The following is a 72,089-nucleotide window of genomic DNA, read 5'->3' as shown; positions in this document are numbered from 1 at the left end:
CTATTCTATTCTTTTGAAAATACATTTTATTAGTCGATTAATATTTCTTAGGACATGACTAAACACATTAATGATGGATTTATTTTTGATGGTGTGCATTCTCAATGGATTAGAGGGCAGTAGAGAGAGAGCATTCAAGGAGAGTGGAAGGGAAGACAGAAGGAAAAGGAGAGAGAGAAGATCGAGAGAGAGATGGAGAGGCGTGTTTCAAGGAGAACGAGTAGGAGGGGGAAGAGAGACAGAGAGAGGAACGAAGAAGTAGAGTAAGAGTTGAAATGGATAATGAAAGGATTGAGAGAGCAAAAAAGGAAATAAGAAGAATGAAGGAGGTAGAGGAGAAGTCGATAGTCAAAGATGGACAGCGAAGAAGAGATGATGGAGAAATGGAGAAAGAAAAGAGAGAAAGAGGGAAAGGATATGGTCAGAAATAAGGAGATAAACTTCAAGATCATACATGAGGGTAAATGCCCCCGACATGAGATCCAGGAAGAGAAATGGTGGTTGGAGGATAACGAGGAACAGTTGAAGAAAAAATTGTCTGAGATAGGAAAAAAGAAATCCTATATAGAAAAAGAGAGGGCTGAGATAGTAAAAGAGAATATTAAAAGGGAGGCACAACGAGGGAAATAAGAAAGAACAAAGAAATGACGGAGAGAGATAATGACACAATCAAGATTGAAACAATAATGAAATAACTGGAAGCCATTGAACGAGGGAAGACAAAAATGGAATTAGAAAGGAAGGTTTTAAATGAGACACAGGACCTAGTGAGGAAAAGGAAGGGTGGGGGAAAAAGAAGATAAAGAAGGCAAAAAGTAGAATGGTAAGTCTTACAAGAGGAGAGAGAGAGAGAGAGAGAGAGAGAGAGAGAGAGAGAGAGAGAGAGAGAGAGAGAGAGAGAGAGAGAGAGAGAGAGAGAGAGAGAGAGAGAGAGAGAGAGAGAGAGAGAGAGAGAGAGACATCTTCTGCACAGATTCTGTCAGACCTGGGGCATGACAGTAAATCTCTGTAAGACAAAAATAATGGTGTTCCAAAAAAGGTCCAGTTGCCAGGACCACAAAAACGAATTCCATCTAGACACCATTGCCCTAGAGCAGGTATTCCCAAACTGGGGTATGCGCAATGCCGTCGGGGGTACACCAAATAAAAAATACATTTGGGTGAGTTTTTTTTTCTCGCCTGAGTAGCCTCGTTTCACTGCCACAAATAAAATTAAACCATCTAGAGCTCAGCGAAATAACAACACAATGTCAAATACAGGTAGCCTAGTCAAATAATTAGCATCCAATCACTGTAACCGTTACTCTCTCGCGGGAAACCTTCAATCTTGCGCAGACATTTAGAAACGAAACATGACAATTTGAAAAATAAGCCACGGGTTTTTTTTGAGTGAGAATAAAGATGACTTTCGAGTAGTAAGACATGTATAAAAGCAACAGATACTATTAATAAGAAGGGGCTAGAAGCATCTTATATGGTGAGATACCGAGTGGTTAGGACTGGCAAGCCCCATACTATTTTGGAGGACTTAATTCTTCCTGCTGCCGTGGATTTGGCTGGGACAATGCTGGGGGAAAAGGCCAAAAAACTATACAGACAATGCCTTCATCAAACAACACTGTTTTACAACGCATCAGTGACATGGCAGGAGATGTTTTGAAACAATTACTGCTTCGCATACAAGCCAGTGAATTCTATGCGTTACAGCTGGATGAGTCAACAGACGTGGCAGGCCTGGCACAGCTCCTGGTATGTCCGTTACGTTTATGGGGGGTCAATTAAGGAAGACATCCTCTTCTGCAAACCACTGGAAACCAGGACAACAGGAGAGGATATTTTTAAAGTACTGGACAGCTTTGTGACATCAAATGGACTTTGGTGGTCAAGATGTGTTGGTATCTGTACCGATGGCGCAAAATCCATGACAGGGAGACATAGTGGAGTGGTAACCTGTGTGCAAACAGTTGTTCCCACACCACTTGGGTACACTGCAGCATTCACCGAGAGGCTCTTGCTGCCAAGGAAATGCCTGACAGCTTGAAAGACGTTTTGGACACTACAGTGAAAATGGTTAACTTTGTTAAAGCAAGGCCCCTGAAGTCTCGTGTATTTTCTGCATTATGCATTATGCAATTATGCAGCGACCATTTAACACTTTTACAACATACAGAAGTGCACTGGTTATCAAGGGGCAAAGTATTGACACGTTTTTTTAAACTAACCATCATTTTCACTTGTCTGACCACTTGCATGATGACGAGTTTCTCACACCTATCTGGGTGTTTTTTCTCTCCTGAATGATCGGAATCTAGGATTACAGGGACTCTCTGCAACTATATTCAATGTGCGGGACAAAATTAAAGCTATGATTAAGAAGTTGGAGCTCTTTTCTGTCTGCATTAACAAGGACAACACAGGTCTTTCCATCATTGTATGATTTTTTGTGTGCAAATTAACTCAAGCATACGGACAATGTCAAATGTATATAGTGAAGCACCAGAGTGAACTGGGTGCGAAATTACGCAGGTACTTTCCTGAAACGGACGACACAAACAACTGGATTCGTTATCCCTTTCATGCCCTGCCTCCAGTCCACTTACCGATATCTGAACAAGAGAGCCTCATCAAAATTAAAATAAGCGGTTCTGTGAAAATGTAATTTAATCAGAAGCCACTGCCAGATTTCTGGATAGGGCTACACTCAGAGTTTCTTGCCTTGGCAAATCGCGCTGTTAAGACACTGATGCCCTTTGCAACCACGTACCTATGTAGGGAGTGGATTCTTGGCCCTCACTAGGATGAAAACTAAATACAAGCACAGTGTCACGACTTCCGCCGAAGTCGGTTCCTCTCCTTGTTCAGGCGGCGTTCGGCGGTTGACGTCACCGGTCTTCTAGCCATCACCGATCCACCTTTCATTTTCCATTTGTTTTGTCTTGTTTTCCCTCACACCTGGTTTACATTCCCTCATTTCTTGACGTGTATATAACCCTCTGTTCCCCCCATGTCTGTGTATGGAATTGTTTGTTGTAAGTGTATTTGTGCATTTCAGACTGGTTTGCAACGGGTTATATCAACCTGTATTTTGCTGTTCTGGGTGCAGTTTGTTTTTGCATCATTAAAGTGCTCCGGCTGTTACCCATTTCTGATCTCCTGTGCCTGACTTCCCTGCAGCCAGTTACGCACCACTTACACACAGACTGTGTGTGGAAAATGATTTAAGACTGAGACTCTCTCCAATACAACCCAACATTGCAGAGTTATGTGCATCCTTTCAAGCACACCCTTCTCATTAACCTGTGGTGAGTTATTCACCATTTTTTATGAACAAATAAGGTTTTATATGTAAGATGGCTAAATAAAGAGCAAAATAAGTAATTATTATAATATTATTATTTGTGTATTATTATTTGTGCCCCACAATTAGACCCAACCAAATCATGAGAAAACAAAAAGATTATTACTTGACACATTGGAAAGAATTAACAAAAAAACATAGCGAACTAGAATGCTGTTTGGCCCTAAACAGAGAGAATACCTGACCACCATGACTGACCCAAACTCAAGGAAAGATTTGACTATGTACAGACTCAGTGAGCATAGCCTTGCTATTGAAAAAGGCTGCCATAGGCAGACCTGGGTCTCAAGAGAAGACAGGCAATGTGCACACTGCCCACAAAATGAGGTGGAAACTCAGTTGCACTTCCTTGTCACAGTTTCTGTCATTTGATTGTTGTTACCTTAGGTTACCGCTGGAGGGCACCCTTACCCTGTTTTCTAGTTTCCAGGTTACCCTGATTATTACTTATTGGATTATTGTGTTTAATTACCTTCTCTGTTCACCTGGTTGCGTTGTTAATTAGGTTCCTCAGTTGGCCTGTATCTTTGCTTAGGTCTCATGTTCATTAGTGTGCTCTTGAGCGGTTGCCTTGTTTCTGTTAAGACTCTACTAGCACTATTGTTACATTCCTAATCTACTGCCAAATGTGTGACCATATTAGAGACACATATTTCCCTGAGATTACACATATACACAAAGAATTCGAAAACAAACCCAATTTTGATAAACTCCCATATCTTTTGGGTGAAATAGCTCAGTGCCATCACAGCGATGTATTGTTTATTGTTAATTTTCATTGTTTATTTCACTTTTGTTTATTATCTAGTTCACTTGCAATGTTTACATATGTTTCCCAATCCAATAAAGCCCTTAAATTGAAATCGACTTGAATTGAGAGGGAGAGAGAGAGAGAGGTGTCAGTTGCTGTTAATCAACATTGTATCTAAACATGGTGACTGTGTTTCCAATAGGAAATGAATAAACCAGGAATGGATGACAGCTCAGTCGTAAGAGGAGAAGAGAGAGGAGGAGGAGGCAAAGGAATGGAGAGAAAGGAGAGATAAAGGAGTGGTGGTAATTAGTTGTATTACTGGACCCCCAATAAAACACAACTTATTCTATAACGGTGTTATAATAGCTAATTTGTGAAGAATACTTGCCAGCACGCACATCGATACACACACACACACGCACACACACACACACACACACACACACACACACACACACACACACACACACACACACACACACACACACACACACACACACACACACACACACACACACACACACACACACACACACACACACACACACACAGAGATACTCTCTGAACACAGGTCAACTAAAGCAAGTCTAGTGCACACTGGGACAGAGAACATCAGTCAAATGAATGGCTCATATCTCATTCTTCAATTGAACAATGACAGTAGACTCGAGGATTATTGTCCCATGTTTTGGCTCACAGGGAGACACATGTACTTATCTCATCCAGTCAGTCTGACCTGACCTCCAAATTGTGTGTTCCTCTAACTCCAGTCATTTGTATTTTTTTTGTATGAGGATAACACTTTATAAATCACAGCATTATCAAGTGAGCGAATGAAAATACGACCCATATTCAAACAGAACTGGTGACTTTCCAGGGAGCAAAGCTGTGAGAATATACTTTTGTATTCATTTGATGAATGAGTGCATTTTAGTTGACCATTTACAATACATATAATATTGCTAAAACAATGAGAAAACAACAAAACACACATTTAATAAAACAGATTTGTGTAGATATGGTTAGTTGGGACTCTAACAACAAGAAGCCAGTTTTGTGCTTGCTGACAGTGAAGAAGTTGCTGATTCCTAGTACTCAAGTGTTATCCCAGCAATACTGCAGCAAGTCACAGATGTTACTCCAACGTCTCCTTAAGACATTGGCAGCTGCACTGTCACTCGACTGACTGGTTGTTTACCTCCAATTTGACTGGTTCTTGTATCCTGGGGCCTTGTTGCTATGCCATATGTTTCATGCTGTTTGGTAGCGTGAAAGGGTAAACACTCCATCTTATGTAAGAGACGTGGAAAAACATTCTCTCAAGAAAAGATTGATAATCTTGTCTGAAGACATATTTAACACAAGTTATAAAAAGGCACTTTAATCTGATACTGTCACACCCTGATCTGTTTCACCTGTCTTTGTGCTTGTCTCCACCCCCCCTCCAGGTGTCGCCCATCTTCCCCATTATCCCCTGTGTATTTATACCTGTGTTCTCTCTTTGTCTGTTGCCAGTTTGTTTTGTTTCGTGAAACCTACAAGCGGTTGTTACCCTGCCCCTGTCTGTTCTTGCTCCTGTTTTTTTAGTCCTTCCCGGTTTTGACCGTTCTGCCTGCCCTGACCCTGCCTGCCGTTCTATACCTTGCCCACCTTACTGGATTATTGACCTCTGCCTGCCCTGACCCTGAGACTGCCTGCCTTTCTGGACCTTTTGCACCCTCTCTGGATTACTGACCTCTGCCTGCTTTTGACCTGTCGTTTGCCTGTCCCTGTACTAGAAAAAATATTTTTTTCTTCGACACTGCATCTGGGTCATACCTGAAACCTGATAGATATGACTACAGTATTTTCAGTTATAATCCAAATGTTCATGATTGTTGACAGGGTAATATATTGTTGGCTGGTATATAGGAGCACAAATGTCCCCCTTTAGAAGTTCCCCCGTTTTGGGCATAAGAAAACATTTACTGAAACATGGATGTGAAAACAGTGAGGAAGCAAAAGAGTTAGAATTCCCCTCATCATGCAATAAGTTAATTTTATAACAAAAGTCTATCCTCACACGAATGTGGTGAAAAACTTGATTTGATATAATAAATAATACAAATATTAACATCCACTGCTTTCATGAATGGCTTTCAATGTGTTGGTGAATGAGGCAGTGGAGCCGTCAGTCTTACTGTCTGACCTGCGTAGGACAAGAAGTCATCAGTAGATGTGACACACTGTAATCAAGCGGCTGTTAGAAGGGCTGGCTCATTATCATGGTGAAGCCCAGGTGGATTTGACACTCATAGTTCTTGCCCTTCTCCAAGGGGAGGATCACAGACAGGGTAACAGACAGTGGAATGTTGGGGTGAAGAGGATGAATGGTGTATACTTTAAATCCGTGTTCTAGCAAGGATAAGACAAACCGATAATCCCGGGAAACATTGACATCACACATGATTTGGGTCTCATTCTCATGGAATCTGGATTAGACATACAGAAAGACACACACACACACACACACACACACACATTTGTATCATAACATGGTCTGGTATAGAAATTGAAAAACTGCAATTAGTGGCCAACATGGCAAAAGCATAGAAATTGTATCATTACCATGTATCAACAGCTTAACGCCGCTCCCTTTTATCCTCTTGTCCGGCGGCCCTTTAAGAAAGTTTACACTCATACTTTCCTCTGCTATCGTCCCACTGGACATTCTTCAGAAGTACAGATCTGTTTGGTGAGTTGTGGTCACTGTCCAGAACATCCACACGATCCTTGTACGGTGACTCTGGGTCAGGCCACAGTTTTGTCATTTGGGTCTGACTTGTAATTTTATGCCAGTGGAGAATGGGACTCTTTGCTACCTGCTAGTCCGGGATGTGGATGAACTGACAGTCCAATGTGGTATTCTGAGCCAGTTTTACAATCTCATCAGGTCTCTGGATAATTTTAAGGGCCCAGGGTCCTGAGAAACATAAAGGATAATCCAGCAAAATCCAGTGTTTAGCCTACTACATACCTGTTACTAGCCATGGTATTTAATGGATATTATCCTTTACTCGTGACAGACTGTTAACATAGTTTGCTCTAAATATAGTTTATGGCTATGTGTTCATCATGGTTTAGTAATGATGAAGCAGTCAGACTTATGAATTCATCTTGCTATAACATTTTTAATACAATAATAATTGAATGCGTTGAAAAGTCTCACCTACAGCGGTGAAGACAATAATCAGAATGTTCCACAAATCTTTTTTTATATTTGAGGATATCAAAGTCTTTGTCATCTTCCTTTTTACCACAATAATGATCTGATTATTGTGGTCTTCTGTCAACACAGACTAAAGTGAGAAGACAAGCTGTGCAGAAAAGTCTTTAGGTATCATGTCCTGTATCTATTGTATGGTTAAGTTACGTAATCTAGAGAACTTTATAAATAACACACCACCTCTTCTTTGTTTTTTAATAGAATGAAAACTTGTTTTTTGTCTGTGAATAATTCATCCCTTTCAATTTAACTTTGGCATATGAGTTGTGCAAGTAACTTGACAAAGTTGTCTTTTTCTATTCAAACTTTGGAAGCCTTGAACTTTCCAGCTGAAATAATACATTTAATAAAAATATGATATAAATATCCTAAAGCAGAAAAATACACAAATAATAAATCTGATGAAATGTTTTTAGAAAGGGCCATGAGACTGGGATGTCCTCTTTCCCCTCTCCTATTTGCACTGGCATTTGAACCTCTTGCAGAAAGAATTAGACAGGACCCAAATGTAACAGGTATTAGTATTGGTGAACATGAATATAAACTAAACTTATTTGACACCGATCTCTTGATATACCTGACGACTAATATTGAAAACTGCCCTGTTGTAAAGAATATTTTCAGAATACTCTTAAACTCACGATATAAAATTAACGTGGAGAAAATTGAAGTAATGGCAATAGGAAAAAGAAAAAGAATAACTCATGATCTACAGCAATCCTTTAAGTGGACCACAAAAACATATTAAATACTTATGATGCTTAATGAGCGACAACAAACAACAAATATATAAAGATAACTTTATCCCATTACTCAGCAATATGAAAGCAGATATAATTAAATGGAGCAATCTACCCATAAATCTTACCGGTAGAATAGATCTATTTAGAATGTCATGGCTACCAAAGTTTTTATATTTATTTTTGGTAATACCAATTACTCCACCGAAGAAACTTTAAAAAAGTATACTTGGACACAACAGACTTATTATGGGCAAATAAAACTCATAGAATAAATAGGAATGTTTTACATGTCCTTAAGTCTGAGGGTTGTTTTAGCCTTCCAGACCTGGAATTGTATCAACTCGCCACCCAATGCCTTTACTTGTGACATATAGTTAAATGCACTAAAGAGGAACAATGGGTACATATTGAAGATGCGCATGTTCATCTCCAGAATATTTTCACGTGTCTGTTTTCAAAGGATGAAGCTTAGAACATTAACAACTTCATAGCTAAAACACTATCACAATATGGAAGAAAATGAAGCGTATTCTACAAGAACCAATTTCACACCCTAAAAACACCCCATACGGAACAATCTTTGCATAGCTTTCCAGAATTCACCGGTGAATTGGCACACATGGAAAACTACACGCATAGAAACCGTAAATGACTTTGTATAGAGAATACAATGATTTCCATGACAGAATTAAAAAGCAATTTTGGACTGACTAATGTAGACATTTTCAAATACAGTGAGGGAAAAAAGTATTTGATCCCCTGCTGATTTTGTACGTTTGCCCACTGACAAAGAAATGATCCGTCTATACTTTTAATGGTAGGTTTATTTGAACAGTGAGAGACAGAATAACAACAAAAAAATGCAGAAAAACGCATGTCAAAAATGTTATAAATTGATTTGCATTTTAATGAGGGAAATAAGTATTTGACCCCTGTGCAAAACATGACTTAGTACTTGGTGGCAAAACCCTTGTTGGCAATCAGAGGTCAGACGTTTCTTATAGTTGGCCACCAGGTTTGCACACACCTCAGGAGGGATTTTGTCCCACTCCTCTTTGCAGATCTTCTCCAAGTCATTAAGGTTTCGAGGCTGACGTTTGGCAACTCGAACCTTCAGTTCCCTCCACAGATTTTCTATGGGATTAAGGTCTGGAGACTGGCTAGGCCATTCCAGGACCTTAATGTGCTTCTTCTTGAGCCACTCCTTTGTTGCCTTGGCCGTGTGTTTTGGGTCATTGTCATGCTGGAATACCCACCCATGACCCATTTTCAATGCCTTGGCTGAGGAAAGGAGGTTCTCACCCAAGTTTTGATGGTACATGGCCCCGTCCATCGTCCCTTTGATGCGGTGAAGTTGTCCTGTCCCCTTAGCAGAAAAACACCCCCAAAGCATAATGTTTCCACCTCCACGTTTGACGGTGGGGATGGTGTTCTTGGGGTCATAGGCAGCATTCCTCCTCCTCCAAACACGGCGAGTTGAGTTGATGCCAAAGAGCTCCATTTTGGTCTCATCTGACCACAACACTTTCACCCAGTTGTCCTCTGAATCATTCAGATGTTCATTGGCAAACTTCAGACGGGCATGTATATGTGCTTTCTTGAGCAGGGGGACCTTGTGGGCGCTGCAGGATTTCAGTCCTTCACGGCGTAATGTGTTACCAGTTGTTTTCTTGGTGACTATTGTCCCAGCTGCATTGAGATCATTTGACAAGATCCTCCCGTGTAGTTCTGGGCTGATTCCTCACCGTTCTCATGATCATTGCAACTCCACGAGGTGAGATCTTGCATGGAGCCTCAGGCCGAGGGAGATTGACAGTTCTTTTGTGTTTCTTCCATTTGCGAAAAATCGCACCAACTGTTGTCACCTTCTCACCAAGCTGCTTGGCGATGGTCTTATAGCCCATTCCAGCCTTGTGTAGGTCTACAATCTTGTCCCTGACATCGTTGGAGAGCTCTTTGGTCTTGGCCATGGTGGAGAGTTTGGAATCTGATTGATTGATTGCTTCTGTGGACAGGTGTCTTTTATACAGGTAACAAACTGAGATTAGGAGCACTCCCTTTAAGAGTGTGCTCCTAATCTCAGCTTGTTACCTGTATAAAAGACACCTGGGAGCCAGAAATCTTTCTGATTGAGAGGGGGACAAATACTTATTTCCCTCATTAAAATGCAAATCAATTTATAACATTTTTGACATGCATTTTTCTGGATTTTTTGTTGTTGTTATTTCTCTCTCACTGTTCAAATAAACCTACCATTAAAATTATAGACTGATAATTTCTTTGTCAGTGGGCAAACGTACAAAATCATCAGGTGATCAAATACTTTTTTCCCTCACTGTACTTCCAAAGTTGTGGCAAAATGGCTTAAGGACAACAAAGTCAAGGTATTGAAGTGGCCATCACAAAGCCCTGACCTCAATCCTATAGAAAATTTGTGGGCAGAACTGAAAAAGTGTGTGCGAGCAAGGAGGCCAACAAACCTGACTCAGTTACACCAGCTCTGGAATGGGCCAAAATTCACCCAATTTATTGTGGGAAGCTTGTGGAAGGCTACCCGAAACGTTTGACACCAGTTAAACAATTTCAAAACAATGCTTCCAAATACTAATTGAGTGTATGTAAACTTCTGACCCACTGGGAATGCGATGAAAGAAATAAAAGCTGAAATAAATAATTCTATCTACTGTTATTCTGACATTTCAAATTCTTAAAATAAAGTGGTGATCCTAACTGACCTAAGACAGGGACATTTTATTAGGGTTAAATGTCAGGAATTGTGAAAAACTGATTTTAAATGTATTTGGCTAAGCCTTAGCCAAATACATTTAGCCGCTAAGGTGTATGTAAACTTCCTTATGTGTGATGTGCTTCAAGAACTATCTCAAATCAAATCAAATCAAATTTATTTATATAGCCCTTCGTACATCAGCTGAAATCTCAAAGTGCTGTACAGAAACCCAGCCTAAAACCCCAAACAGCAAGCAATGCATGTGAAAGAAGCACGGTGGCTGGGAAAAACTCCCTAGGAAAAACTCCTGAGAAAGGCCAAAAACCTAGGAAGAAACCTAGAGAGGAACCAGGCTATGAGGGGTGGCCAGTCCTCTTCTGGCTGTGCCGGGTGGATATTATAACAGAACATGGTCAAGATGTTAAAATGTTTGTAAATGACCAGCATGGTCAAATAATAATAATCATAGTAATTGTCGAGGGTGCAACAAGCACGTCCGGTGAACAGGTCAGGGTTCCGTAGCCGCAGGCAGAACAGTTGAAACTGGAGCAGCAGCATGGCCAGGTGGACTGGGGACAGCAAGGAGTCATCATGCCAGGTAGTCCTGAGGCATGGTCCTAGGGCTCAGGTCCTCCGAGAGAAAGAAAGAAAGAGAGAAAGAGAGAATTAGAGAGAGCATATTTACATTCACACAGGACACCGGATAAGACAAGAGAATACTCCAGATGTAACAGACTGACCCTAGCCCCCCGACACATAAACTACTGCAGCATAAATACTGGAGGCTGAATTGTAATTCGAGCTCCAAAAGAGAGACTGCACAATTATTACTGCACACAGGGCAGTCACCTGGCAACCGAGGGTGTTCATTATAATGGAAGGGCAGCCAGGCCGACACAGACAACTCAGCCAGGGAGGGATTCTGGAGAACTATTTCCAAGGCGTCAAACTGAATGGTGGAAGACCCAGCAACAGAGCCCTTAATCAGAGGGATTTTTTTGAGAGCTTGGCAAGGAAAATGGAAGCTAAAAGGTTCTCTCAAGGAGGACGGGCGGTGGACAATACTGGATACAGCCAGTTCATAGAGAAGCTGATACTGGCCGGAGGCCGCAGAAGCACTGTATGGAGAAACAGAGATAGAATCTCTCTGCCAACGGTTTGGCATTTACAGTCCATGCACGGTCATAAGGGCCTACAGGCAGTACAGGGACACTAATGGCAATGATAAAGGAGACATTCCAGATGGACTTAAAGAGCTGTTGATGGCGGTCAGCACAATCCCCATCTCCAGTGCAGAATGAGAGCTGTGATTATCTCAAATGAATCTGATTTGCACCTCAACCCGCAGCTCTCTGCATGCCTCCACCATATCAGGGGTACTCTTTCTAAACCTTTTTGGCCCACCCCTGACCAAATTCAACCCAGTCCCCTATGTGAGGTCATGGATTGCTAAAGGACACAGATGTGTCACAGACACCAGGAGCAAAATAAGAAATAGGGAAGAGAAGACGCACAAGGAAATGGCTGCGTTGTGGGAAGGAGGTTATGGAAAACTAAGGTAGGAAGATATTTTTCCTTTACAAACTTGTTCTGTACTGTGAAGTTAATCTCAATATGCACTACATATTAGCACCAATATATTATTATATGTGTTCTGCTGTAGCGTACATGAAATCAAATGATTGTGATATGTTTGTTCTACTGCTACATTGATGTCTTGAAAAGTATATGAAATTAGAGTCTTGTAATCCCCCACAGCTGAGTATGTGTGCATATGCATATGGCGGGTGTTCTGCAGTGACGCCTAAAAATGTTGCTGTACATTGATGTCTTGAAAAGTAGGCTATAAGAAATTCAGACTTGTAAGCCCCACAGCTATACTAGAGTATGTGGGCATAGTATATGTTTGAGACCAACGCGTGGCCGACGCTTGACGGTGGCTGTGTGAGAAGCGTGCCATTATGTCTCACATACAGTGCATTCGGAAAGTATTCAGACCCCTTGACTTTTTCCACATGTTGTTATGTTACAGCATTATTCAAAAACGGATTAAAAAAAAATCCTCATCAATCTACACTCAATACCCCATAATGACAAAACGAAAACAGGTTTTAGAAATTTCAGCAAAGTATTGGAGTCCACCTGTGGTAAATTCAATTGATAGGACATGATTTGGAAAGGCACACACCTGTCTATATAAGGTCCCACAGTTGACAGTACATGTCAGAGCAAAAACCAAGCCATGAGGTAGAAGGAATTGTCTGTACAGCTTCGAAAAAGGATTGTGTCGAGGCACAGATCTGGGGAAAGGTACCCAAACATTTCTGCTGCATTGAAGGACCCCAAGAATACAGTAGCCTCCATCATTCTTAAATGGAAGAAATTTGGAACCACCAAGACTCTTCCTAGAGCTGACCACCCGGCCAAACTGAGCAATCGGGGGAGAAGGGCCTTGATCAGGGAGGTGACCAAGAACCCAATGGTCACTCTGACAGAACTCCAGAGTTCCTCTGGGGAGATGGGAGAACCTTCCAGAAGGACAACCATCTCTGCCGCACTCCACCAATCAGGCCTTTATGGTAGAGTGGCCAGACGGAAGCCACTCCTCAGTAAAAGGTACATGACAGCCCACTTGGAGTTTGCTAAAAGGCACCTAAAGGACTCTCAGACCATGAGAAACAACATTCTCTGGTCTGATGAAACCAAGATTGAAATATTTGGCCTGAATGCCAAGCATCACGCCTGGAGGAAACCTGGCACCATTTTTACTGTGAAGCATGGTGGTGGCAGCACCACCATTCCTCTGGGGAGATGTTTTTCAGCGGCAGGGACTGGGAGACTAGTCAGGATCGAGGGAAAGATGAACAGAACAAAGTACAGAGAGATCCTTGATGAAAACCTGTTACAGAGCGCTCAGGACCTCAGACTGGGGCGAAGGTTCACCTTCCAACAGGACAACAACCCTAAGGATACAGCCAAGATACAGCCAAGCCACAATGCAGGAGTGGCATCGGGGCAAGTTTCTGAATGTCCTTGAGTGGCCCAGCCAGAGCCCGGACTTGAACCCAATCAAACGTCTCTGGAGAGACCTGAAAATAGCAGTGTAGCTCCACATCCAACCTGACAAAGCTGGAGAGGTTCTGCAGAGAAGAATGGGAGAAACTCCCCAAATACAGGTGTGCCAAGCTTGTGGCGTCATACCCAAGATGACTCGAGGCTGTAATCGCTGCCAAAAGGTGCTTCAATAAAGTACTGAGTAAATGTGATATTTCATTTTTTTTTAAATTGTAATTATTTTTGTTTTTATTGTTTCCTTTCATGCAGACATTAATATACAGTACCAGTCAAAAGCCTGGATACACCCACCCACTCATTTGAATGGGTAGGTGTGTCCAAACTCCCGACCCGCACCGCACATACAATAAAGAAGATAGAAAGGGAAAGAACCTTATCATTTCCACCTACAACCTGTATCATGCCATTACAAATTGTTTTCTCTTGCTATCTCTGAGAGAAAATGGCCCCAGATGTCAGAAAGGTTATCGAGTTTACCATTAATTTTATAAATCAATCTTTCAAATGAATCTGTTTCTGCCAAGGCTATGTACCATTCCTTCTCCCTCCAGTGTCTCAATGTGACTATTTTGGCTGTGGTTAGAGCCTGTCTTCCTCTGTTAGTTTAGGAAGGTTCAAATTTGGAAAGAATGCCTCTGCTTTCTGCATATCTAAAGGACCGTCTGAAGTAATAAAGTTCCTGATAGAAGTCTCAAATTATATTGTTTATTTCATCATGATTGGTAATCAGCTTGCCTGTCTTATTTCGCTTTCCACTTATTTGCCGATCTGTTTCTATAGATTTCATTCGACTGGCCAACAGTTTTCCTGCCTTTTCACCTGTTCGTACCATCTCTGCTTCAGCCTGTACTGGGAATATTCAGCTTTTTTACTGAATAAAGTAATCAGCTCGTATTTGGTTTCGTCAGGTTTACCAGAGAAATGTTAGGATTGGACCAATATTCCCTTTCCAGAGTTTTGAGCTCTGTTTCAAGTTTATAAATGTTCTGTTTATCTAATTTCTTAATAGTAGCTGATCGTTGAATCATTATTCCACGTATGTAAGCTTTAAAAGCTTCCAAGACATGTACCTGTTTCGCACTGGTTTGTTTGCTTTGAAGAATATCATAATGTGTGTTTTAGGGAATTCACAAAACACCTTGTCCTGTAAGAGGCTGGTGTTCATTCGCCAACATTTACATTTTACTCTCTCTTCTCCAATACCAACAGTCAGATCAATGGGTGCATGATCTGTTATAGCTATCATGCCCACACTGCAAGCACCCACTTTATCTATGAGAGAGTGTGAGATCAGAAAGTAGTCGATGCGTGAATGTACAGTGTTCCTATTCGAAAATTATGTGTAATCACGAGCGGTTGGATTGATTAGTCTCCATATATCATAAAGACCAGCATCCTTACACAGTGTTTTAATTGCTTCTTGAGTATTGGAGTTTGATCAGTTTTGGATTTATCTAAAAATGCATCAAGAAACTGATTATAGTCCCCCCCTAGTACCAGAGGAAAATCACCGAAATCCAATATTATTTTGTTAAGTTCATTCGGAGCATAAGTATTTCCCAATATTATATTTTGTCCTGAAACCTTTATAAGATTCGTCCCTCTTTTGTCCTTAAACTCTTTTTCCACCTGAACATATATACTTTTGGAAAATACAACAGACACCTCTTTTTTTTTGGTTGAATCTATTATGGTAAGCACTGCCCACCCATCTGTCTCACACCCAAGGAGCATCCTTTTACAGAAGGTGGTTCTCTTGGAGCATAATCACGTCTGAGTGTTTTTGTATAAGATAATTCAATACCTTTCAATACCTTTTAGAATATGAACCTAATTCGTTCACATTCCACAACGTCATTTTAATCACATTGGTCATCATGTCTGTAAGTTTGTAAATATACTATTACCAAAACGTGACGACTTGTTAGAATATTTTAAATCAATGCGTTTCGGATAGCCTTTGCTTAGAGAATCAAAGAAAGTGAACGGCTGGTAGCGCATCTCACATCGAACACTAAAATTCCCATAGAACAAATAAGTCATAAACATATCCAAAACCCACAAGATACAAAAAAAATGAAAATACAAAATAAAAATCACCCACCCACTAAACCAGGCCTTCATCCATGTGAAGTGTCCCGAGGTCTTCCGAGCACTGACGCTCCAAACAGAATAAGAATGTTTTACCACTGCCAAATATAGGCACGACCATTTATATTTTGTTACAACAGCGATGACATGTCAATGAAATTACATAGATCAACCAAAAACATAGAACATAAAGCCCGGCTGTGTCGTGACTTTACTTTCATTAATCTGATGACTGTTATTTATCTAATCAATTAACTATGTTTAATTGTTACCCAATTAAATTAATCATGTAACAATTAACTCATTACGATTTGGGGCACCACAAGAGCAGTTCTTTAAAGAGTTACAATCTCCCGAGTGAAACTTCAAAGGTCTTAACCTCACATCTATAAACAGTCAATTTATAAATCATAAACTCGTATTATATCATCATTCTGAACAGTCGTAACGTTCTTGCATCTGCAAAAACCCGAGCCTTACTTATGATTCAGTACTACACAAATTGGTTTAATTATTTACTAGCTAACTAAATTATAACACAGGATAAACATACACAATTAATACATTAGAAACAGGTCCCTAGCGGACTGACACAATATGGCTGCTTGTTACAAAAGATATGGAGAGGGCGAGAGAGAGAGAGGGACAGAGACGTAATACTTTGGTACATTTTAGAAACTACTCTCACAGTAATCATATACTTTGCACACGAACCGCCGCTCGCTTGGAGTAAGAAATCATGAATGTATTTATGTGTAAATGCCTTGGTTCTTCGTATATTTCTGTCGGAACCAGGCCGCCTTGGAAAGGGAGATGGGCCTTTTTGCGGCATGCTTGTAAGGCTCTGATTGTCCAAAAGGGGATCCCACCCGTCTTCTACTGTTGTTCTCCTCTGCCGTCGTCCGGTATCTGGTGACTTGTCGTGTAGTTCTGAACAGAACTACAGAGATTATTCTACTTCCATTCGCTCTGGAAGATGCTTCTTTGAAGATAGGCTAGCCAGCCGTGTCTATGGTTCCCAGTGGGGCAATGAGAGTAGTGTACTACAGTGATTTGAGAAGAGTAGTAGAATGTTCCCAATTAAATTCACTTTCGAAGATACTTTACTTAGGACAGCTAATCAGCCGTACCAGTGATTGCCCGGGAGGTGACTTTATCATCTCTATCTCGTGTTGAGATTCAGAGTTTGAACCACTTTGGATGTGAGCTGCAGCTCGACGTCTTTCTGGTCTGATATGTTCATTCTTAACCCATCATTTTATACAGTTCATTCAATAGGGCGGTTCCGTCTGGCTGACACGCTCTCTTATCTCACTCAGGGGCGTAGCTTGTCACTTGTACAAAGTTATGAGAACTATTATCTCTTATGGCTCCTAAAATCATTTGATGGACACTTCACACATATAGTGGTATATTTTCCAAGTTACAGTATTTCCTTTATACCATTTTTAATGACATCACAACATAACATCCGAAACATCACCAGTGTTCTCCAGATCGCCTCTGACCATTCCCCACATTCTATGTTAGAAATATTGTTGCCACATTCCTTAGGTGAATTTGGAGAGGGGATAACTGGGTGTTCAGTCCTTGATTTACAACAGAGTGTGAGCTGTCAACCACCCACCAATTCCATTCTCCCCTCCCCTCTGCGGGTGAGAGGGGGTCTGGTTGAAGTTATTTATTGCAAAGCTGATCTGAGATATTTGGATCCTCCCAGGACAGTCATGACAACAGAGAAGTGTCAACAACAAAACATTTGCAAACATCCTTCCTGAATTTAAAAGTAATCCTCAAAGTAATCATCTAGTTTTGCAAAAGTATCTGTAATCTGATTACAATATTTATACTGGTAACGGAACAGATTTGTCACGGTTGTCTTCGTCCTCTGACGAGATAACGAAATCGTCGTCTGAAAATGTGGACCAATACGCAGCAGGTTCGTGAATGCTCATCTTGATTTTTATTCACTACAAAAATGAACATACAAAAATAACAAAATACGAACAACTAACAGTCTGTCAAAGCATAGTGCTTACACAGAACAATCACCCACAAAACACAAACACAAACACACCCTCATTTATGAGACTCTCAATCAAAGGCAGATAGAAAACACCTGCCTTCAACTGAGAGTCCCAACACCAATTCACCAGACATAGAAACAGACATACTAGACTCCACATAGAAATACCTAAACAAACCAACACCCGGAATTACTAAAACAAACACCCTTAAACCAAACACACCACCCTGAACCACATAAAACAAATACCCTCTGTCACGCCCTGACCAAACTACAAACAATTAACCTTATATACTGGCCAGGACGTGACAGTACCCCCCCCTTAAAGGTGCTACCCCAGAAGCACCTTAAAAACAAAAACAAACAAAAAAAATACCCCCAAACAATACCTAAAAGAAAAATTCCCCCTTACTAAAGGGAGGGAAGGGAGGGTGGCTGCCGTCAACGACGGCACTGTGCTACACCCCCCCTCCCCAACCCACCTATATTGGAGGCGGCTCAGGTTCTGGCCGTTCCAGGCAGTCTGGGCAGTCTGGCAGTTCGGGGCAGTCTGGCGGCTCGGGGCGGTCTGGGCAGTCTGTCGGCTCGGGGCGGTCTGGGCAGTCTGTCGGCTCGGGGCGGTCTGGGCAGTCTGTCGGCTCGGGGCGGTCTGGGCAGTCTGTCGGCTCGGGGCGGTCTGGGCAGTCTGTCGGCTCGGGGCGGTCTGGGCAGTCTGTCGGCTCGGGGCGGTCTGGGCAGTCTGTCGGCTCGGGGCGGTCAGGGCAGTCTGGCGGCTCCGGCAGGTCAGGGCAGTCTGGCCCCTCCGGCAGGTCAGGGCAGTCTGGCCCCTCCGGCAGGTCAGGGCAGTCTGGCCACTCCGGCAGGTCAGCGCAGTCTGGCCACTCCGGCAGGTCAGCGCAGTCTGGCCACTCCGGCAGGTCAGCGCAGTCTGGCCACTCCGGCAGTTCAGCGCAGTCTGGCCACTCCGGCAGTTCAGCGCAGTCTGGCCACTCCGGCAGTTCAGCGCAGTCTGGCCACTCCGGCAGTTCAGCGCAGTCTGGCCACTCCGGCAGTTCAGCGCAGTCTGGCCACTCCGGCAGTTCAGCGCAGTCTGGCCACTCCGGCAGTTCAGCGCAGTCTGGCCACTCCGGCAGTTCAGCGCAGTCTGACCACTCCGGCGACTGTTGACTGACGGGCAGCTCCGACGACTGTTGACTGGCGGGCAGCTCCGACGACTGTTGACTGGCGGGCAGCTCCGACGACTGTTGACTGGCGGGCAGCTCCGACGACTGTTGACTGGCGGGCAGCTCCGACGACTGTTGACTGGCGGGCAGCTCCGACGACTGTTGACTGGCGGGCAGCTCCGACGACTGTTGACTGGCGGGCAGCTCCGACGACTGTTGACTGGCGGGAAGCTCCGGCGACTGTTGACTGGCGAGGCTGGGTTTACGCACTTGCCGTTTAGTGCGGGGAGCGGGAACAGGACGAGTCGGACTGGGTGGCCGCACTTCCGGGTCCGCACGAGAGACAGGAGCTGGAAACCTAGGGCTATGGAGGCGCACAGCCGGTCTAGATCTTACCTCCTGCACAACCCGCCTTGGCTCGATGGAACTAGTAGCCCTGCACGAGCGGAGTGCTCGTACAGGGCAGACTGGGCTGTGCAGGGGCTTGATGGTAGCCGTGCGTAGAGCGGGAGTTGGGTAGCCTGGTCCTCGGAGGCTTACCGGCGACCAGATGCGCTGCGCAGGCATCCTCCTACCAGGCTGGATGCCCGCTCTAGCACGGCACCTGCGAGGGGCTGGAATAACTCGCACCGGACTGTGCGTGCGTATGGGTGAGATATTGCGCTTCTCAGCGAAACATGGCGCTCCCCACCTCATACGCTCCTCCATATAACCACGGGTAGCTGGCTTCCGGCTCTTCCCTCGCCTAGCCAAACTACCCGTGTGCCCCCCCCCAAAATTTTCTTGGGGGTGCCTCTCGTGCATCTCCTTCAGCGCGTCCACTCTGGCCTCGTACCACCGCCTCTCTGCCTTGGCTGCTTCTATTTCCCACTGCGGGCGGCGATACTCCCCAGCCTGATGCCAAGGTCCGGCCCCGTTCAGAACTTCCTCCCAAGTCCACTTCTCCCGCCAGTCCAACTCGAACGCCGTCTGCTCCTTCCACTGCTGCTTGGTCCTTTTGAGGTGGGTGATTCTGTCACGGTTGTCTTCGTCCTCTGACGAGATAACGAAATCGTCGTCTGAAAATGTGGACCAATACGCAGCAGGTTCGTGAATGCTCATCTTGATTTTTATTCACTACAAAAATGAACATACAAAAATAACAAAATACGAACAACTAACAGTCTGTCAAAGCATAGTGCTTACACAGAACAATCACCCACAAAACACAAACACAAACACACCCTCATTTATGAGACTCTCAATCAAAGGCAGATAGAAAACACCTGCCTTCAACTGAGAGTCCCAACACCAATTCACCAGACATAGAAACAGACATACTAGACTCCACATAGAAATACCTAAACAAACCAACACCCGGAATTACTAAAACAAACACCCTTAAACCAAACACACCACCCTGAACCACATAAAACAAATACCCTCTGTCACGCCCTGACCAAACTACAAACAATTAACCTTATATACTGGCCAGGACGTGACAAGATTACAGTTACTGTTTTTTGTAATCCCTTACTCCCCAACCCTGACAGTCTGACCATTACTCCCCAACCCTGACTGCCTGACTGTATCTAAACATATCATTTTTATCAGTAAGATGTGGTCTTTTGATATAGTTGATGACAATAATTACTATTGTATTTTTAATATAGGCTCCTATCTTGTTGTCGATACACATCAAATATGAATATTTGTCAATGGTTGACATTGTACTTTATTTATTTATTGCATGTTTGGATTTCTGTGACTTTAAATGTCAATACAATTAATTTGTGACTTTACAAGTTTGTTACCCAATCTTATTCGTATTATTATTATTATTATTGTTAATATTACTATTATTCATAATTGTATACATTGGACAGGAACCCGTGAAGGAACATTTTATGTTTGTGCTTTTTGAATAACCAATTCGACTGAGTTCATGCAAGTGAATGATTGAGCTTGCCTGGGAGGAATCCTCACTATCAGTATAATGCAGTTTGGCAGTACGCCCAGAACATTGTTTTGAGAACTGAAAGGGGTGTCTCAGTTTCAAGGTCTCAGCTTAGGGAGAAGAAGCCTTGTGAGGTATTGGTCGGTCACATGCATGAACCAAAAGTTAATGATGAATTAATCATGAATAATGTAAATCATACAAATATAACTTGTCTGTGTAAGCAAGAATATAAGACAACTCACAGGACTGCCCCGACGGAGCTCCTGACAGACGTGTTGGTGCATTAAGTTTGTTGGAACCTCTCAAGCTTGCTGATAATAAAGAATTATTTAAAATTGACTCCAAGTGTCCCTGTGTTGAACTCCCACAACAAACCTTAGAGCCCTACATTCCTAGAAGGTTATTGAACCTCTCTAGGGGGTGTGGGACGCTAGCTTCCCACCTGGCCAACATCCAGTGAAATTGCAGAGCGGCAAATTCAAAAACAGAAATACTCATTATAACAATTCATGAAACATACAACTGTTATACATCGGTTTAAAGATTAACTTCTTGTTAATCCAACCACTGTGTCAGATTTCAAAAAGACTTTACGGCGAAAGCAAACCATGCGATTATCTGAGAACAGCACCCAGCAGACAAGTCATTACAAACAGTAACCAGCCAAGTAGACGAGTAACAAAAGTCAGAAATAGCGATAAAATTAATCACTTACCTTTGATGATCTTCATATAGTTACACTCACAAAACTCCCAGTTACCCAATAACTGTTTGTTTTGTTCGATCAAGTCCCTCTTTATATCCAAAAACCTCAGTTTTGTTAGTGTGTTTTGTTCAGTAATCCACTGCCTCAAACAACATCCGGTGAAATTGCAGAGCGTGAAACTCAACAAAACAGAAATTGTCATAATAAACATACATAAAAGATACAAATGTTATACACCACCTTAAAGATAAACTTCTTGTTAATCCAACCGCTGTGTCAGATTTCAAAAAGTCTTTACGGCGAAAGCAAACCATGCGATTATCTGAGAACAGCGCCCAGCAGACAAATCATTACAAACAGTTAGCAGCCAAGAAGAGGAGTAACAAAAGTCAGAAATAGCGATAAAATGTATCACTTACTGTCACGACTTCCATTGAAGGTGGCTCCTCTCCCTGTTCGGGCGGTACTCGGCGGTCGTTGTCGGCGGCCTACTAGCTGCTACTGATCCATTTTTGCTTTTCGTTTTTGTCTGTCTGTTTTGTTCACACCTGTGTCCTATTAGTTGATTTTGATGGGTTTATTTACCTCCGCTGCCTGCTAGTGCGGGATTGTTTGCTGTGGTTACTTTGTTAGGGGTGCGTGTCTGCACCACAGGGTTTTCTTTTCTCACGGGAGTTGTACCATTTTGGTATGTGTTTAGGAGTAGAGGTTTCTCCTCCGTGTGTTGTGTTTATTTCCCTGTGTGTGGCGACTTCATTTGGGCGTGTTTCCCCCCCATGTTGTTGTTGAGTTGGGACTCCTGAATAAACGATTGTGCCACTGGGACTTCCTTGCTCTCCTGCTCCTGATTCCTGCACCTCCCTCCTCTTAGGAGGCACGTAACAGAATCCCGCACCCAACTAAATGGAGTCAGCAGGAGCTGACGCGCTCTCCACTTCCATGGAGGAGCGCGTGCAACACCACACCACCGTTTTCCACCGTCTCGGGACCGCCATGGATCAAGTGATGGTGACGATGGAGAGATGGGAGAGGGGTGGCCTGCCTACCCCTCCACCAGCCACACTCCAACCAGCACCACCACCTTCTCCGGCGTCATCCGGCCCCAGCGGTATTCGGCTCGCGCTCCCGAGGGAGTACGATGGGACGGCTGCCGGGTGCAAGGGTTTTCTGCTCCAGCTGGAGCTTTACCTGGCAACCGTTCACCCGGTTCCTTCGGGAGGTGAGAGCGTGAATGCCCTCGTCTCCTGCCTGTCAGACAAAGCTCTGGAGTGGGCCAACGCTGTCTGGGATGGACCAGACTCGGCGAGGGACCACTACCCGGAGTTCACGGGTGAGCGTCTGTTCCATCTATGGCAGGAGACAAGGAGCGCACAAGACTTCGCTCTGGAGTTCAGGACCTTGGCCGCTGGCCCAGGGTGGAATGACAGGGCCCTGATTGACCACTATAGGTGCAGCTTACGTGAGGACGTCCGCAGGGAGCTAGCATGCAGAGACGCTACCCTCACCCTGGACCAGCTAGTGGACATGTCCATAAAGTTGGACAACTTGCTGGCTGCAGGTGAGTCAGTACCAGGCTCACCCAGAGCCCCCTGTGGGTCACATGTATGTGTTAATTTCTTTCCCCAAGTTTCCCCCCCATTCCCAGCATAAGGCGCTAGTAGATTCAGGCGCAGTGGGGAATTTCATGGACTGCGGTTTCGCGCATAGGTTAGGGATTCCCCTTGTTCAGATGGACAAACCCTTCCATGTGCACTCCCAAGATAGTCGACCATTAGGGTCAGGGGTGGTCAGGGAAGCCACGGCTCCACTGGACATGGTTACGCAGGGGGGTCATGAGGAGAGAATTAGTCTCTTCCTCATTGATTCTCCTGCGTTTCCGGTGGTGCTGGGGATTCCCTGGTTGGCCTTTCACACCCCCACTATTTCGTGGCAACAGAAGGCTCTAAAGGGGTGGTCAGAGGAGTGCTCAGGTAGGTGTGTGGGAGTTTCCATCGGTGCAACGACGGTGGAGATTCCAGACTAAATCTCCACCGTGCGCATTCCCCCCGAATATGCCGATTTGGCTATCGCCTTCTGTAAAAAAAGGGCGACCCAATTACCACCTCATTGATGAGGGGATTGTGCAATAAACCTCCAGGTAAACGCCCAAGAGTCACGTCCACAGTGGCCTTGGTCACACCTATCGGTAGACTTCCTGACCAATCTTCCTCCGTCCCAGTGTAACACCACGATCCTGGTCGTTGTGAATCGGTTTTCTAAGTCCTGTCGTCTCCTCCCTTTGCCTGGTCTCCCTACGGCCCTACAGACTGCGGAGGCCCTGTTTACACACGTCTTCCGGCACTACGGGGTGCCTAAGGACATAGTTTCTGATCGGGGTCCCCAGTTTACGTCCCGGGTTTGGAGGGTGTTCATCGAGCGTCTGGGGGTCTCGGTCAGCCTGACCTCTGGTTTTCACCCCGAGAGTAATGGGCAGGTGGAGAGAGTAAACCAGGATGTGGGTAGGTTTCTGCGGTCGTATTGCCAGGACCGGCCAGGGGAGTGGGTGAGGTACGTTCCATGGGTAGAGATGGCCCAGAACTCACTCCGCCACTCCTCAACTAACCTTTCGCCCTTTCAGTGCGTGTTGGGGTATCAGCCGGTCCTGGTACCATGGCATCCGAGCCAGACCAAGGCTCCTGTGTTGGAGGATTGGGTGAAGCGCTCGAGGGAGACCTGGGAGGCCATCCACGGGTACCTGAAACGAGCTGAAGGGCGGCAGAAAGCGAGCGCTGACCGCCACCGCAATGAGGCCCCGGTATTCGCACCAGGGGACCGGGTCTGGCTCTTGACCTGAAACCTGCCCCTCCGCCTGCCCTGCCGGAAGCTGGGTCCGCAGTTTGTGGGGCCATTTAAAGTCCTGAGGAGAATAAACAAGGTGTGTTATAGGTTACAGCTCCCCCTTATTACCGTATTAACCCCTTGTTTCATGTGTCTCTCCTCAGGCCGGTGGTAGCTGGTCCAAGAAGCTAAGGTGCGGGAGGTTCCTCCTCCCCCCCTGGACATCGAGGGGGCCCCGGCGTACGCATTGCGATCCATACTGGATTCCAGGCGTCGGGTGATGGGCCTGCAGTACCTCGTGGATTGGGAGGGGTATGGTCCGGAGGAGAGATGCTGGGTTCCAGTGGAGGACGTCTTGGACCCATCTCTGCTGAGTGAGTTTCACCGCCTCCATCCAGATCGCCCTGCGCCTCGTCCTCCGGGTCGTCCTCGAGGCCGGCGTTGGTCACGACTTCCACCGAAGGTCAAAGTCTTTGTATGGTGGATAGGCTTTCAATGGAAAAACAGGCATTTCAAAATAATAGCACTTCCTGGATGGATTTTCCTCAGGTTTATGCCTGCCATATCAGTTCTGTTATACTCACAGACATTATTTTATTAACAGTTTTGGAAACTTTAGAGTGTTTTCTATCCAAATCTAGCAATTATATGCATATCCTAGCTTCTGGACCTGAGTAGCAGGCAGTTTACTTTGGGCATGCTTTTCATCCAAAATTCCGAATGCTGCCACCTACCCTAGTGAGGTTAAGGAACCTTTTAAAAGGTTCGTCAGGGAAAAGGTTCCACTGGTGTTGCAATCTGAGGAACCCCTAAAGGTGCCTCCAGGAACCTTTTCATTTTAGAGCCCTCAAACCCAACTCTGGACCTCGAAGCCAGTTCCACTGCGTTGTTTTCATTGTTCCCCTCTAATCAGGGACTGATTTAGACCTGGGACACCAGATGTGTGCAACTAATTATCAGGTATAACAGAAAACCAGTAGGATTCAGACCTCGTAGGGTAAGAGTGAGGTACCGCTGTTTAGAGTCTACTGTTTGCTCAATATATTTTGATAACTAAAATACTAATTGAGGGCCTTTCCGACTGTAGGCATGGCGATTTAAAACAATCCACATCTTAATTATTTCAAAGACGCTATTGACCCTCTGTAACCAAATCATGCTTTTGGGGTAGTAGACTATTTTGAATGATTTTATTTGTTTCTGTATAGACAGGAGCAGGATAATTAGGCTATATAATTTTGCCAATTTTAATTCAATTGACTTTAGGGGAAGCTTAGCCTATGGGGGACAGTGATCCCTCGAAAACAACTGAATGTCATTGTGATACAGTTGGTATAAAGCATATTTTTTAATCTGTGTACAGACTTAATACAGGACAAAAATAAAAAGCTATGCAACAGAGGAAAGATGCAACAGACTATGCAGCAGCAGTAGAGTCATACAGCCTATTATAGCCACCAGCTAACTGGCAGGAAATACACAAACCTTACCTAACCTATTGAACATCACTGTCAACATAATTTGCCAAACTGTTCTGTACATAAAACTAGGATTCTGCTAAAGAGGGCATGAGCAGTCATCCACCTGCTATCCATCATATCTATCATCAGTATTCATCTTATTCATAGTGTTGTGAGGGTGTTTGCTTACTATATCCTCTGTGGCCAAATCATGCTTTCTGATGTCGTAGCCTATTTTTAATGATTTTATTTGTTTCTGTATAGACAGGAGTAGGCTAATTAGGCTATATAATTTTGCCAATTTTAATTCAATTGACTTTAGGGGAAGCTTAGCCTATGGGGGACAGTGATCCATCAAAAACAACTGAATGTCATTGTGATAGATTTGGTATAAAGCATTTTTTTCTTCATCTGTGGACAGACTTAATACAGGACAAAAATAAAAAGCTATGCAACAGAGGAAAGATGCAACAGACTATGCAGCAGCAGTAGAGTCATACAGCCTACTATAGCCACCAGCTAACTGGCAGGAAATAAACAAACCTCACATTACCTACTGAACGTCACTGTCAACATAATTTGCCAAACTGTCCTGTACATAAAGCTAGGATTCTGCTAAAGAGAGCGTGAGCAGTCATTCACCTGCTATCCATCATATCTGTCATCAGTATTCATCTAATTCATAGTGATGTGAGGGTGTTTGCTTACTATATCAGATGGAGGCAAGGTTTAGAAAACAAATTACTCCGAAGAACAAAAAACATTGTGTTTGTGGAGCAATCTCTCAATTAATTTGCATTTGTTGATAATGCTTGTCCGCAGAAACTTCATTACCCATGAATCCCACAAATGTCGCTTGGGTCCTTACGTAGAACGTCAATACGTCACATGATAGGGAATTCAACATGGAGGACATTGGAGTAACTGTTGAAAAAATTCAGGTATGATTCATTTTGACCGTGTACATTTTCACCGTTGTTTTTGCTTATAAAAAACTTTAAAAACTATAGACAGCTTAAAACGTACTATATTTAATCTAAAGTGTTCTTTGAATACATTTAATTCGTCCGTCATCCAACTAAACGTGCCAATTCATTCACTACACTGTAAATGCTCTGTCATGTAAGCAGACATGCTATCTCAACTGGCAAGCTAGGCAACTTTAGCTAGTTAGCTAAACGTTTGTATTTTGGTGTAGCTACGTTAGCTGACTTCTGCTTTGGCTAATAATTAATAATAAAGCATTTAGAAAAAGTTAACATTTACATTAGGCTCAGTCATATCCAATCGAATTTATCGTGCTAGCTACTTAACTACTTCGCTAGTTCTACATTCGGTTGTTATCTGACTTGCTAACCTTAGCTGCCGGCCGTTGACTTGTGCTATTTTGTTTGTTGTAGCTTGAAGCTTACCAATACTACACTCACAACGTTACATACCGCAGTAACGTACTTATCCTTTACGGAACAACACTGAAACAATGTCGTGGATTGAAATATCTTACAATCCGCTTCTCTCACTTTTTCTATCGGTCATCACTCACCCAGCATTAGGCAAGTAAATTAACAAGCTAGCTAGCAACACCACAAACAGTTAGCTAGTAGCAAACGTTAACATTTGCTACAGTGTTTTCACAGATTTGGGGTTATGCTTACAACGTAGAATTTGTATAAATGCTTGTGTTGTCTTATGTCTACACAGGACGAAGTGCCTGCCATGCTGAACTCACGACCCCCGACGGCGCTTTCTTTCCTGGCCCCAGAACCAGAAGATCTTGAAGACCTTTACAGCAGATATAAGGTCTGTACTGGGAACAGCTTTTGTGTGTCTATGCTTGACTGTTGAGGTCTATTTCTGTCAGCACAACAAGAAATGCAATTTAAATCATACAGGCCCTTTCTGTGATTTCTTCAATCACAGTAAAGATGTTAACTATTACAGTGCCTAGAGAAAGTATTCGCACCCCTTGACTTTTTCCACATTTTATTGTTACGGCCTGAATTTAAAATTGATTTAAATATAGATTTTTGTTTGTTCTCTAGCCTACACCCAATACCCCGTAATGTCAAAGTGGAATTATATTTAGTTTTTTTTAAACAAATTAATAAAAAATGAAAAGCTGAAATCTATTGAGTCATGTATTCAACCCCTTTGTTATGGCAAGCCTAAATAGGTTCTGAAGTAAAAATGTGTTTAAGTTGCATGGACTCACACTGTGCAATAATAGTGTTTATCAGGAATTCTGAAAGACTACCTCATATCTGTACCCCACTCACAATTATCTATAAGGTCCCTCAGTTGAGCATTGAATTTCAAACACAGATTCAACCACAAAGACCAGGGAGGATTTACAATGCCTTGCACTGAAGGGCACATATTGTAGATAAACAAATAACGGACATTGAATACCCCTTTCAGAAAGGTGAAGTAATTAATTACACTTTAGATGGTGCATCAATACACCCAGCCACTACAAAGATACATGCGTCCTTCCTAACTCAGTTGCCGGAGAGGAAGGAAACCGCTCAGGGATTTCACCATGAGGCCAATGGTGACATTAAAACAGTTAGAGTTGAAGGCTGTGATAGGAGAAAACTGAAGATGGATCAACAATGGTGTTATTACTCTACAATACTAGCCTAATTTACAGAGTGAAAATGAGAGAGCCTGTACAAAATAAAAATATTCCAAAGCAGCATCCTGTTTGCAACAAGGCACTGAAGTAATACTGCAAAAAATGTGACAAATCAATTACCGTTTTCCTGAATACAAATTGTTATGTTTGGGGCAAATTGTTGTCTAGCAATGATTTGACAGAGCTTGAAGAATAAAAAAGAAATAAAAATGGCAAATGTTGCACAATCCAGGTGTGGAAAGCTTTTAGAGACTAACGCAGAAAGACTCACAGCTGTTATCACTGCCAAATGTGCTTCTACAAAGTATTAACTCAATGGTGTGAATACTTACAGAAATATAACAGACATATTTCATTTTCAAGATATTTGCAAACATTTTAATGAAAGTTTTCACTTTTATTATTGGGTTATGAAGGTAGATTGGTGAGAAACATTTAATCCATTTTTAATTCAGACAAAATGTGGAATAAGTCTAAGGGTATGAATACTTTCTGAAGGCACTATTTCAATCAAATTTATTTATAAAGCCCTTTTTACATAAGCAGATGTCACGAAGTGCTATACAGAAACCCAGCCTAAAACCCCAAACAGCAAGCAATGCAGATGTAGAAGCACAGTTTCTCAGGAAAAACTCCATAGAAAGGCAGGAACCTAGGAAGAAACCTAGAGGAACCAGGCTCTGAGGGGTGGCCAGACCTCTTCTGGCAGTGCCGGGTGGAGATTGTAACAGTACATGGCCAAGATGTTCATAGATGACAAGATGGGTCATATAATAATAATCACAGTGGTTGTACAGGGTGCAACATGTCAGGACCTCAGGAGTAAATGTCAGTTGGCATTTCATAGCCGATCATTCAGAGTTGGAGACAGCAGGTGTGGTAGAGAGAGTTGAAACCACCAGGTCTGGGACAAGGTAGTGTGTCCGGGGAACAGGTCAGGGTTCAATAGCCACAGGCGGAACAGTTGAAACTGGAGCAGCAGCACGACCAGGTGGACTGGGGACAGCAAGGAGTCCTGAGGCATGGACCTAGGGCTCAAGTCCTCAGAGAGAGAGAGAGCATGCATACTGCGTTCACACAGGATACCGGATAAGACGGGAGAAATACTGCAGATATACAGACTGACCCTAGCCCCCCGACACAAACTATTGCAGCATAAATACTGGAGGCTGAGATAGGAGGGGTCAGGAGACACTGTGGCCCCGTCCGACGATACCCCCGGACAGGGCCAACCAGGCAAGATATAACCCCACCCACTTTGCCGAAGCATAGCCCCGACACCACTAGAGGGATATCTTCAAACCACCAACTTACTATCCTGAGACAAGGCCGAGTATAGCCCACAAAGATCTCCCCCACGGCACGAACCTCGAGGGGTCACCAACCCAGACAGGAAGATCACGTCAGTGACTCAAGTGACACACCCCTCCTAGGGAAGGCATGGGAGAGCACCAGTAAGCCAGTGCCTCAGCCCCCGTAATAGTGTTAGAGGCAGAGAATCCCAGTGGAGAGAGGGGAACTGGCCAGGCAGAGACAGCAAGGGTGGTTTGTCGCTCCAGTGCCTTTCCGTTCACCTTGTATTTGTGTTTAAACAAAGCAGCAGCTACTCTTCCTGGGGTCCAGCAAAATTAAGGCAGTTTATACAATTTAAAAGAATGTACAATACATTCACAGATTTGACAACACACTGTGTGCCCTCAGGCCCCTACTCCACCACTACCACATATCTACAGTACTAAATCCATGTGTGTGTATGCATGTGCCTGTGCCAATGCCAATGTTTGTTGCTTCACAGTCTCCACTGTTCCATAAGATGTTTTTTTTAAATCAAATTTTACTGCTTGCGTCAGTTACTTGATGTGGAATAGAGTTCCGTGTAGTCATGGCTCTATGTAGTACTGTGTGCCTCCCATAGTCTGTTCTGGACTTGGGAAGTTCACACTCCTGGGCCAGACTACACTCAATCATAGGACCTACTGAAGAGATGAGTCTTTAATAAAGACTTAAAGACCGAGTCTGCGTTTCTCACATGGCTAGGCAGACCATTCCATAAAAATTGAGCTCTATAGGAGAAAACCCTGCCTCCAGCTGTTTGCTTAGAAATTCTAGGGACAATAAGGAGGCCTGCGTCTTGTGACCGTAGCGTACGTGTAGGTATGTACGGCAGGACCAAATCGGAGAGATGGGTAGGAGCACCCAATGTATTGCTTTGTAGGTTAGCAGTAAAACCTTGAAATTAGCCCTAGCCTTAACAGGAAGCCAGTGTAGATGCTAGCACTGGAGTAATAGGATTTTTAAAAAAAATAATTCACCATGATTCACCAATAAACATACATTCTCCATGACACCGTTCCCACCCTCTCCTTTACTATTGTAGAAGCTGCAGCAGGAGCTGGAGTTTCTGGAGGTGCAGGAGGAGTACATCAAAGATGAACAGAAGAACCTGAAGAAGGAGTTCCTCCACGCCCAGGAGGAGGTGAAGAGGATACAGAGTATCCCCCTGGTCATCGGCCAGTTCCTGGAGGCTGTGGACCAAAACACAGCCATCGTGGGCTCCACCACAGGTACAGTATTTTTACTCTTGTCTGTCCTCACATAGATTGTGTAGGTAAGCCTCTGGTTGTTTCCTCCAGAGACTGGAGACTTGAATCCGAGTCGATATATCAGTCCGATTATTGGCCCTTTATTGGCCCTTCTCTATCGGTTTTGCCGATAGTCCTTCTGCATAGCAATACTACTGCTATGCCAGCCTGCCTGAGCCACGAGCACTGCACAATGCTGATGAATGTCTAGCTGGTAAAATCAGCAGCAGCAGCGGCAAGCTAGCTCATCCTCCAACAGAAAGGTGCAGTTTTGAGAAACTGATGAATTGACACGGTGACCAAAATTGCAGATGCGCTTCCCTGAGACAGTTTTCTGGCAGTAGGTGCAGATATTCTTCAGTTGTGTAAACCTACGGTTTCATCAGCTGTCCGGGTGGCTGGTTTCAGACAATCACGCAGGTGATGAAGCTGGATGTGGAGTAGAGGTTGACCGATTAATCGGAATGGCCGATTAATTAGGGCCGATCTCAAGTTTTCATAACAATCGGACATTGGTATTTTTGGACACCGATTTGGCATATTTAAAAAAAAAAAAAAATGTACTCCTTTATTTAACTAGGCAAGTCAGTTAAGAACACATTCTTATTTTCAATGACGGCCTAGGAACGGTGGGTTAACTGCCTTGTTCAGGGGCAGAACGACAGATTTTTACCTTGTTAGCTCGGGGATTCGATCTTGCAACCTTACGGTTAACTAGTCCAACGCTCTAACCACCTGCCTTACATTGCACTCCACGAGGAGCCTGCCTGTTACGCGAATGCAGTAAGAAGCCAAGGTAAGTTGCTAGCTAGAATTAAACTTATCTTATTAAAAACAGTCAATCAATCATAATCACTAGTTAACTACACAGGGTTGATGATATTACTAGTTTATCTAGCGTGTCCTGCGTTGCATATAATCAATGCGGTGCGCATTCGCAAAAAAGGACTGTCGTTGCTCCAACGTGTACCTAACCATAAACGTCAATGCCTTTCTTAAAATCAATACACAAGTATATATTTTTAAACCTGCATATTAAGTTAATATTGCCTGCTAACATGAATTTCTTTTAACTAGGAAAATTGTGTCACATCTCTTGCAACAGAGTCAGGGTATACGCAGCAGTTTGGGCCGCCTGGCTCGTTGCGAACTGTGTGAAGACTATTTCTTCCTAACAAAGACAGCCAACTTCGCCAAACGGGGGATGATTTAACAAAAGCGCATTTGCGAAAAAAGCACAATCGTTGCACAACTGTACCTAACCATAAACATCAATGCCTTTTCTTAAAATCAATACACAGAAGTATATATTTTTAAACCTGCATATTTAGCTAAAGGAATTCCAGGTTAGCAGGCAATATTAACCAGGTGAAATTGTCACTTCTCTTGCGTTCATTGCACGCAGAGTCAGGGTATATGCAACAATTTGGGCCGCCTGCCTTGTTGCGAACTAATTTGCCAGAATTTTACGTAATTATGACATAACATTGAAGGTTGTGCAATGTAACAGGAATATTTAGACTTATGGATGCCACGCGTTAGATAAAATACGGAAAGGTTCCGTATTTCACTGAAATAATAAACGTTTTGTTTTCGAGATGATAGTTTCCGGATTCGACCATATTAATGACCAAAGGCAAGTCTATGATTTGATAGAGCAGTCTGACTGAGCGATGGTAGGCACCAGCAGGCTCGTAAGCATTCATTCAAACAGCGGTTTGCCAGCAGCTCTTCTCATGCTTCAAGCATTGTGCTGTTTATGACTTCAAGCCTATCAAATCCCGAGATTAGGCTGGTGTAACCGATGTGAAATGGCTAGCTAGTTAGCGGGGTGCGTGCTAATAGCGTTTCAAACGTCACTCGCTCTGAGACTTGGAGTAGTTGTTCCCCTTGCTCTGCATGGGTAACGCTGCTTCGAGGGTGGCTGTTGTCGATGTGTTCCTGGTTCGAGCCCAGGTAGGAGCGAAGAGAGGGACGGAAGCTATACTGTTACACTGGCAATACTAAAGTGCCTATAAGAACATCCAATAGTCAAGGGTATATGAAATACAAATCGTATAGAGAGAAATAGTCCTATAATTCCTATAATAACTACAACCTAAAACTTCTTACCTGGGACTATTGAAGACTCATGTTAAAAGGAACCACCAGCTTTCATATGTTCTCTAGTTCTGAGCAAGGAACTTAAACGTTAGCTTTCTTACATGGAACATATTGCACTTTTACTTTCTTCTCCAACACTTTGTTTTTGCATTATTTAAACCAAATTGAACATGTTTCATTATTTATTTGAGGCTAAATTGATTTTATTGATGTATTATATTAAGTTAAAATCAGTATTGTTGTAATTGTCATTATTACAAATATATTTTTAAAAATCGGCAGATTAATCGGTACTGTTTTTTTGGCCCTCCAATAATCGGTATCGGCGGCGAAAAATCATAATCGGTCGACCTCTAATGTGGAGGTCCTAGGCTGACATGGTTACACGGGGTCTGCGGTTGTGACGCCGTTTGGACGTACGGCCAAATTTTCTAAAATGACATTCAAGGCGGCTTATTGTAGAGAAATGAACATTAAATTATCTGGAAACAGCTCTTGTGGACATTCCTGCAGTCAGCATGCCAATTTCCCCATCCCTCAACTTGAGACAGCTGTTTAATCAGCTTCTTGATATTCCACCCCTGTCAGGTGGATGGATTATCTTGGCAAAAGGGACAAACAAATTTGTGCATACATTTGAGAGAACTTTTTGTGCATATGGAACATTTCAGGGATCTTTTATTTCAGCTCATGATACATGGGACCAACAGTGTATTTATCATAGCTGGAAAAGCCAATTGAGTTTCAAATTTCGACCTAGGGCCTTCCCTGTGGCTCAGTTGGTAGAGCATGGTGTTTGCAACGCCAGCATGGTGTGTGCAACGCCAGGGTTGTGGGTTCGATTCCCATGGGGGGGCAGTACAAAAAAATGCATGAAATGAAATGTATGCATTCACTACTGTAAGTCGCTCTGGATAAGAGTGTCTGCTAAATGACTAAAATGTAAATGTAAAATGTCCTGAGTTCTTTAGAGAATATTTTTTTCCCTATCCCAGAAAATGACAAATACTCGTTTCGTAAACATCCGTGATCACAAATCATAACGTTACGTTTATCCCATTTGCATTAAATGGATGTTATTTTATATTCTCAAACTAACAGCTTTGCCTATATGATGTCAATCCATGCTGACGTGATACTTTCATGCGAATGTTGTTGATCAGTTGGCTAATATACTCTAAGTCCAAAATGAAGTCCAAACATTGTCATCTTTAGCACCATAGACTTTACTGACCAGCCAAAACAAGCTCAATAACTCAATGCATGCACACACTCCTATTGAATATGGATTCACCTGTGTTGTGAGTATGCCTATGACAGCATCATTTACCATTCAAATACAATTGCCATTATGTTATTTAGTTTGGTTAAAAACAAAGTCAAATGTATTGTTCGGTTTTAAAATTGATGCATTATTGCAAACATGGCTGTCTTTGGGAAATTTTATGATATTGTATATCTGCCTAAAATATCGACCAACTGCCGGCTTTGACCCCTAAAAACATCCATATCGTTCATTCTCTAATAGCCACACCCATATTTTGCACAGTAACACCAATGCTTCGTTCTTACTGTAATGCTAAACATATGGTTCTAATATTCACTAATGACATTCCCCCTCTTTCACTGTGCCACCCTCTTTCTCGGCTTCTGTCTGTCCACCCCCTTTTCTGTCTCTGTCCACCCCCTTTTTCTGTCTCTGTCTATCCCTTTCTCTGTCACCCCCTTTTCTCCTTGACTCAGGCTCAAACTACTATGTGCGTATCCTAAGCACCATCGACAGAGAGCTGCTGAAGCCCAATGCGTCGGTGGCCCTGCACAAGCACAGCAATGCCCTGGTGGACGTGCTCCCCCCAGAGGCTGACAGCAGCATCATGATGCTCACATCAGGTACACATACACACTATTCTACCCCCTGGTATACGTATCCCTTTGTACAATATATTGCACAGTCGTGAGTGGAACAAACATGCATTCATGCGTGCTTACATGCATTACATGCATATTCCACTCATTGATACCATTTTCCTGTATCTCTCCGTGCAGACCAAAAGCCGGATGTGATGTATGCTGACATCGGAGGGATGGATATCCAGAAGCAGGAAGTGAGGGAAGCAGTGGAGCTTCCACTCACACACTTTGAGCTTTACAAACAGATTGGCATTGACCCGCCCAGGGGGGTTCTGATGTATGGGCCACCTGGCTGTGGGAAGACCATGCTGGCCAAGGCTGTGGCTCACCACACAACAGGTAGGCCATTCACCATGTTCACCATTATCTATAGGATGCACAGGTGATTAGACAGTCATTTGTTTGGTTGCAAAGAATTGTCATCATGTTACCATATCAGTATTTGGTTATTGACCAATGCATTTGATTTGATATCTTGGTCTCTCTCTCTCAGCGGCGTTCATCCGCGTGGTAGGCTCGGAGTTTGTGCAGAAGTACCTGGGCGAGGGCCCCCGCATGGTGCGTGACGTTTTCCGGCTGGCCAAGGAAAACGCACCCGCCATCATCTTCATCGATGAGATCGATGCCATCGCTACCAAGCGTTTTGATGCACAGACTGGAGGTATGAGCCATTGTGTACCTTTTAAAATCAGCTGCACAGAATAGGCTATAGAATGGACTGGTCATTGGCTAATCACTAGCGTTGCACATAGCAACCAAATCTAATAAGACAAGCAAAATAGAGAAGATTTACAGATCGGCATTCCTGATATCAAATGTCTGTACTTGTGATCTTCAGGGTTCTTACAAGTTGCTTAAAGTACTTGAATTTGGTACTCTGAAATTCAAGTACTGGAAAATCTGACATTTTGTCAAGTTGGTACTTGAAAAGTACTTGGAATTAAAATGAGAGGAGAGGGCCTCCAGAGTGTCACACAACCGGCTGTGATCGGGAGTCCCATAGTGCTGCTCACAATTGGCCCAGCTTTGTCCAGGTTAGGGGAGGGTTTGACGGTGGGGGGGGTTTACTTGTCTCATCGCGCTCTAGTGACTCCTTGTGGTGGGCTGGGCTCCTGCAGGCTGACCTCAGACGGTGTATCCTCCGACACATTGGTGCGGCTGGCTTCTGGGTTAAGTGGGCTGGTGTTAAGAAGCTCAGTTTGGCGGGTTATGTTTCGGACAACGCATGACTCGACCTTCGTCTCCCGAGCCTGTTGGGGAGTTGCAGCGACGAGACCAGGTCGAAATTAAGGAGAAAAAGGGGGTTAAAAAAAAATATATTTCATTGATAGAACAGATAATGATCAAATGTGTTTATGAAAAATATTATAATGTATTGGTCTTGCGAATTAATTTCCAGACAGACTACAGAGTTGTATTTCCTCACATGTTTCACGCTGTGGTTGCCAGGGAAGCTTGCTCATTCCATCCACACTGCCACTCATCCAGGCAGGTACAGAACTGACCGATTAGGCGCCGCCAAACATCACTTCGATAGCTAGAATGCCGGGAAAATATTGATTCAAGCCTGCCTTTTGTGCATATGGAACATTTCTGGGATCTTTTATTTCAGTTCAGGAAACATGGGACCAACACTTTACATGTTGCGATTTATATTTGTTTTTAATATAGTTTACCCACCTTTTTTACCACTACATCACTGGACCCAACCAACCGACACCATGTAAGGTGCAAAAAATGCGTCAGACTTTGACATTGCGAGCACGGGTAAATCGGCCCTGAAGAGCCACATAAAGACACAACACTGCACTGGCGCCAGTTCTACATTCGGACTTTTTCTCTGTCACGACCTCTAGAGCTTTTTTTGCCAATCGCCTCATTCACAGGGCGCACGCGATATTCCGCTTCATCAAGTGGCAGCTGTGCTCCTGCCGTTCTGGTGGCCGTTTACGTATCGTTTTTCTGACACAGCCCACCCGCCCTTCTCCCGACCGGCGACCCTAAAGCTGCCAGTCAGAAGCAAGACGCTTTTTCGTAGCTATTAACTAGTAGATTCCCAAAGGCCCAATAAAAACACTCATAAAGCTGGAAGTTGGTAGTAATGCGAATAGGAGATGTGTTCACCAGTAGGCATCTCCCAAAACTCTGCTCATCGGTAGTCAAATTACAAAATCATCAGTACTGACTTGCATATGTAGTGAAACAATGCGTTATTGAGTAGAACTTGTAAGGTAGTGATGAATACTAAGTGGTTTTTTAGGTTGTGGTGATATACTGCCATCTGGTGGCGACTAGGAACAATTGAGTAGTATGAAATATTACAGATTGATGGTCCTTAAAAATAAATATTAGTGCTTGGAAAAAATACTTAAGTCCTTGAATTTGACTTGCCACTGTCTGTACGAACCCTGTATCTTGTCATGCCAACACACATTTTAGCTGTTTACATTGCAGTATTTCAATCAAACAATGTTCAAATCAGCCTCAACTAAGCAGGTGAAACATGTTTCTGTAAAGGCCCCCTAGTTGCTGTGAGTGTTAGCTAGGCTATGGTTTATCCTTGGCCCAGATGGAGACACAAAGACACAACAGACCCATGGTCCGTCAGCTTATCAAGAGCAATAACCTTCATATTTTTGTATGGCCAAGTGATTTGTTTTGACTGCCACCACCATAGAGTGAGTTAGGTTTTTAAGGACAGGGTAGTTGCAGTTAACTTCAGGTTAGAGTTGGGAATCGGAATTTACCCACAAAACAGAACTACCTGTAACGATGTCGGTAAATGTCATCATTGTTTAAAGCATCCAGGCAAACAGATTCACAGAGATCCACAATAGAGACAAATTTGGTTGTGGCCTTATTATCTTGAGTGGGATTGATTATTAGGACTGAAAATAAGACCAAGCAGTTAATGGTGTGGTTGAACCCTGACATTGGTAATCCCTCATTGTATTCTCTCCTTCCCAAACAGCTGACAGGGAGGTGCAGAGGATTCTGCTGGAGCTTCTCAACCAAATGGACGGCTTTGACCAGACCGTCAACGTCAAGGTGAGCTTTGCCTCTGTGACATACTGTCTCTAGGGCTTATTGTATGTTGTAGTCTCATTAATGCAGCTAACCTGTAACCTTGTGTGTCACATTGAGAATATGTTAAAATGTTGTCACACTTAAGCTAAACCTATACAGTGAGTGATGTACTACTATGGGTCTTAAAGCCTCTGGTTAAGCCTTTGTCGTATGACTTCCTGCCTCTCTGACCCACCTGTTTGTTCCCTTGTCAGGTGATCATGGCCACCAACAGGGCCGACACCCTGGACCCCGCCCTCCTGCGCCCGGGCCGTCTGGACAGAAAGATTGAGTTCCCCTTACCTGACCGCCGGCAGAAACGCCTGGTCTTCTCCACCATCACCAGCAAGATGAACCTCTCTGAGGAGGTGGACCTGGAGGACTGTATCCTTATTATGCCCTACCTACAAGTCTCTCATGACGTGTGGGTGTTGTATTAACTTTCTATCAATGTGTCATGAAAAAACTAGCAGCATCATGCAATATTTTCCTTCTCAGAACAAGGCACAGGAACACAAATCCTTTTCTGTGTCCGGTTCATTGTGTGCTTTAAGTTTTCATTAAATATTTACCTCCTTGAATACAGCTGTGATCTGGAACAATATTCTCACTTAAAGGTCAAATGAACCATGACTTTAGTACTCTACCTGAAGGCCGCCTTTGTATAGTCTAATGCACTTTCCCATACCGTCCCATGGTTGCTAAGTAACCGAAAGAACACGACGTTGTTCAGTGTCGTATGAGTTTGTATTTGCGGTTGTCCTTAACCAGTGTGTAGATGTGGCCAGACCAGACAAGATCTCCGGAGCAGACATCAACTCTATCTGCCAGGAGGTGAGTGGGACCCCGTGCTTTGGGAGGAATTCTTCCATGGGGGGTCAACCTACTCCAAAAGACTCAATGTCAAAGAGTAGCAAGTTATTGCGTTCGCTAACTCGTGTTCCAAAGATAACTAAATATCCTCTATTACATCACCTGTTGTCGGTGTGAGAACTGGAAACGCTCTGATAAATGTGCTTATAATTCTTTCATTCCTCTCACTCAGGCTGGCATGCTGGCTGTCCGTGAAAATAGGTACATCGTCCTGGCCAAGGACTTTGAGAAGGCCTACAAGACTGTTATCAAGAAGGATGAGCAGGAGCATGAGTTCTACAAGTAGAAAGTAACCTCAACCCCCCTTCTCCCTAACAAAAAGAAAAAGGCATTTAGACACACATTTTGTGATTTGTGTGTGTTTGAATCTACTACCGTCTCCATTTGTGGTTTCACAGACTCTTAACATTGACCTTGGACTGAATTTTGCTTAATTTACTAAAGGACCATTGTCAACTCAGGGGCTGTGATTCCAAACTTGAACACACACATAGTGAATGGAGGGTCTTCTTATGTGCTCTGCAGGTTCATAAGTATGTTTTACTTGACTGTAGTTAGTATAATGGCCTAGAGTTTGTACCTGTAATGTACTCACTGATAAAACAGTACTCTAAAAAAAAGTTTTCCATAAAAATGTAAAAAAAAGTATGCATAGTCTGTCTTTATTTTTCACACAGACTGAAATATATTGGTTTAAAGTCTAGTGATGTGACAAGACAAACACACTAACAGGCCCAGGGTCATCTGCAGTGGTAGCCATACAATTGATAGATAAACTGACTATTGGTCATAGATCCTCTACTCTCGCTTGGCGCTCCATTCCTAGTTAGTCTAGACAGGCAGGCACCACTGATGCGGGGTCCTCCGTAAGAGGGGACATGGCAGCGTCTCTCTCTCCCACTTTCCCTCTCTCTCTCTGGGTCTGCCCATGAGTCAAAGCAGTTCAGCCTCAGGTTGAAGTTCAGCCTTACACCACAAGGGGAGAAAGGCTTTCTGTTAGTCAAGCTCTCTGGAGATAGACATTTACTATCAAGGGCAAGATTTTGGTTTAGATAGTAAAAGACCCCTCATACAGTATATCAAATGGAATAGTACCCACTTGTGTCCCAATGGGAAACTGTTGGGCAGGTGGTCAGTGACTGGGTCAAAGTAGTTGGTGTAGAGGGGCATGGTTGCAGACTCCAGGTCCTGTGACAGCTTGGCGAAGATTGGTCCCAGGTCATGGTTTGGTAGCATCCTTTGACCAGGGCAGAGACTGCGCCACATTGCTGATACTACAGCATCCAAGGTGGACTGGGGCTTCCAGGGATGGAACGGAGGACGGTGAGGTGGAAGATTGGACATTCTGAAGAAATCTTTGGACAAACAAATTAAAATGTGTCTGTGTGATCACTAATGGCCATAACTATTTATTTGTCCACAACTGTACAGTTAGAGGATCAATCCATCACCTTAAAGTGGCATGTAGTTTGTCAGATTATTAGAAATATATTTAGTTTAGATATGTTACTGATCATGAAAAGGCAATTCATTTCGGTAACTGCTTCATTGCCTTTGTTTAACTGCTGCCAATTGACCAGTAACTTAACTTACATAACTTTGAATACTGAAGTACTGAGTGGAAAAATAATCCCTTACCTTGTAAATAAATAAGACTTGTGTTGAAATATGGCAAAAAGTCAGTACTTTGGCTTTGACTGCGATTTGTTTACACTTGATTTTCAACAAAGATGAGTGATGCACCATTCTAGAATCTAGAACACATCTATTACAATAGAATATTTTCTCCCAGCTTGGGTGTACCATTTGGTATAAAATCGATATTTTCTTAGAAGGTAAAATTACTACATAAAAGCACAACTCAAAACGTGTACGAAAGATACAGTAGTAGGTCTAAATAAACAAAAGTAATTTTACACAATTTCTGTAATTTATCTTTACCATGTCTCATCGAGTCAAGCATATCGTGTTTTCCTCGTTCTATGTTCAGTAAACCATAAAACAAAAGGATGGTTATGTCACTGTACTCAACGTCACCCGATTCAATTGTATTGCCGGTGCATTCATTGAATTCTTGTGAAATAAAACTAGCAAGTTGTGCTGAAATTCAGGACATGCATACAGCACGAAGAGGGTGGACGTGCGTTAAACTAACTCTTAAAGTCTCTGCCGACCGTACTATTCATTACTACAAGCAACAGCAGACAGCTGTGTACATCACTTCCTGTACTAGTTCTACATGTGAAGTGTGGCTGAAGAACCTGCATTTCAACTTCGAAACGCAACCCTGGAACAACTCGAATTGTGAAAGGGATGTTTAACAATGCAGTTGCCTGGAATAAATTAGTAAAGGAACCATTGCGCTATCCACGAACAAGAGGATTGGATTGGTAAACACCATTTCGTGCGTTTAGTTGGTAAGCTGGCCACAGTTTATTTATGTGTATCTAGCTAATAATGCTAACTAGATAGCCAGCTAACGTTACGTTAACAAATCATGCCAGTGTATGAAATAAGTTAGCTAGTCGTTAGCAAGCTAGCAAAGTAGAATGAAATGGAGTCAGCGTTAGTTTGCCGTATTTTACAGCTTGTTTCTCCGTCACAGTTGCTAGTTGGTGCGTAGCTATCTAAAATGTTAAGTATTTGTGGCCGCTTTAACAATAGTTTTTTAGGCAAGGCTCGAGTCCAGGTAAGTTAGCTACGCCAGAAATGGTGGAATCTTTGGTTACATCATCATGACTCGTACAAAATCTAAAGTAAGACTTGAATGGTCTAATGTAAAAACGGATTAGTTTACTGGACACCATAGTGGGTGTGTGTGTTTCTGTCTGTAGGCTACATGCTATGGTTGCATCTGTTCATGTCCGTGACCACGCAAGGAATTCTTATTCCAAGGGAATAGCTGGGTGATTTTATTTATTTAACCTTTATTTAACCAGGCAAGTCAGTTAAGAACAAATTCTTATTTACAATGACAGATTTAGCAAATACGTTAGGGTCAAAGTTGAAAGAAAATGTTTTATTTTATTAAACACCCTTTAAGTAAAGACTAAAACATGTCTGGATTTTAAGAGTCAACTTGCATCTATATACATATGTGCATAAGCCATTTGCTACCTCTTTTTCTTTTTACACACACAATATTCTTCTCTGAGTATTTTGTCATTACCACCGCGACAAGCAAATTATATGAACGTTTTTTCAAAAGTGTGTGTGCTTGGTTACTATGTATATGAATAGTGACAGCGGAGCACATGGAGGGAAATTCACATTTTGATGCCGGGAAATTATATAAAAATAAAGGTAAATATATTTTTATTGAATGTCATTACCAAGTAGGCTATAATTTAAGCAAATTATGTAGGCCATTATATTTATGTATTTAGAATACATTGTATGCTAGCTGTTCAACTGGAGTTAGCATGCTAGAATCCCTGCTATTTGACTAAATACTGTAAAAATGTCATTACCACCACATAATGAACTGTGATGTTAAGGAAAGAATGTGGTGGTAATGACAAGGTATTAGTTAATAAATTTTTACTAACCTTAAGACCTGAAAAAAAAAATTGCGTATGATCGTGATTTAAGTTGAAATTGGAAGCATTTGCGAAATAAGACCATTACATTTTGTATTATGTTAGGATGATTAAGGGATTTTGATGTCTATTTATGTGACTTAATATGGTTATTACTGACTAATTATTTATTTTATGAGAGACCCCCTAAATCAACCAAGGAGAGGACAAGGATATACACGAAAGTATAAAAATAGTGGATTCTGCTATTTCACCCGTTGCTGAAAGGTGTATAAAATCGAGCACACAGCCATGCAATCTCCATGGACAAACATTGACAGTAGAATGGCCCTTACTGAAGAGCTCAGCGACTTTCAATGTGGCACAGTTATAGGATGCAACCATTACCAACAATTCAGTTCATCATATTTATGCCCTGCTATAGCAGCACCGGTCAACTGTAAGTGCTGTTATTGTGAAGTGGAAAGGTCTAGGAGCAACAACACAAAGTGGTAGGCCACACAATTTCACAGAATGGGACCGCCGAAGCTGGTAAACATTGTCTGTACTCAGTTGCAACACTCATTACCGGGTTCCACACTGCCTCTGGAAGCAACGTCAGCACAATAACTGTTTGTCGGGAGCTTGATGAAATGGGTTTCCGTGGCCGAGCAGCCCCGCACAATCATAAGATCACCATGCGCAATGCCAAGCGTCGGCTGGAGTGGTGTAAAGCTCGCCGCCATTGGACACTGGAGCAGTGGAAACGCGTTCTCTGGAGTGATGAATCGTGCTTCGCCATCTGGCATTCCGACAGACGAATCTGGGTTTGGCGGATGCCAGGAACGATACCTGCCCCATGCACACTGCCAACTGGAAAGTTTGGTGGAGGAGGAATAATGGTCTTGGGCTGTTTTTCATGGTTCGGGATAGACCCCTTAGTTCCAGTGAAGGGAAATTTTAACGCTCCAGCATACAATGACATTCTAGACAATTTTGTGCTTCCAACTTTGTGGCAACAGTTTGGAGAAGGCCCTTTCCTGTTTCAGCATGACAATGCCCCCGTGCACAAAGCGAGGGCCATACAGCAAGGGTTTGTCGAGATCGGTGTGGATGAACTTGACTGGCCTTCAGAGCCCTGACCATTTAGACATGACAATGATAAATACATGTAATCAACTTCTAAATAGTAAAAACAACTCATTTTATTTTGAAATGTTATATAAAAAAAACCTTAGGCACAATTTCTGTAATTTTCTTTTCAACTAAAATAGCACATTTTATGGCGTGCTGGTAATGACATTAACCCTCAGGTATTTGCGGAAACCAATAAAAATGTTTATTCTTTAAATGGTATGGTCTCAGCCACTATTAGATCTTGTTTCCAGACAGTGAAGAAAATATTCAGAGATAAAAAGCAGTTAAGCGGTTTCATTTCAAAAACATTTAACATCCAAAAGTTCCCGTATTTACAAAATCAACCAGCTATGATGGAAGCCTTGTATACTCAAGGTTTAGGATTGTCCTGTGTACAGTTATAGATCCACCTAGCAGCCCCTCTGCAAACAGGATTAGTAGGGAGTGAATGTAACTTAAAGAACAGTGGTTTGTGTAATCAAGTCTTTTTTGTGTTCTATATTTGCCCAGCCATGGCTGTTTGCCATCTTTTGAAGGTGTACCACCTGTTCTGTAATCCATTTGCTTTGGGCAGCGTCATTTGAGCTGGGCAAACCTTCCTCCCTACTCTCCTCTCTGTTTTTAAATAGTTACCAGAGTGAGAAAAATAGCCACAAAGACCTCGTCACAAGAGCTGGCAGGTTGACTGAGTGCATACTGGCTCTAACGTTAGATCACGGTGTTCATGGGATAAGAGCCTGACCTTACCAACGCAGACGTCTGCTGAACAGCTAGATCCTATTTTCTATCACAGGGTTTCCAAACTTGGTCCTGCCCCCCTGCCCTAGCATTACACAGCTGATTTCAAATAACCAACTCATTGACTATTTGAATCAGCTGTGTAGTGCTAGGGCAAAACCCAAAACGGGGACACCAAGACCGTGTTTGTGAAAGCCTGTTCTGGTGCGTTCAGTTCGCTTGAACGTTTGCTACGTTGTGTACCTGTTTTGTACTGAACGACACGTTTCACCAAAACGTTCTTGAACAGACATTGAGGTACGTTTGCTCCCATTTTGGAGGGTGTGGCTTGAAGCAATGAGTGATGTATTTAAAGGGCGGTGGCCATGCTGACAGCGTTCCCGAACCCACAACCCAACCCCCTCCCTGTTTTTCAAGTGGTCATTCAGTACAGCACCATTTATCAATTTAATGTTCCAGAATGTAAAAAAATGTACTGAGCTCTGGTCTGTACAGACATGCATGCAATGTGATACTTGGAGGTGTCTATCCGTTTGTGGAAATACCGCAATGACATGCTTCACCTATTTGGGCTTTGATGCCTTCAGTTTGATGCTAAACATGCAAAAACAGGATTTTAACAACATGCTTACAACCGTTAGCAAACTGTTTACGCAAGCAGTGCTGTGTGATCATTAATTTAATTTCAACAGGTATTGGACACTTAATTTTTTTTAAAGAATTTAAAGGGAGACTTCAGTATTTTGGCAACAAAGCCCTTCATCTACTTCCCCAGAGTCAGATGAACTCATGGATACCATTTTTATGTCTGCATCCAGTATGAAGGAAGTTGGAGGTAGTTTTGTGAGCTAATGCTAACTAGCGTTAGCGCAATGACAAAGTCTATGGTATCTACTGGTATGCTAGCAGTTACCATAGACTTCCAGTCATTGCGCTAACGCTTCTTAGCAATTGTGCTAATGCTAGTTAGCAACTTTCCAACAGAACACAGAGCCATAGAAATGGTATCCACAAGTTAATGGGACTCTGGGGAAGTAGATAAAGGGCTTGGCTGACAAAATCCTGATGTATCCCTTTAAGGTCTGAAGTGTACTTGCCCATTAGCCAAGTAAGGAGTAGGCTATTGGTTGCCTGTCATATGATCACTTGCATGCAGAAATGAAATATTCTGTCTTTTATGTGAACAATGAAAGATCCACACATTTTTATGTTGTATGGTTTTCAGTATAAACTGTTACCTGCCCAAAAGAACAACCACAGAGCAGGCTCAACTTGCACGGCTGCTCAGTTCACTTGCCCCAGGTGATAAGGCAACCTGTTATGTCAGTCCTTGTTGATACTTGTGGCTGTTTCATTAGTGTTAGCCTTCCTATTTGTCGGATCCATTGCTGACCCTGCTCCCTTTGTCCAACTAGCGCAAGACGTTACATTTTGCCCCAACACAATCTAACAATGATGTTGAATCTGTCCCAGGCTGTCATCTATTTGTTTTCTGCCCAGTACTCTGGAATGATAGTAGCAGTGGAAAGGCAACACATTCGCCGTTCATGTGTCTGTGTGACTCTTAGTGTCCTTTTTGTTATATGTTTACGTGGTTATCCTCAGTTTTTCTGATTGGTCCCTATGGTTGTCATTGCTTAGCTACTGAGCCGTGCACCTTGTCATCACGGTTGCAATGAGGGCCGTCCCAGAGGGGTGTGTGTGTGTGTGTGTGTGTGTGTGTGTGGTGTGCTCGAGCCACAAATTAACTCTGCACTATGGAAACTAGTAACTACCCAAGCAGCAGCAAAAGGTAAAGGAGAACCAGAAGAAGCTATAGAGATTTATTTTCTTTTTTTTTCTCTTCAGCAGTGAGCCTGTCCCAGTGGACTCAGACCTGAGGGAGCAGCTAAAGAGACATGTACCAGCTGCACTGACAATGAATGGCCAGTGTGTTGCCATGGGTTGCTATGACAAGGGCTCTAGCCCTCATTAATATGCTGACACTTTTTTTCACACTGTGTCTACTAATGTTTTAATTGCCTGGACCTGTTTGGTTGGAAGAGCTAGCTACTGTAACTTTGGCTATTTTTATTAAAAAAATTAAATGTAGGGTTGGCCTTGTATAAATGAAGTGGTTATCCAAGTATAAACAGTTTTTCCTCATCTTGGCAGTCAAGTAAAGATAATGCTGTTGTTACGAAGCACATTGTCTGGTGCATATTGATGCTCAGGGCAGTGCAAACTAAGCTGGTCTCAGGAAAAGAGTCTTGAGCCAATGTTGATACCACAGACTCTGGGAAGGAGCCTAAGTTTTCTCATGTCCTAGGCTAGCCTATATCACATCCTCAGGAGTCAAAAACCGTCCTCAAGGATTTCAGTTGATCAGTTTAGTAATTGAATACGGGTAGCTTGTTGTCACCTTACACCTGAGAGTGGTAGTGACCTAAGGGGGGACATCTGTTTCTACTCTTTCCCCTCACATGGTTTCTGTTAGCTTTCTGTTAGCTTTGTTCATACCGTATCTTTCCTCCTATACGCACCCACAGGGTGATAACAGGTTTGTTGAGCAAGAGGTAACCCATGGAGATGTCTTGTAGACTCATGGCAATAGATAAAGAATGAGCTAGTGACACTTTAGCTAATGCAGTGGATATATTTATTTATTTCACCTTTATTTAACCAGGTAGGCAAGTTGAGAACAAGTTCTCATTTACAATTGCTTCCTGGCCAAGATAAAGCAAAGCAGTATGACACATACAACAACAACAGAGTTACACATGGAGTAAAACAAACATGCAGTCAATAATACAGTAGAAAAAGAAGTCTATATACATTGTGAGATAAGGGAGGTAAAGGTGAAAAGGCCATGGTGGAGAAGTACATGCAAGTAAAACACTGGCATGGTAGATTTGCAGTGGAAGAAAGTGTAAAGTAGAAATAATGGGGTGCAAAGGAGCTAAATAAATACATTAGGGGAAGAGGTAGTTGTTTGGGCAAAATGTATAGATGTGATCTGTGAGCTGCTCTGACAGCTGGTGCTTAAAGCTAGTGAGGGAGATAAGTGTTTCCAGTTTCAGAGATTTTTGTAATTCGTTCCAGTCATTGGCAGCAGGGAACTGGAAGGAGACGCGGCCGAAGAAGGAATTGGCTTTGGGGGTGACCAGTGAGAGATACCTGCTGGAGCGCGTGCTACAGGGGGGTGCTGCTATGGTGACCAGTGAGCTGAGATAAGGGGGGACTTTACCTAGCATGGTCTTGTAGGTGACCTGGAGCCAGTGGGTTTGGCGACGAGTATGAAGCGAGGGGCAGCCAACGAGAGCGTACAGGTCACAGTGGTGGGTAGTATATAGGGCCTTGGTGACAAAACGGATGGCACTGTGATAGACTGCATCCAATTTATTGAGTAGGGTATTGGAGGCTATTTTGTAAATGACATCGCCGAAGTCGAGGATCGGTAGGATGTTCAGTTTTACGAGGGTATGTTTGGCAGCATGAGTGAAGGATGCTTTGTTGCAAAATAGGAGGCCAATTCTAGATTTAACTTTGGATTGGAGATGTTTGATGTGAGTCTGGAAGGAGAGTTTACAGTCTAACCAGACACCTAGGTATTTGTAATTGTCCACATAGTCTAAGCCAGAACCGTCCAGAGTAGTGATGCTGGACGGGCGGGTCAGTACAAGCAGTTGGAGGCCACGGAAGGAGAGTTGTATGGCATTGAAGCTCGTCTGGAGGGTTGTTAACAGTGTCCAAAGAAGGGCCAGAAGTATACAGAATGGTGTCGTCTGCGTAGAGGTGGATCAGAGACTCACCAGCAGCAAGAGCGACATCATTGATGTATACAGAGAAGAGAGTCGGCTCAATAGAGACCGCCAGAGGTCCGGACAACAGGCCCTCCGATTTAATACACTGAACTCTATCAGAGAAGTAGTTGGTGAACCAGGCGAGGCAATCATTTGAGAAACCAAGACTATTGAGTCTGCCGATGAGGATGTGGTGATTGAAAGAGTCGAAAGCCTGGCCAAGTCAATGAATACGGCTGCACAGTATTGTTTCTTATCGATGGCGGTTAAGATATCGTTTAGGACCTTGAGCGTGGCTGAGGTGCACCCATGACCAGCTCTGAAACCAGATTGCATAGCGGAGAAGGTGTGGTGGGATTCGAAATGGTCGGTAATCTGTTTGTTGACTTGGCTTTCGAAGACCTTAAAGGCAGGGTAGGATAGATATAGGTCTGTAGCAGTTTGGGTCAAGAGTGTGTCCCCCCCTTTGAAGAGGGGGATGACCGCAGCTGCTTTCCAATCTTTGGGAATCTCAGATGACATGAGAGGTAGAACAGGCTAGTAATAGGGATTGCAACAATTTCGGCAGATCATTTTAGAAAGAAAGGGTCCAGATTGTCTAGCCCGGCTGATTTGTAGGGGTCCAGATTTTGCAGCTCTTTCAGAACATCAGCTGACTGGATTTGGGAGAAGGAGAAATGGGGAAGGCTTGGGCGAGTTTCTGTGGGGGGTGCAGTGCTGTTGACCGGGTAGGGGTAGCCAGGTGGAAAGCATGGCCAGCCGTAGAAAAATGCTTATTGAAATTCTCTATTATAGTGGCTTTATCAGTGGTGACAGTTTCCTATCCTCAGTGCAGTGGGCAGCTGGGAGGAGGTGCTCTTATTCTCCATGGACTTTACAGTGTCCCAGAACTTTTTTGAGTTTGTTGCAGGAAGCAAATTTCTGCTTGAAGAAGCTAGCCTTGGCCTTTCTAACTGCCTGTGTATATTGGTTTCTAACTTCCCTGAAAAGTTGCATATCACGGGGGCTGTTCAATGCTTATTCAGAATGCCACAGGATGTTTTTGTGTTGGTTAAGTGCAGTCAGGTCTGGAGAGAACCAAGGGCTATGTCTGTTCCTGGTTCTACATTTCTTGAATAGGGCATGCTTATTTAAGATGGTGAGGAAGGCATTTAAAAAAAAATAACCAGGCATCCTCTACTGACGGGATGAGGTCAATATCCTTCCAGGATACCCGGGCCAGGTCGATTAGAAAGTTCGCTGAAGTGTTTCAGGGAGCGTTTGACAGTGATGAGTGGAGGTCGTTTGACCGCTGACCCATTACGGATGCAGGCAATGATCGCTGAGATCTTGGTTGAAAACAGCAGAGGTGTATTTAGAGGGCAAGTTGGTTAGGATGATATCTGAGGGTGCCTGTGTTTACTGCTTTGGGGTGGTACCTGGTAGGTTCATTGATAATTTGGGTGAGATTGAGGGCATCAAGCTTAGATTGTAGGATGGCTGGGGTGTTAAGCATGTCCCAGTTTAGGTCACCTAGCAGCACGAGCTCTGAAGATAGATGGGGGGGCAATCAGTTCACATATGGTGTCCAGAGCACAGCTGGGGGCAGAGGGTGGTCTATAGCAGGCGGCAATGGTGAGAGACTTGTTTTTAGAGAGGTGGATTTTTAAAAGTAGAAGTTCAAATTGTTTGGGTACAGACCTGGATAGTATGACAGAACTCTGCATGCTATCTCTGGAGTAGATTGCAACTCCGCCCCCTTTGGCTGTTCTATCTTGTCTGAAAATGTTTTAGCTAGGGATGGAGATTTCAGAGTTTTTGGTGGTCTTCCTAAGCCAGGATTCAGACATGGCTAGAACATCCGGGTTGGCAGAGTGTGCTAAAGCAGTGAATAAAACAAACTTAGGGAGGAGGCTTCTAATGTTAACATGCATTAAACCAAAGCTATTATGGTTACAGAAGTCATCAAAAGAGAGCGCCTGGGGAATAGGAGTGGAGCTAGGCACTGCAGGGCCTGGATTCACCTCTACATCGCCAGAGGAACGGAGGAGTAGGATAAGGGTACGACTAAAAGCTATGAGAATTTGTTGTCTAGGACGTCCGGAACAGAGAGTAAACGGAGCAGGTTTCTGGGGGCGATAAAATAGCTTCAAGGTATAATGTACAGACTAGAGGTCGATCGATTAATCGGAATGGCCGATTTAATTAGGGCCGATTTCAAGTTTTTATAACAATCAGTATTTTTGGACACCGATTTGCCGATTTTTGAAATAAAACTTTTTTTTTAACACCTTTATTTAAATATTCCTGTTACATTGCACAACCTTCAATGTTATGTCATAATTATGTACAATTCTGGCAAATTAATTACGGCCTTTGTTAGGAATAAATGGACTTCACACAGTTCGCAATGAGCCAGGCGGCCCAAACTGCTGTATATACCCTGACTGCTTGCACGGAACGCAAGAGAAGTGACACAACGTCACTTCCCTAGTTATAAGAAATTCATGTTAGCAGGCAATATTAACTAAATATGCAGGTTTAAAAATATATACTTGTGTATTGATTTTAAAGAAAGGCATTGATGTTTATGGTTAGGTACATTGGTGCAACGACAGTGCTTTTTTTGCAAATGCGCTTCTTAAATCATCACCCGTTTGTCGAAGTAGGCTGTGATTCGATGAGAAATTAACAGGCACCGCATCGATTATATGCAACGCAGGTTGATGATATTACTAGTTTAACTAGTGATTATGTTAAGATTGATAGTTTTTTTTTTTTATACGTTTAATGCTAGCTAGCAACTTACCTTGACTTCTTGCTGCCCTCGCGTAACAGGTAGTCAGCCTGCCACGCAGGCTCCTCGTGGAGTGCAATGTAAGGCAGGTGGTTAGAGCGTTGGACTAGTAACCGGAAGGTTGCAAAAACGAATCCCCGAAGAGCCAAGGTAAAAATCTGTTGTTCTGCCCCTGAACAAGGCAGTTAACCCCCATTCCTAGGCCGTCATTGAAAATAAGAATGTGTTTTTAATCTGACTTGCCTATTTAGACTTAGGGATGCCACCCGTTAGATAAAATACGGAACGGTTCCGTATTTCACTGAAATAAACGTTTCGTTTTCGAAATGATCGTTTCCGGTTTCGACCATATTAATGACCAAAGGCTCGTATTTCTGTGTTATGTTATAATTAAGTCTATGATTTGATAGAGCAGTCTGAGCGATGGCAGGCAGCAGCAGGCTCATAAGCATTCATTCAAAACAGCACCTTCGTGCATTTGCCAGCAGCTCTTCGCAATTCTTCAAGCATTGCGTTGTTTATGACTTCAACCCCCGAGATTAGGCTGGTGTAACCGATGTGAAATGGCTAGCTAGTTAGCGGGGTGTATGCTAATAGCGTTTTAAACGTCACTCGCTCTGAGACTTGGGAGTGGTTGTTCCCCTTGCTCTACATGGGTAACGCTGCTTCGAGGGTGGCTGTTGTCAATGTGTTCCTGGTTCGAGCCCAGGTAGGAGCGAGGAGAGGGACGGAAGCTATATTGTTACACTGGCAATACTAAAGTGCATATAAGAACATCCAATAATCAAAGGTATATGAATTACAAATCGTATAGAGAGAAATAGTCCTATAATAACTACAACCTAAAACTTCTTACCTGGGAATATTGAAGACTCATGTTAAAAGGAACCACCAGCTTTCATATGTTCTGAGCAAGGAACTTAAACGTTAGCTTTTTTACATGGCACATATTGCACTTTTACTTTCTTCTCCAACACTTTGTTTTTGCATTATTTAAACCAAATTGAACATTTTTCATTATTTATTTGAGGCTAAATTGATAGTATTTATGTATTATATTAAGTTAAAATAAGTGTTCATTCAGTATTGTTGTAATTGTCATTATTACAAATCAATAAAAAAATTGGCCGATTAATCTGTATCGGCTTTTTTGGTCCTCCAATAATCGGTATCGGCGTTAAAATCAAAATCGGTCGATCTCTAGTACAAAGGTATGGTAGGATGTGAATACAGTGGAGGTAAACCTAGGCATTGAGTGATGATGAGAGAGAGAGAGATATTGTCTCTAGAAACATTGAAACCAGGTGATGTCATCGCATGTGTGGGTGATGGAACTGAAAGGTTGGATAAGGTATACTGAGCAGGGCTAGAGGCTCTACAGTGAAATAAGCCAATAAACACAAACCAGAACAACAATGGACAAGGCATATTGACATTAAGGAGCGTAATGCTTAGCCGAGTGAATCATAAGTAAGTAGTGAGGTTGGTTGGGGTCACGCCGATTCAGACAGCTAGCCGGGCCATGGGTAGCAAGCTGGCAGAATATGGTCTGTTTTTAGCCACCTCGTGCGTTTCCGTCGGTAGATTAGTGGGGTTCCGTGTGGTAGAGGGGACCAATCCAATTGGCAAAATGGTTATAGTGCCCCAAGAAAACTGTCCGATAGACCTATTCAGATAGCTGTCTTATCGGCTGCTAACGATTAGCGGGCCGCAGGTGGGCGTTTAGGTTACGTTGCGACGGAGGGGCCAGTTGGATAACTCCCTCGGGCAGATAACGTCGGTAGTCCAGTCGTGAAGGCCCGGTGGGGCTCTGCATCAGCAGTAAAACGGGTCCGGATAGGTGATTGTAGCCCAGGAGTGGCTGATGGAACTCTTCAGCTGGCTAGCTCCTGAATAATTGATGTTTGCTCCAGGACCGACGTTAGCCAATAGTCACTCGGATAGCAGGTAGCTAGTTGCAAGATCCATGTATAAATGTCCAGAGCTTGCGATAGAAATCCGGGGATATGGAGAGAAAAATAGGTGCGGTATGCTCTGGTCTGAGTCGCGTTGTTCAAAAACTGGCGATAGCTTTTCGAGCTAAAGGATAGCTGATGACCGCCAACCGTGGTTAGCGGAATACTAACGTTAGCTAGTGAACTGGCTAACTTCTGGCTAGCTTCTGTTGTGGATTTCAGATTTGAGCTGAATAATACTTTTTTTTTAAACAATTGGTGAGGTGGGTTGCAGGAGAGTGTTTTGAAGTTGAGTTTTTAGAGAAAAAATATATAAAGATATGCGAAGGAAATGTGTATATATATCTATATTATACACACACACACACACACACGACAAGACGAGGACAAAGGACGTCTGACTGCTATGCCATCTTGGAATACGATATGACCAGTCACTTCATCAGACAGGCTTGACAGGTATAGTATTTGTGGCAAATTGCTTGGTAATGGAACACTGGCGGCAGGTGATATGTTGGTAAGGTTATTTTGACAATCTGAGGTGAAATGTAGCAGAAGTCTGCATGACTCTCAGTGGAGCCTATCTTCAGTGTCTAGAACTGAATGGTTCTGAATAGAGTGCAAGGATTTGATGGCCTTTTCCGCCCAAGTTCCAAAGCTGTGTTGAAGCAGATTTGCAGACTACGGAGAACACAAGGTTAAAGTTGGAGAGCAGTCTTCCACAGCTGATGTATGAATGGATCGATGGATGGATATAGTACGCATTCCCCTAATCAGTCGAAAATGGCATCGCTCCAGTCCCTCACCCTTCTCTTCGTGTCTGGCATCCCGCTCTGCTCCGGCGGGTTAAGGCTTTGATTCACAGGCGGCAGACTCTAACGCAAGGCCTATCAACTGTTTCTACCCCATCCTCCCACTCCTACACCCCCGCTGCTGCTGTGCAGCTCTCCTTTGGGACAGATGCACACCAGATGTTTTTAAGTACTTGGCTACATATTTCCACTTTCCTCCACTCTCTTCTTCTCCTAATGCTCTGCCTGTCTTTGTTTTCTGCTGGGGGGGTGCTGTCGTTCTATATTTTCCAGCAGACTTTTGGGCTGGCTGGCTGACTGCTCCCCTCCCCGGGACTGCCTGTCTCTCAGTGGGTCCCCTGTGCCTGGCCGACTGACTGGTGGCCTGCCTGGCTATGGGCCACGCATGCGTGGGATCCTGACTAACCAGCACGCTAACAGAGATTTCTATATACTTCTCGCTCTCCCTTTGCCCCCCTTTCCCACCTCCCCATTTGTCTCTCTTCCCTCAGCCCCCTCGCTGACTAGTATTCTCGCATCCATTCCAGTGTGTGCGAGTATGCATGTGTACATGCAGTATACATGTAATGTTGATGGCTCCAGGCAGAAAATGATTGTCCCATATCTGGCCTGTAATCTTTCATAGCTGCCATCACTCAGTCTAAAGCGTGTGCTGCTGTACAGTCTGAAGAGGGGCGATGTGAGGAGGTGGAAGAACACCGGAGGGAAGATGTTTGTTTTGGCTGACTCGGGCCTGCATGAGCTAGTCATGCTAGTTCTACCTCTTTGACTTTCAAATGTCGAGACTCGAGAGGGAATGTAGCCTAGATTGAATGCTGGTGAGACGAGGGGGAAAAACGAAACTAGCCACTTGCATTGGGCCTACTCTCTGCTTCCTCTCTCCCTCTTGTCATTCTCAGATTCCCTCACATAACATCACATAGCCTGAGGAACAGGGGCATCTAAATCAAGTCACTGGCTCTTTTTATATGCATGCTAAGAAGTCAAGGCCCTGGCTTTGTCAATGGAGGTGCCAGCTGCCAAGTTGTTCTTCTACACTATAACCCAGGCAGCAACCTTATTTCCCATGTCCAAGTCGGTACAGCCCCCGAGAGCCTTAACCGGGCTGGAATGATACTATACAGACCCTGTTGATCAGCCAATTTATTAATGTAAACACTTGTGAAACTGCAGTAGACATTGGACATACGGTGGTATAGTATGCATTTAAACCATAGTAAAGGAATGGTATCGTGTTTGTTCTAAGGATTTAGCCTCTACACCTATATGGTTGCTTTCTATATGATGCTGCTGGCCACTCATTGGAGAGGACTGACCTGAGAAGTTCAACCTTCCATCTGCTCATATTTCCAGTTTTAAAAAAAAGAACTCTTCAACTTCTCACTCCCTCTTTCTAGCGCTCTCCTTCCTGTCCAGTATCATCATTTTGCAGACTTCTTTTGTGCTCTCACCCTCTTGTCTTTCCATTTCTCTCTCTCTCTCTCTCTGTGTTTTAATAAACTTGTTTCCTCTGAGTGTGAGGTGGCTTGACTGGGGATTAAGGACTATGGAAACTGAAAAGGCGGGGTAAGGGAGATTTCTGTTGAAACTGATGTTCTCATAGTTGCAGATCACACACACTCCCATATCAGGGTTTCCGTTATGAAAATGTGGCGCTGGACATTTTGACCAGCAGCACTTTAATTTACCAGACATTAGAGAAATGTACCAAACCCATATGCATTGGGTGCGTAACCTGATTAGGGCGTCCACCCACTGTGCTCAGAATCACATTTAGAATATGGTAATAATATTACTCTTAACAGAAAATAAGATATAAGCTCAGTCCGATGATGCTGTGACACACCGCCCCAAACCATGACGCACCCTCCACCAGAGTACAGGCCTCGGTGTAATGCTCATTCCTTCGACAATAAACGCGAATCTGAACCATCACCCTTGGTGAGACAAAACTGTTACTCGTCAGCGAAGAGCACTTTTTGCCAGTCCTATCTGGTCCAGCGATGGTGGATTTGTGCCCATAGGCGACGACGTTGCCGGTGATGTCTGGTGAGGACCTGCCTTACAACAGGCCTACAAGTCCTCAGTCCAGCCTCACAGCCTATTGCGGACAGTCTGAGCACTGATGGAGGGATTGTGCATTCCTGGTGTAACTCGGGCAGTTGTTGCCATCCTTTACCTGTCCCGCAGGTGTGATGTTCGGATGTACCGATCCTGTGCAGGTGTTACACGTGGTCTGCCACTGCGAGGACGATCGGCTGTCCGTCCTGTCTCCCTGTAGCTCTGTCTTAGGTGTCTCACAATACGGACATTGCAATTTTTTGCCTTGGCCACATCTGCAGTTCTCATGCTTCCTTGCAGCATGCCAAAGGCACGTTCATGCGGATGAGCAGGGACCCTGGGCATCTTTCTTTTGGTGTTTTTCAGAGTCAGTAGAAAGGCCTCTTTAGTGTCCTAAGTTTTCATAACTGTGACCTTAATTACCTACCGTCTGTTAGTGTCTTAATGACTGTTCCACAGGTGCATGTTCATCAATTGTTTATGGTTAATTGAACAAGCATGGGAAACGGTGTTTAAACCCTTTACAATGAAGATCTGTGAAGCTATTTGGATTTTTACGAATTCTTTGAAAGACGGGGTCCGGGGGATTTTTTTTTTATATATATATTTATTTATTCATTTATTTATTTATTTATTTATTAGGTCCGGTATGCTCTACTCTACTGACACTAACAGTCAATATCAACTACGTTGTCCATATAGGCCTATGAGAAGGGGAGACATAAATAAAATATGACATCCATCTAAACTGGAGGAGGAAATTTACCAAAAACTTGTAAGTGGCAGTGACCCAACAATGAGAGTGAATATGCATGGTGCACACTCTCCAGGGATATGGCTGATGCTCTCCGCTGGTTCCAATAAGATTAGGCTATGTGTCTACTGTTGTTCGCTCAACTAAAAGACAGCTTAGTCTTTTCATTGTCTTTACAGCATTAGCCATTTGCTTTGCACACTATTTTCCCACAATTTGTATTTTGAAATATTGCGATATCCCTGGCTGGGCCCCTACTTTTCACTGACTGTCGCAACTCAACAAGCATATTTTTCCTTTTAGTTTATTTAGCACATTTTTCATACTTTTTTGAAACTCCGCATTGTTGGTTAAGGGCACGTAAGTAATCATTTCAAGATGAAGTCTACAGCTGTTGTATTTGGCGCATATGATGAAACATTTGATCTGAAATGATCTATTTGGTATTTGCAGCACGCACTGCCAAAATTGGGCGGGCTGCCTTTCCTTCCGACTGTAGGCAATGCGATTTTTAAAACGACCTACAACTTGTTTTTTAAGGCTCGGTTCAACTAATGATCCTCTGGCCAAATCATACTTTAGTAGCCTATTTTGAATTATTTTATTTTTGGAAAGGCTACATAATTTTGGCAATTACATGTATTTATTTAAGGAAAGCTTAGCTTCCCCTAGACTTATAGATGCGCTGCCTTTGAGCCTATATCAATCTACCATCCACCATTGTAGAAAAGTTTAGCTATTTTATTGGTCAGCTTGTCGAAAGAAATAGCCCAAACAGACTCTGGGACAGTTGTGGGATGATGGATCCTAAATTCATACAACCAGTAGGCCTAGGCCACATGGAAACGTGTTAAAAAGCAATGAATCTGATGCAATGGATTGGGGGAGTTTCTCCCATTCTTCTCTGCAGATCCCCTCAAGCTCTGTCAGGTTGGATGGGGAGCATCACTGTACAGCTAAATTATTTCAGGTTTCTCCAGAGATGTTTGATCGGGTTCAAGTCCGGGCTCTGGCCGGACGTTCAGAGACCTGTCCCGAAGCCACTCCTGCGTTGTCTTGGCTGTGTGCTTAGGGTCGTTGGAAGGTGAACCTTCGCCCCAGTCTTTCATCAAGGATCTCTCTGTACTTGGCTCTGTTCATCTTTCCCTCAATGCTGACTAGTCTCCCAGTCCCTGCTGCTGAAAACATCCCCACAGCATGATGCTGCCACCACCATGCTTCACCGTAGGGATGGTGCCAGGTGACCTCCAGACGTGACGCTTGGCATTCAGGCCAAAGAGTTCAATCTTGGTTTCATCAGACCAGAGAATCTTGCTTATCATGGTCTGCGAGTCCTTTTAGGTGCCTTTTGGCAAACTCCAAGCGGGCTGTCATGTGCCTTTTTACTGAGGAGTGGCTTCTGTCTGGCCACTCTACCATAAAGGCCTGATTGGTGGAGACCTTCAGAGGAGCTCATTGCTTATTTGAGCTGTTGCCATGATATGGACTTGGTCTTTTACCAAATAGGGCCATCTTCTGTATACCCCCCTACCTAGTCACAACAACTGATTGGCTCAAATGCATTAAGGAAATAAATACCACAAATTAAGGCACACCTGTTGACTGAAATGCATTCCAGGTGACTACCTCATCAAGCTGGTTGAGAGAATGGCCAGAGTGTATAAAGCTGTCATCAAGGCAAAGGGTGGCTATTTGATGAACCTCCAAATATATTTTTGGTTACTACATGATTCTATATGTCCTATTTCATAGTTTTGATGTCTTCACTATTATTCTACAATGTAGAAAATATGACAAATAAAAACCCTTGAATGAGTAGGTGTTCTAAAACTTTTGACCATGTATGTGCATGTTAAAACTATTTCTAACAAGTTGCATTAAGAATTTTTGTGCAATGATTGGACTTATAAAAGTGCTACTTAACAGATTTTCCACTAAAAGGCTGTATCTGTATGTTGTGCGTATGATACAATTTAATTCCACGAAGTTATGAAAATTAACCCATAGACCAATAAGCATGACTGGTCAAATGTATTATTATCAATGAATTGGCTAAAAAGCATGCAAAGTTCATTTATCAGTGTTTCGATTCTTTATTTTATTTTTTTTACGTCAAAAGCCGGCTATCAGAAACCCTGCTACATATATCATTATTATACACGTGGACACCCGTTGACTCTCATCCTGTTTTCTGCAACTCTGTGTCTCTCTACCATTCTGCCAATCCCCGGGCTCTCCATGTGGGATTAGGATTAGAGTTAGTCTGAGGCTGGCGTCTTTAATGAGCACTAATTGATCCATGAGTGCCGACGTGTTGGGTATTCTCCAACAGCCATCGCAAGGACGGAGGATTACGTGAGCACAAGCAGCAGGACCGTTGAACTACCCACGATTGTTCTATGGTCTGTCTGAGGGGGTAGTTGTTGTTAGTAGTAGTAGTAGTAGTACCTAGCGCTTGAACGACCACTGGTTTTTATCTTGATTCGCTTCAGCTTCTATGAGCTTGTTTCTTTCTGCTCCTCGGTTGCTGTCAGTGGTCTGTCTGCGAAGGCGTCCGTATTGGAGCCCCAGTTATGCCTGACTCCTCCTGGCTCTGTTTAGCTGAAAACAAACAAACTGTTTGTTCCGGCTGTGCATCATTTGTGGTAAAGTTAGTCTAATTGGGAAAGAGGCTAGCAGCAGCAATGGATTGTTTATAGGATTTAAATCGTAACAACTTCTTAACCACCTACCCCTCTCATTGTCTTTCAGAGCACCATTCTCGGGATTTGGTCCGAGCCCCTGTCCGACAGGCCCGGTGGACCCCTTCCCCTTGGAAGCGTCTTTCAGCCCAGTGTGTCAGTCAGAATGGGACAATAGCTGCAGTCGCCATCGGACCTCCCCCTTTCTCTCCTTGTCTGCCCCGTCCCCACACCCTTCCCCTAACACTCACACATATATACACACTCACACACACACACAGACCCAGCCAGTCCCTGACCACTCCTCCCACTGTACTGGTTTTGGTCCACTCCCTCTTCTACCTCTCTAGGCAGCCAGCCTTGTCAAGCCAAACGAAACCATAATCCTCTGTAAAAGATAGGCAGCTGTATAGGCCCCTATCCTCCCTTTGTTGGTGGCTTTGTTTAAAGGGCTTCCATGAGAGTAGCGGCTAGAGAACACAAGACCGCACCCAGTCAGCCGTTTTACTGGAAACAAACGAGCAGTGGTGGTGGTTGGGACACTGATGGAATTCTAGTAGCATGATGTTGGGCTGGCATCGCCACCACACGCCATCGATGAACCAGAGGGCCACCAGCAGACTTTGGAGATCGACACATCTCAACTTGTGGTGGGACAAGAGGTTGAAATAAAAACATTCATTTTTTTCAGGATATTTCTTTTGCCTCATTTTTTTTGCTTCTCCAGTGATCAGCTAAACCAAAGTGCCTTTATTGGTTTCTCACTGCTTTTACTATAAACTTGATCTAACTTCAAATTACACTCCAATATCTGAAAAGAATATCTAAAAGAAACATTTCAAGGATTTTGCACTTTTCATTCACACACCTCCATACCCATTGCCTGTTGCACTTGTCATATCATACAGTTGCACAGTACTGACAGTGCACACTTGTTTACAGTAAAAACATACACCTCCGTACCGACTTGACAATCCCACCCCGTATTTCACCTAACCACAGCGTTCCTCTAGTGTAGGTTGCTAGGACTAACGAAGCCAAACATATCACCAAACCGCTCTCCAAGGTCCTTGTGGTGACATGGCGACGTGGCTACAGTCAAAATGGCGCTACCTGTTCATGTTCCTGGGTGTCCAGCTGGTTGTCATGGCGCTGCTGTCCCGCGAGGGTTACCACAAGCGAGTGTCGTACTTCATCAGGATTTTCCGCAAGCTGGACACCACTGCGTCGGGGACGTCCGGTGCCAGCTCGCCCCACGCAAGCAATCACACAGGCGGTGACGTCTACGCCAACTTGTCCCTACTGGCCAAGGCCCACGGCCGGGGCGAGGACATGCCCTACTGCCCCAAGACGTCTCCCCTGATAGGTGAGTTCACACACAGAAGTCCTAGAACTGGCAGCCCCATCTTATTTCTCTGAGTTCACCAGCTGCTGTCTTCAGTTATCCAGCCCTCCCCCCGTATCTCTTACTTCATTCCCTCTTCAGAATGAAACTGAAGAGGGAATGTTTTTTATAATGTACGCCAGAACAATACTTTCTCGTAAAAATAAAGTGGCTCAGATACGTTCTCTGGCACACTAATCAAGTAATGTGAACTGTGGGCAGTCAGAAAGCCTCTGTTGGTTTGTTGTAGAAGGGAATTTCCGAATAATTCCACACATGCAACTGTCCTTGCTAGTTAGTTGGCTACTGATCTGACCAGGTTGGATGGGTAGCGGGCTTGCCAAATCCTGGTTGGAGAATTCTGTATTTCCTGCTTATTCTGTTGTGATTCCGGGAGTCCTTCAACTAGGATTTCTGGGAAAGTTACCAGAATTTTGAGTAGACATGATATGGTGGAACCTTGGCTTCACCTATACAGTCAGGATTGGATCAAAGTTCAATGATGGCTCCTAGTAAGAGAAGGAAGGATGTGTTTTGACTTTGAGATCATTCAAACTGAGCCGAGACTTGGTGGCGGCTGATCCAACAGGTGAGTTTGTACGCTTTCACTAGAGGGACTGAATATACTTGTATTCAAATGGTCAGTTTACCTTGTGTCCAACTTCCTACTTTGTTTTTCATTGAAATGTGGATATATGCACTGAAACCAAGAGATTTGCCTACAGCAAAGGCTCCTACACTGTTTTGCTGTGCCCTTTTATGTTCCACAAGTATATGTTTGCAGTTGTTACTGACTTTGAAGTGACAAACTTCAAAGCACATAGGCTACGCTCCCCTATGTATTTATTTGGACAATGAAGCTAAAACTTTTCTCTCTATTGCAGCATTTTGGATTGGAGATACAATGGTTTTTATATGAGACGACAGAACAGCATGGATAAAAGGGGGCACACTGCATTCTGTACTGTCTCATGTAAAAGTTTTGATCTCAAATCCAAAAAACCCTGTTAGAACGAGCATGCTAGCATGGACAACCTACTGATTTTGAATTAATTTGTGTTATGATATAGGTCTAGCAATAAAATGCTGTTATGACATCGGACATCTTCTCACCCCGTTTCTCTTTTCAGGTGGACCGATCCACGTCTACTTCCCTTCCGGGTTGACACTAGCCCAAGTGGCGCGGAAGAATCCTTTGGTGGTCCGTGGGGGGCGCTACAGGCCGCCTGACTGTGAGGCGCGGCACCGCACCGCCATAATAATTCCCCACAGAAACCGGGAGCACCACCTGAAGTTCCTCCTCTACTACCTTCACCCATTCCTACAGCGACAGCAGCTCAACTACGGTATCTACGTCATCCACCAGGTGAAATGCATATGTGCAGCCACACACTTTCAGAAGGTTCATTTTTAAAGGGGCAATCTTCAGTTGCTACATACATTTTTGGATGTGTAAATGAAGATGTACCCACTTGATTCTTGAACAATACAACTTATAAATACCTCATGAGCTTAGTTCAACTCTCACACTCCATGAGAACCCAAAATATAAGCTTGTTTTACTCCAATGTTTGTAAACAGACACTGTCTAGCCTCAAAACATGGTTAAAACTGTCATGAATGGTCAGTCCTTGCATCCATAGCTCTATGAATTGGAGTGGTTACACATTTCACCAGCCCCATCCTTCAGCCTTTTACCGAAATGGGTTTGTGAAAAACACTTTATTGTTTAAACTGCTGATTGCTGTTTTCAAAGACAACATTAATGTTATCAATTGATTGTGCAATCTGTAACACAGCCTATCCGTATGAAGATGTTCTTTACACTTCCTACAATTGACCAAAAAACATTATTCAATTGGACTACCTTCTAACTGTAGTGGTGAGGCCAAGTATACATTCAGCCTAGATCAAAACCACCCTCTGGTGTCCTAACCATGGAAACACACACAGCCTTGTGGTTGAAAAATGTTCACCTGAAGGCTTAATCTTCTTAACAACTTGTAGCAATCCCTTTGCTTAAACAATAAACAAGCACTTTGTTTTACACTCACACTGTTAGTCAAGTTGGCACTGCCTGCTTGTTGTTTACCTGCAACATATGAATGCCAAGCCAACCTCTACCAAGTTAGAGCCAGGTTCATTTTGAGATGCTAAGGCATTTATCATTAGAAAGATGTTACAGCATCATGTCTAAAGCATTTATTCCTGACTCTACATGTGTGCAGTTCTTTTGCATAACCGGTGCCAGATTGCACTCGGCTCAAACAAGATAATGCAGGCTAGTAGCAGTTGAAGCATCTGCAGCAGGCTAGTAGCAGTTCAAGCATCTGTGCTGAAGCACGTGGCGCGTAAAAATTGTCTGTCCTTGGTTGCAACACTCACTAACGAGTTCCACACTGCCTCTGGAAGCAACGTCAGCACAAGAACTGTTCGTCGGGAGCTTCATGAAATGGGTTTCCATGGCCGAGCAGCTGCACACAAGCGTAAGATCACCGTGTGCAATGCCAAGTGTCGGCTGGAATGGTGTTAAGCTCGCCACGACATTGGACTCTAGAGCAGTGGAAACGCATTCTCTGGAGTGATGAATCACTCTTCACCATCTGGCAGTCCGACGGACGAATCTGGGTTTGGCGGATGCCAGGAGAATGCTACCTGCCCTAATGCATAGTGCCAACTGTAAAGTTTGGTGGAAGAGGAATAATGGTCTGGGGATGTTGTTTTTCATGGTTTGGGCTAGGCCCCTTAGTTCCAGTGAAGGGAAATCTTAACTTTGTAGCAACAGTTTGGGGAAGGCCCTATCCTGTTTCAGCATGACAATGCCCCTGTGCACAAAAAGAGGTCCATACAGAGATGGTTTGTTGAGATCAGTGTGGAAGAACTTGACTGGCCTGCACAGAGCCCTGACCTCAAACCCATCGAACACCTTTGGGATGAATTGGAATGTCGACTGCGAGCCAGGCCTTAATCGCCCAACATCAGTGCCCGACCTAACTAATGCTCTTGTGGCTGAATGGAAGGAAGTCCCCACAGCAGTGTTCCAACATCTAGAGGAAAGCCTTCCCAGAAGAGTGGAGGCTGTTATAGCAGCAAAGGGATGACCAACTCCATATTAATGCCCATGATTTTGGAATGATGTTTGACAAGCAGGTGTCCACATACTTTTTGCCATGTATATCTTTATCTACCAATAGTTCTGCTGAGACGTGCTTTTAAATGGATAGTCATAAGCTCAATGACTGGAAGTCTATGGGAACAGCTAGCATGTCATTGCGCTACCACTTGCAGCAATGCACTCCGCTACCCTTGCCACCGCTGCTAAAATAAATCCTAGGGGAAATACTGAACGTTCATATTGAATAACCTATTGTTATTTGTATAGAAACCATGTCAAGATTGAATATTTTTCAGTTGTTGCTGGCGTAAGGGTCTCTAAAAATGTCTGTTGTCCCTCTTTAGGCTGGTAATTACACGTTTAACCGGGCCAAGCTGATGAACGTTGGGTTCCGAGAGGCCATGCGGGAGGAGGACTGGGACTGCCTGTTCTTCCATGATGTGGACCTCATCCCTGAGGACGACCGCAACACCTACATGTGCGACACCAACCCCAAGCACACCGCCATCGCCATGGACAAGTTTGGATACAAGTCAGTCTATTCTCTTTTTTTTTTATTTTAGTTTGGCTTCTTTTTCCCCTCGTGGTTTATTAGTTCCTCTTTTTGGATTTTCACAAGTTTATTCAACACAATGTATTCCTTTTTAATTGTGAATACTCTAGTTCTTTCATTATGTGTGGCTTCACTCATTTCTGATTTCACTTGTTCCTTATCTGATCCTTCATTTTTATTTGAATCCGCTGTCATTCTCCTAGGCTGCCATACAAGATGTATTTCGGAGGGGTGTCAGCGCTGTCTCCACTGCACTACCTGAAGATGAACGGCTTCCCCAACAACTACTGGGGCTGGGGAGGAGAGGACGATGACATTGGAGTCAGGTGAGAGGGGGTCCTTGAGAGTTTTGGGGGTGGAGCATTGAGCCAATTCATTGAGCTATGGACCCAATGTGGTTTGTTCTGTCTAACAAAATGATACAATTTAAAGATACTGAATAATCCTATTTCTAATTGATAATAACTCAATTAAAATTCCTTTCCTTCCCTCTCTCCCATTCTCAGAGTATCCCTAGGAGGGATGTTCATCTCTCGTCCATCGGTGAAGGTGGGCCGATACAAGATGATCAAACACAAGCTGGACAAGGGAAACGACGTGAACCCCAGGAGGTATGGTACAGGACTGACACGCACGTGTGTTTGTGTGTGCATTGCATGCATGTGTTTGTGCATGGCTGGGGTCCATTCAGTAGGGTGACATGTTCAGATTCTTTTAAATAGAATGTGCTGCCTATCTGTACATTTCCATCTGCTACCTCTGAATGTTGCCCTCTGTCGAATAAGACCTAGGTCTGTTGAATAAACCCACAGTCCATCACTAAACTCCCCTCTCCCTGCCTCCCCGTAGGTTCAACATGCTGGCCAAGACGCGTCAGACGTGGAAGCTGGACGGCATGAACACAGTGGAGTATGAGGTGCTGTCACGTGACTACTTCCCCCTCTACACCAACATCACTGTGCACATCGGCACAGAGGCAGGCCTGCATGCCACGGCCCCGTCCCCCAAGATCCCTGCCAAAGTCCCAGCAAAGCCGCCGGTCGAAGCCCCCGCCAAACCTCTAGCCAAGCTCCGACAGAAACAACAGAACCACTGACTTGGACCACCTTTACCCACTCCACTCCCATCCACCACCCTCCTGCCGCCAACTCTCCCCTCCTAACTTATGCCTGGGAGCAGGGATGTGACAGAGGGGCCCTGGGCCCTTAAAGCGCTCCTTTCTTTGCCTTCACCCTTCAACTGAACCTCATATCAATGCCTACAGGCGGCAGGTAGCCTAGTGTTGGGCCAGTAACCGAAAGGTTGCTAGATCGAATCCCCGAGCTAACAAGGTAAAAATCTGTTGTTCTGCCCCTGAGCAAGGCTGTTAACCCACTGTTCCTAGGCTGTCATTGTGAATAAGAATTAGTTCTTAACTGACTTGCGTAGTTAAATAAAATAAAAAAATACAGTGGGGAGAGGTGGGTGGCTCCCCCTATTGGACTAGAGGCCATTATACACACGCATGCCTTTTCCTTCTGTTCCTTCCTCTGATCTGATCAGCATTCTCAACTAAAACGTTATCAATAGTATAGCAGAGACTCTGAACTGAAGACCAATGCTCTCCACTGCCTAGATAGAATCTGTGGGCCGAGGCTTTGTCTGTCTGGATGAATTACTGTAGCATTCTCCACCCTAGTTCTGATTCTCCAGCTATATCTCACCACTCCACTGACTTTGACTCTATGAAAGGTACTTATGATAGAAGAGAGGAAAAAAGACGGACTCTATGAGTTTATATCGCTGCCGAAAACCCCTGTTGCCTTAGCAACCTGTCTTGTTCTATTTGTCCTTTTAGTAGAACTTCAGGTCGAGAGTTATGAATGGAACCGGTTTCTAGTGATAGATAGCAAGATTAGGGGATAGAATAAATGCATGACAAACCATTTTATGCTACTGATATTGCAATAGCATATGGGTCTTTCTGCCAATTAGGTGCCTTCATTTCACCCAATTTTAACATTCTGCCATAAAGAGCACATGTTCAAAGCATGTTTTCCCATCTTGAGGTTAAAAATTAAAGAAATTACCATAGTAAGTGCCAAATAAAGTAACAGGGTTGACCGTAACAGGGTTAAATCAGCCATAAATCCCCCCGTGACAGAGGGAATGGAAGCTTGTGTGCAACAGGGAGGGGCAATTTAATGCAAATTAAATTGTTCAAACATTTCTAGCCTGTCTATTTATGGGTAACAGGGTAGACTTGTTATGTTCAACCTGCTCTGTTTCCCACAACAAAAAAAAAAAGAAAATTGCCAAAAAGAGTAGAACCAGCTCACCTGCTTGTACGTTATGATTTGACCAGAGAAATATTTAAAAAGGAATTTCACCATATTAAAACGAGAGTTCAGTTTTGTTTTTTTTGTTTTTTACTTTAAAATGAATCACTAATCACATGAAACAATGAAGTCTTCAGAAATTACTTTATCAAAGCAACAAAATAACTAGGGCTTTCAAATTAAGTGGGTTAAAATCTTCCTAGAAGTCACAGGATGCTTAGAGGGAAATGTCAAAATGCGGAATTTTGGCAGTTTAAAAAGTCTTTATTCACATTAAATCAGATTTATAAAATGTTCCATGTGGTCAGTATTAATGGGCACTTCATTTAATATAACAGGCTTTTAATATTTGTAACAGGCACTAATTTCGGAACGACCCATATGTAACTGATTTTACAGTTTAATATTATACGAAGTGAAGCTGCTATCCTGAATATTGACAGGGGTAAGTGCTGTTTGCAGTTAGCATGGCAGTCACCCCCTGGGCCCATCTTCATAAAGCGTCTGAGTAGGAGTGCAGATCTAGGATCAGGTTCTCTGTGTCCATATCAAATTCATTATGACCTTAAAGGCAACCATGATCCTAGATCAGAACACCTAGTATGAGGCACCTGCACAATACAGGCCCTGAATATCAGGCTGATTTATTGAAGGATTTTCTCACAGTAGGTTCACAGTTCTGGCACAGCTTTTTGGTATGTTTGGGTTTCATCACTACAATCAGAATGTGTCTTTTCTCCAGTTATCTCCTTCAATCTCTAGATTGCATTGATGTGGGGTTGCATTTTGCCTTGTGTCGAATAGAAATGATCAATGCACTGCCTTCAGGTGGGCTGGCTATATTCACATCAGATTGGTGGTTTGTCTTTGCCATTTGTTTTTTTTTTATGTTATTGTTTATTACCTTATGGAGCTTTTATGTTGGTTTCCTATGATTGTCAACGTAGCTTAAAACGGAGGGATTCAAGTCCTAGTGGGCTCTCCATAGTCAGAGACTTGGGATCTGTCTCCATACTCTAAATTGGCTGAACGGTTTGAAAACCAGGAGAGCTGAAAACCAGGAACTTTGTCCATGGGTGACCAGAAACCACTATAACTAATTAGGTCTATAAACAGAATCAGGCACTGGTAAGTGATGTGAAAACTGGTGCCCGTTGACTGTGTAGTACACTCATTGGTTGTACTTATTCTGCTGAAGCACTGATTTTTAAAGATTGATATAGGTAAACTGGGTTAGCATTTACAGCATTTCCCCACTAGCCATTCTTTCATTTTGTGCTAAAATCTGTCACCCCTAGAATTCCCCAGTGCAATGTCCTCCTCACTGCATGGCTTGTCCTCTGACTTTCCTCTTTGCACACTGTCTGGACCCCCCTGACCAATATGATTGTTTAATCTAGATCCCTACTGGGAATTGAACCTCTGTGTGTGTGCATCACATAGAGGACTCGGGCCACTTGGCTGAAACCAAAGATGGCTTAGAGAGAAAGCATTGGACGCCTGATAGTTGTGCTGGCGGTTGCATGGTGACATGGGAATAGATGGGATTCCACTGACTCCAGGTATGCTGAGGTTTGTGTGTTTTTGTGTGTGCGCTACTATCTGATCTAGGAATCTCCTGGATGACCTGCTTCACTATGTAGTCTGTCTTTACCTTTTCTACTCCATATGAAGCCTGATTATGCATGACACAGAGACCCTGTATTAGATGAGTGGAATGTACAGAGAACCACACACAGACCACTACAGCGTGACTTCACATTTGAGTCTCCTGAAGCATGCTACAGTGTATGCTTGTGTAGTGATTCGTAAGACGTATGCTACATGCACCATGTACCTTTTTTAACACTTCATGCAGTGGTTTATTACATCATGATATGTCTATTTGTACTTTTCAGTTTGCTTCGGTTGATGTATAACTTGACTTTCACTCCATTATGATGTGGATATGCTGTCCAGGGTGCCTGCACCAGAAGATGGAGTTCACCGCAGGGCATTGAAAATGTAACAAGGACAATGTGATTTAATTCCTCCTCTCTCAATGAAGTCTGCACAGTCCAGAGTGGCCTTATACAACGATTAATAAACAAAAAGATTAGTCAAACACCTGTGAAGTTCCGTCTGACTGGGTGACGTGGGATACCATTTCTGTAGCTGAACATGGCTCTGGTTGACGGTCTTGCAAGAGGCCATTTTGTACACTTGTAAATTAGTCTGGCTGAGACAGCTCTCGGTCACAGCTCTTGGCTGTGGAGTCACGTGGGTCGCGTCAGCCAGGCTATTTGTGGAAAGTGACTTATTCTTAAGAGTAAGAAATATTGAACAACTTTTTGTCATAAATTATACAAAACAAATGCTTTTTACAAGGGAAACAGGGAACAGGGTTGGAGAGCCATGATGTACAGAGTCAAATGTATGACATGGTGCTAAAGATGCAACTGATTTACAAGAGGAATAAGATTCCCAGAACAGATAGTTTTTTTCATTCCAATTGCCTCTGTAAAGTTGCACCTAACCAGATGTGCAAATTTGGAGCCGTACTGTAACATAATGTAGCGTTAAAGACGTGATAGTACTTTCAAGATCATCCCTAAATCCTTACTCAACCTTAACTCGCTCTAAGGTTTCCTTCTTACCAGTGCAAGAAAGCATTTATTGTTGCTTTAATTTTTTTTCTTCGTCTACTGTAGTGGTAAATTGTCACTTTTGGATACGTATAGTTTCGCTGGATATTAGAATGATTAAATTCCTTAATCCCACCTCCCAAATATAATATTCACCCTCTCTCCATAAACATGTCAGACTAAGGGGAGTGGCCCACCCTCTGGAGAAGCAGTCAAATCAACTATTTCACAAACACTCCATAACCTTATGACTTATTTAAACATCACATCCTCAAACTTCACTACCCTCCCTCCTTTAGTCTCCACCTTGTTCTGCTCTAACTGAACAGCGTTGCATATATCCAGATTATATACCTGTCCTGCCACTTACACAAACCGTAGCCACATTCCCCCCCCCCCCCCCACTAAAATATTAACAAATACCTAAATAGGTGTTGTCATGGGTACTGATACGAAGGGTGGCTCAGAATCACTCGGTTCAAGCCAATCCTTAGCTTCTGCCACTTGTCAATAATTATCCACCACTGCTCACTGATAGGCTACATTCTAATCTGGGGGGGTGCCAATAGGGCAAGGGGTTGGTTTGAGACTCACACCCTGTCTGTTCAAACCCCTAGACACTTATTTTAGATCTGAAAGGATTATATGGATGTGTACACGATATGGTCATAGCTCCAGGAAGGTGGCGCTATCCATTCATAGGGAAACGGTCTGCTTCTGGTCAGGGGTCTGTAAGGGGTGCACAGTGGATTGGATGCACACACACGCACAAGTGGTTTGATCAACAGTTAAACATTTAAATAGGTGAATTGATTATCATATCGCATGAATATGTAGTGATCCTTCTCCAAGACAATGAATGAGGACCTTTCACCAATCGTCTTGACCTTAGGATTTGACATTATTGAGCATTCTAGAGTAAAATTAGCAGGATGAAACAAAGGAGCAATGGGCCATAAGTCATGTAACACAAACTGAAACTAACAGTAACATCCCTCCCCTTTTCTCTTGGAAAATGTACAGTCACTGGATAACAAACTGGATGACCTCATTTCGAGTCTCTTATCAACAGGACCTGAAAAACGGTAATATCCTATATTTCTCAGTCGTGGCTGAACGAGGACATGGACAATATACATCTTGCTGGTTTTTCATCATCAAGACCAGACAGCAGAATAGTGTCTCTGTTAACAGCTGGTTCGCGATCTGTAATGTTATGGAAGTCTCAAGTTTTTGCTCACCTGAGTTAGAATACCTCATGATAAGCTGCAGACCATACTATTTACGAAGTGACCCACATGAACAAATGCTACAGAAGACTATAGTACTTACTATAGAATTCTATAATAAGCCGTAGTATACTATACTACACACTAGTATCCCTCAATTATGTGTAGTACTTACTATAGAATGCTTTAGTATACTGTAGAATACTATAGTAAATACTACAGTACTTACTATAAAAGCACTGTAGTCAATTCTACAGTAATGTCTGCAAAAACACTACACTTTTTTAACTACAGTATTTCATTTGCATATACACTGCCCATTCCCCTCCCCCATATCGCAATTTGTGCCACCCGGAAGTGAGAAACCAACATGCCAAGTAGAGATGATATATTGTGTTCCCTACAGTTTGTATAAAAGAGCAGAAGTGCTGAACAATCCATTTAGACCCCAGCCCTACCTAGCTACAGATTGTAGAAAATGTGCTCTTTTACTATTTCTGCTGTAGGTTTCCTAAAGCAGAAAGCCTCCACTTCTACAGTGCCTTCAGAAAGAATTCAGACACCTTGACTTTTTCCACATTTTGTTACGTTAGCCTTATTCTAAAATGTATATAAAATCCTCAGCAATGTTCTCACACTACCTCAAAATGACAAAGCGTAAACAGGTTTTTTAACATTTATACAAGAGTATTCAAAATTAAAACAGATACATTATTTACGTACAGTTGAAGTCAGAAGTTTACATACACCTTAGCCAAATACCTTTAAACTTCATTTTTCACAATTCTTAACATTTAGTGCAAGTAAAAATTCCCTGTCTTGGGTCAGTTAGGATCACCACTTTATTTTAAGAATGTGAAATGTCAGAATAATAGTAGAGGGATTTATTTCAGCTTTTATTTCTTTCATCACATTCCCAGTGGGTCAGAAGTTTACATAATTAGTATTTGGTAGCATTGCCTTTAAATTGTTTAACTTAGGTCAAACGTTTTGGGTAGCCTTCCACGAGCTTCCCACAATAAGTTGGGTGAGTTTTGGCCCATTCCTCCTGACAGAGCTGGTGTAACTGAGTCAGGTTTGTAGGCCTCCTTGCTCGCACACGCCTTTTCAGTTCTGCCCACAAATTTTCTATAGGATTGAGGTCAGGGCTTTGTGATGGCCACTCCAAGACCTTGACTTTGTTGTCCTTAAGCCATTTTGCCACAACTTTGGAAGTATGCTTAGGGTCATTGTCCATTTTGGAAGCCCCATTTGCGACTAAGCTTTAACTTCCTGACTGATGTCTTGAGATGTTGCTTCAATATATCCACATAATTTTCTTTCCTCACGATGCCATCTATTTTGTGAAGTGCACCAG

The 72,089-nt window shown here is 43.3% G+C and overlaps 2 protein-coding genes and 1 long non-coding RNA gene across 3 annotated transcripts; 2 read left to right on the top strand and 1 right to left on the bottom strand.

Annotated features, from left to right (window-relative positions):
- The first annotated feature begins 26,968 nt into the window (after positions 1–26,968).
- On the top strand, positions 26,969–39,931 carry psmc4 (proteasome 26S subunit, ATPase 4). Its single transcript, XM_029738308.1, has 10 exons — positions 26,969–27,066; positions 27,827–27,925; positions 31,138–31,324; positions 35,189–35,335; positions 35,492–35,695; positions 35,850–36,017; positions 38,328–38,404; positions 38,638–38,806; positions 39,201–39,256; positions 39,468–39,931. The coding sequence occupies exons 1-10, from the start codon at positions 27,031–27,033 to the stop codon at positions 39,579–39,581; spliced, it is 1,257 nt and encodes a 418-aa protein (XP_029594168.1). The 5' UTR covers positions 26,969–27,030; the 3' UTR covers positions 39,582–39,931.
- Positions 39,932–39,943: 12 nt separating this feature from the next.
- Positions 39,944–41,206, bottom strand: LOC115177504 (uncharacterized). The gene is made up of 3 exons (XR_003872416.1): positions 40,934–41,206; positions 40,395–40,650; positions 39,944–40,261 (listed from the first exon to the last, which is right to left on the bottom strand). It is a non-coding gene; the product is annotated as an uncharacterized LOC115177504 (long non-coding RNA).
- Positions 41,207–41,399: 193 nt separating this feature from the next.
- Positions 41,400–68,983, top strand: si:dkey-199f5.8 (beta-1,4-galactosyltransferase 3). The gene is made up of 7 exons (XM_029738321.1): positions 41,400–41,712; positions 59,580–60,875; positions 62,024–62,259; positions 64,353–64,540; positions 64,765–64,887; positions 65,068–65,172; positions 65,411–68,983. Exons 2-7 carry the CDS (start codon positions 60,590–60,592, stop codon positions 65,655–65,657), a joined length of 1,185 nt encoding a protein of 394 aa, XP_029594181.1. The 5' UTR covers positions 41,400–41,712; positions 59,580–60,589; the 3' UTR covers positions 65,658–68,983.
- Positions 68,984–72,089: the final 3,106 nt, after the last annotated feature.

This window comes from Salmo trutta, chromosome 3, assembly GCF_901001165.1.
Source record: "Salmo trutta chromosome 3, fSalTru1.1, whole genome shotgun sequence".
Taxonomy (NCBI): domain Eukaryota; kingdom Metazoa; phylum Chordata; class Actinopteri; order Salmoniformes; family Salmonidae; genus Salmo; species Salmo trutta.
The sequence above is the reverse complement of the archived record's forward strand: the minus strand, read 5'-3'. Positions and strand labels throughout refer to the sequence as shown.

Bases quoted from the DNA above. Each gene is read 5' to 3' on its own strand.
- psmc4 (XM_029738308.1), top strand. From the start codon at position 27,031: ATGGAGGACATTGGAGTAACTGTTGAAAAAATTCAG. The intron at 31,325-35,188 runs GTACAGTATTTT...TCCTTGACTCAG, and splicing joins CATCGTGGGCTCCACCACAG to GCTCAAACTACTATGTGCGT. The intron at 38,405-38,637 runs GTGAGCTTTGCC...TTCCCTTGTCAG, and splicing joins ACCAGACCGTCAACGTCAAG to GTGATCATGGCCACCAACAG.
- si:dkey-199f5.8 (XM_029738321.1), top strand. From the start codon at position 60,590: ATGGCGACGTGGCTACAGTCAAAATGGCGCTACCTGTTCATGTTCCTG. The intron at 60,876-62,023 runs GTGAGTTCACAC...TTCTCTTTTCAG, and splicing joins CAAGACGTCTCCCCTGATAG to GTGGACCGATCCACGTCTAC. The intron at 62,260-64,352 runs GTGAAATGCATA...GTCCCTCTTTAG, and splicing joins GTATCTACGTCATCCACCAG to GCTGGTAATTACACGTTTAA.